This window comes from Cetorhinus maximus, chromosome 10 (assembly GCF_964194155.1).
Source record: "Cetorhinus maximus chromosome 10, sCetMax3.hap1.1, whole genome shotgun sequence".
NCBI lineage: Eukaryota > Metazoa > Chordata > Chondrichthyes > Lamniformes > Cetorhinidae > Cetorhinus > Cetorhinus maximus.
In genome coordinates this window covers 61,541,248-61,613,336 of record NC_135888.1, presented here as the reverse complement: position 1 = coordinate 61,613,336, position 72,089 = coordinate 61,541,248, and the positions used below count along the sequence as shown (strand labels likewise).

Sequence of the window (72,089 nt, the reverse complement as noted above, 5' to 3'; positions counted from 1 at the left end):
TATAACCATCATTGTAATGTTGGGAATGTGGCAGCCAATGTATGCACAAGCAGATCCCACACATTGCAATGTGTGAATGACCAGATAATCTGTTTAGTGTTGCTGGTTGAGGAATAAATATTGACCTTGACATTGAGGAGAACTTACCCTGCCCTTCAAAACAGTGCAGTGGGACTTCTCTGTCCACCTGATAGGGTAGACAGGGTCTCAGTTTAACCTCTCATCTAAAAGATAACACTTACAGCAGTACTCACTGGAGTGTCAGCCGAGATTTTATGTTCAATTCTCTGCAGTGGGACTGGAATGCATAACCTTCTGGGTCTGAGGTGAGCATGCTACTACTGAGCTAAGACCTAAAACCTTGGCATTATAACAAAATACAATTGCAAGCGACATTCTATTTCTCTAGACATTTCTGCAGTGTAGAGAAACTGAGTGTGTCTGCAGTATAGTAAGAATCCTTCAAACACCCAAAGCTTTTAAGTAGCTGTTAGTTCAGCTGCAACTTGACCTGTAACTTAAGCCCATGTTCACCAATTACAGTGGGCCAGAGACATTAGCTTTAACCTTGAAGCAATGAAAAGATTACAAATTGAAAGTATACAATGCTTTTGCAATCAGCACCCACACAGTTTGAGAAGAGTGAGGAAAATTTTAAGTTAATGCCAGGTTATTAAAACTGTGCTATTCAAACATTTATTATTCTCAGGCCTATTTGATTGGCTGTCATTGGGTATTGTTGGAATTTTAAATATTCAGTAACAATTGCAGAAAACAAAGATGAGTTTAGTCATGCCTTTCATTTCAGAATGTTGACGCCCTCACAAGAAGTGAAAGTTTTATTATGTGCTCTCAGTATGTGCATTTATTGCAAAACCGCATTTACCAACTGAATGGGAAAAACAATGACAAATGTAAATTAATGTGGGAAAATGTGACTGCACCCACTTTGGAACTGAGAGACAAATATTTCCTTACAGGAGGGAGACTAGGAACTGTGGAGGGACAAAAGGATTTTGGCTGTCCATGTACACAAATCAGTAAATGCAAGTGCAGTCATAAAAAGGGAAATCAAAAAGTATAATGAAACCAATGAATCATACAGTGCAAAAGGAGGCCATTTGGCCCATCATGCCTATGCTGGCTCTTTGACAGAACGTTGAACTTTATCTCAATTGTACAGAGTCTTTGTCAGCCACTATATGAAGGACTGCACTCAGTTTTAGATACCAATCCTCAGGAAAATATTAAGGTTCACCAGATGGAGCTTAAAGGGTTAAATTAAGAGGATGGGTCAGTTAAACTTGTTTTTATCCCCTTGAGTTTAAGTGTTGATTTAACTGATGTGTGTGAAATGATGAAATGATTCAGCAGGGGTAAATACAGAGAAGCCATTGTTCTCTAACAAAAGGACATGAACTTAAAATTAGAGGTAAGCTCCTAAGTGCCAAAAAGTACTTCTTCACACAAAGGATGCTGAAATTTGGAACTTAGAGGGTGAAGTTTACGGGTAGATGTATTCCTGCCCTGCACCGCGGTGTACCACACCAACACCCCCCCACAACCCCCCACCCCCCCACCCCACCCCACTGCCACCCCCCCCCACCACCCCCACGACCCCCCCCCCACCCCCCCCCCCACCCCCCCCCACCCCCACCACCCCCACCGCACTCCCAAAGTCAGGGAATTAGATAGTAGCTTGCCAAATTTAAATCTGGCTGACCCGTAGCAATGATACTCTAGGGATGGCCTTAATGTCTTGAGAATGGGACTTCCGCCCCCTCCCCCAGGACAGGAAGTCCCACCCTCAGGAACTGCTCTGCAGCCCTGAAATCCCAGCAGTACCAGAACACAGTAGTGGCTGCTGCTGGGACTACAAGGAGTCCTGAGAAGAGCTGAAGATGTCTCCCGCACTTAAGGTAAGTCCAGGCATTTTGGCTGGGGAGGTGTTGGAGATCCCAGTGAGGGCGGGGCAGGAGGTAGGGGTTGGGTTTTAGAGGCCAAGGGGGAGACACAAAGTGGGGGACCATCTTGGGGAGGTATCCCCAATGAGCATAAGGGAGCCACCCAACCAGATACCCCCATTCTTACCTGCCTTTAGCCCATGCAGTGAAATCTGCCGGGCTGGTTCCCTTCCCCAGCAGCGGAAACAGAATGAGATCCTTATCTAGCCATTAATTGGCCTCTTAATGGCCTCAACAGGCCTGAGTGCAGGCGGGCTGCCTTGAAACTTTACCCACCCCCTATAATATGTGGCACAGGTCAGGGTGGGCAGGAAGGCAGTAGGTTGGCCACCCACTTTATTTTACATGCCCCCTGCCTTCAAGTATGCCTTGGGGTGTGGCGGGGTGGGGGTGGGGGATGGGTGCTGTTTAATTCACCCCAAGGAATAAACTCCCTTTGGAAAGTTATATTGAATCTGTTTCCACCGTTCTTTCAAACAGTGCATTTCGCATTACAATAATGCTACTTATTTGAAAAAAATCTCATCTTCTCTTTGGTTTTATAAGGCCTCATTGTACGATAAAATTGTGCAGCATGTGGCATAATCACTGTAACCCTGGTGGGATTATAGTGCAGGACACTTCCAGATCAGTCCAGACATCTGAAGTGCCATCATGGCAATGATGCATTGAGTGATTATCCTGGAGGATGTTTGTGCCTCTTTATACTAGTGCTCCACCCCTGGGAAACTGTGGTAAAGTGAGATACCCTGTCCCTTTAAGAGAATGCAAGTGTACTGATCATGTGACAGCACTGAAGAATCACTGTACAGTGTGGGCAACTGGGAACTGTAAGCCTAGTTCTGGAGGTTTTTGAGTGAGCACGTATGACCTTATGCTCTGCCCTATGCCTCAATAAACCATCACTGTTTATTCTTACATCAGCCTCTCCCCGTAATTGATTGCAGGCAGCAACTGAAAAGGACATAGGAAGGCATGCAGTTAGAGTTCGGTTGGCCAATGAACTCATATGCCCAAGACATAAAACAATGGCAGAATCGGACAGAGTCAGCATGGATTTATGAAAGGGAAATCATGCTTGACAAATCTACCGGAATTTTTCGAGGATGTAACTAGTGGAGTTGATGAGGGGGAGCCAGTGGATGTAATTTATTTGGACTTTCAGAAGGCTTTGGACAAAGTCCCACATAAGAGATTGGCGTGTAAAATTAAAGCGCATGGGATTGGGGGTAGGGTATTGAGACGGATAGAAAAAATTGGTTGGCAGACAGGAAATAAAGAGTAGGAATAAACGGGACTTTTTCCAAATGGCAGGCAGTGACTACTGGGGTACCGCAGGGATCGATGTTGGGACCCCAGTTATTCACAATATATATTAATGATTTAGATGAGGGAATTAAATGCAATATCACCAAATTTGCAGATGACACAAATCTGGGTGGGAGGGTGAGCTGTGAGGAGGATGCAGAGATGCTTCAGTGTGATTTGGACAAGCTGAGTGAGTAGGCAAATGCATGGCAGATGCAGTATAATGTGGATAAATGTGAGGTTAACCATTTTGGTTGCAAAAACAGGAAGGCAGATTATTATCTGAATGGCTATAAATTGAGAGAGGAGAATGTGCAACGAGACCTGGGTGTCCTTGTATACCAGTTGCTGAAGGTAAGCATGCAGGTGCAGCAGGCGGTAAAGAAGGCAAATGGTATGTTGGCCTTCATAGCCAGTGGATTTGAGTACAGGAACAGGGGTGTGTTGCTGCAACTGTACAGGGACTTGGTGAGACCGCACCTGGAATATTGCGTGCTGTTTTGGTCTCCTTATCTGAGGAAGGATGAACTTGCTTTAGAGGGAGTGCAGCAAAGGTTTACCCGACTGATTCCTGGTATGGCGGGACTGATATATGAGGAGAGATTGAGTCGATTAGGATAATATTCGCTGGAATTCAGAAGAATGAGGGGGATCTCATAGAAACCTATAAAATTCTAACAGGACTGGACAGGGTAGATGCAGGAAGGATGTTCCTGATGGTGGTGGGAGTCTAGAGCCAGGGGTCACAGTCTGAGGATATGGGGTAGACCATTTAGGATTGAGATGAGGAGAAATTTCTTCACCCAGAGAGTGGTGAGCCTGTGGAATTCATTACCACAGAAAGTAGTTGAGACCAAAACATTGTATGTTTTCAAGAAGGAGTTAGACATAGCTCTTGGGGCGAAAGGGATCAAAGGGTATGAGGCGAAAGCGGGAGCAGGCTATTGAGTTGGATGATCAGCCATGATCATAATGAATGGCGGAGCAGGCTCAAAGGGCCAAATGGCCTACTTCTGCTCGTAGTTTCTATGTTTCTATAAAAGAAACCATCTGTGTGCCATCAGCAGTAACTGCAGAACATATGAATTCAAATTAGGAGCAGGAGTAGGCCTCTCAGCCCTTTGAGCCTGCACCATTCAATAAGATCATGGTTGATCTGAATGTAACCTCAACCCCACATTTCTGCCTACCCCCGATAACTTTTCATCGCCTTGTTAATCAAAAATCTATTTAGCTCTGCCTTAAAAATATTCAAAGACTCTGCCTTTTGAGGAAGAGAGTTCCAAGGACTCACCACCCTCTGAGAAAAAATGTTTTTCTTTATCTCTGTCTTAAATGAGCGACCCCTTATTTTTAAACAATGACCCCTAGTTATAGATCCTTCCACAAGAGGAAACATCCTCTCCACATCCACCCTGTCAAGACCCCTCAGGATCTTAAAGGTTTCAATCAAGTCACCTCTTACAAGAAGAAAGCCTTGACTTCTCAGCTACTTAGGGACTTGTTTTTCTGGATGAAAAAGAGCAGCCATGGTAAAATGCCTTAAAGTGAAGACATCAATCCAGCTCCCAGGAGCACAAGCCTTCAATTACACGCACTGGACCATAAATGAGGTACACATGAGATTCACACACGCCTAAACTATTCCCATCCTCCTGTCCTAATCTTTTCCCTCAAATTCTTGTTTGTTTTCAAAATTGAACTTTGGAAAAAGAAAATGTCAATTGTTGTTGAAAAAAAACACTCTGTCCCTTTCTCCGCTGATAGTGAAGACATTTCTGTCCCAGCAGGTGATGAATTTGAGAAATTGGTCTAATCTTGCCAGTGAAGTCAATGGAAAGGAAAAACATTTGGATTTATAATAAGCAGCCGATTGGATATCTTTTAAAAAATTTTTCATGGGGCTTGAGCATCACTGGCAGGGCCAGCATTTATAGCCCAATCCTAACTCCCCTTGAACTGAGTGGCTTGCTAGGCCACTGTCAGAGGGCAGTTAAGAGTCAACCACATTGCTGTGGGTCTGGAATCACATGAAGGCCAGACCCGGCAATGATAGCAGATTTCCTCCCCTAAAGAGCATCAGTGAACCAAATGGGCTTTTGTGATGATGTGAGTTTAATGGTCACCATTATTAAGACTAATTTTCAATTCCAGACTTATTAATTAATTGAATTTAAATTTTCATTAAGTGCCATGGTGTAATTTGAACCCATGTCCCAGGGATTACTAGCCCAGTGACATTGCCACTATGTCACCCTCTCCCCAACGTTATCCTTTTAAAACCAGTGCCTAAAGTTAAACTTGCTCTTATACTGAGAGAAATCGCTGAGAGGTCAGGACAATATGTTAGAACCAAATGCTGTGCCATCTCCCGGGTATAGCTGCCTTGGTATACAATGCAGAAGGAAGAAGGACACATGGCCACCACACTAACATCAGGGTGTCACAAGTTGCAAAGCCACTTAGACTTGGACTCACTTGATTTCAATCCGGAAGATCAAATCCCATTATTTTTAACACAAAAATAAAATACTGCAGATGCTGGAGATCTGAAATAAAAACAGAAAATTCTGGAAACATTCAACAGATCGGGCAACGTCTGTGGAGGGAGAAACAGAGTTAGTGAATTTTACCAGGCCAGAGTTTCTGCCCCCGCTTGGCTGGCTCACCACCCAGATATTTAACGGCCATGGGCTGTTAATTGACCTGAGGCAGGCCAAAAGCCGCCATCAGGCAATCAAATGGCCGGCTGCGCTCCAGTCCCAGCTGTGACATCAGGAGTGGTGGCCATTCCTTGGACCGCAGTAATTCTGACAGAGAAGTGTGCTGTGATGGAGGCTGGACCTGAAGGTAAGTCTGGGATCTCGGGTAGGGGGCAAAGGGAGTGGGAGGCTGTGGGGGTTGGGGGGGCTGTAGGTGGGGGGAGTCAGGACTGGGTGGAGCTAGGGGAAACGAGGGCTGTGGAATACTTTGGGACTGCCGCTGCTTGGAACTGGGGGCCTGAGAAAAGGAGGCCCAACCCTTGCCTGGCAATTTCACTTTTTGAGCTTAGTGGCATTCATTGGCCTTTTAAGGGCTCAGGTTGGCCCACAGATGAGCAGGCCTTCTTCCCTTACCGCTGGTAAAATAGCAGTGGGGGTGTGGGCATGTGAGTAGCCACCAAGAATGGCAATGAGTGCTATACTGTTGAAGGTGACACCTTTCGGATAAGCCATTAAACCATGACCCTGTTTACCTCTCAGGTGTCAAAGGACCCTCAGAACTATTGTGAAGATTAAAAGGGGAGTTATTCCTGATGGTTGGGCCAATATTTATCCCTCAACCAATATCACTTAACAACAGTGTATCTGTTTGTTGTCAGGTTGCTGGGAATCTTCTTTGTGGGATCTTGCTGTGCATAAATTGGCAGCTCTGTTTCCCTCCTTAGGACAGTGACTACACTTCAAAAGTACTTGCAGTCATGCAAGGGCACACCTAAATACACATTCTTTCTTGCCTTGCGTAAGTAACTTTAAGCTGACGGATTTAATTGGCCAAGCAGCCACTTGCCAATGATTTTCCAATAGTTTGGTTGAGAATAAGGTCAATGTCATGTTAATAAGGCTAAGCTTCTAAATTCAGCTTGGCCTCCTGCTGCAGCACCCCAAATAAGCTAAATGTACACTGGTCACTTTCCTACCTAATAGTTAAAATTCTTCTCATATACTCTGCAAATGTTCATCAGCAAGGAAGGGAATAAAATAAAGAGATAAATTTGTAATTAATTGCTGGCTTTGAGCTGTGAGACCATGACTGTCCAAACTCATTTAATTTAGGGTTATTACAGTCAAGAGACAGGGTGAAACATGCCACGTTTCTGACATTACAACAGTGACTACACTTCATATAAGTGCTTTGTTGGTTGTATAGCACTGTGGGACATTCATGAAAAGCATTATATAAATACAATGCTTTCTTTCTTTCACCTATCTCAAAACTCAAGCAGGTTCCTTTCAGGCAATTCGCCTTGAGCGTTCAATCAACTTCAGCTCATTAAGTCTTATCATGAGATGCTGTCCTTGGCAGGAGAAAGCAAAGCTCCTGGAAAAATGCCAAGGATCTGTGCTAAAATAATGCTTGTGCAGTAAGATGAGGGGTATCCTGTTCCTATAACACACTGCCTTCTGATCACACTTAAACCTCTTGTGGGAGAGCACTGCAAGTTGATTTGTTTTATGATTCAATCATCCTTTGTTAAGTTATTCAGGTATCCAGACCAGGCGTTGGTTTCTAATTTCATTCTGTCCCAGGAGTGTTTCAGCCAAGAATCATTTTCGTGTCTTTTATTTCTTTTTCTTTCTGTTTCAAGAACCCTTGCTCAAAGGTGCTGACTCACGTTGGGGCATAGTCCCACAGGGACTGGAAGTCCTCTATTATTACGTTCAATGTACGTTATCCAAATGACCTTATATCCTAACTCGCACCAAGTCCCATTCACCTAGCACCCCTGTGCTCACTGGCCTATATTGGCTGTCAGACCAGCAACACCTTGATTTTAAAATTTTAATCTTTGATTTCAAATAACTCTGTGGCCTCGTCCTGCACAGAAAAGAGACCCGACATGCACACAAATGAGCAGACACAGGAAGCTTCCAACATTCACACACAAATAGTTAATGACCTGAATTTTCAGCTCGGTGTGCGGGTGCAATCGGTGGGCTCGGGAGCGGTGAGGAAACAGACCGCCAACTGTGATCGGCACCCGAGTGCGATTTCATGCTGGCAGGCCAATTAACGGTCGGCCAGTGTGAAACGAGCGCTGAAAAGCTCAGCGCTGCTGGGGCGGGGGCGGGAGGAGGAGGGGCTGATGACGTTTCTGTGGGCGTGGACGAGCGCTGGGAGAAAGCTCCCTGAAGGTAGACAGCTGCCTCAGGGAGCTGCAGACCCAAAAACCATGAAATAAAGTTTTGAAATTCAGGGAAAAATATGTCCAAGCATCACAATCCGGCACCTGAAGATATAGATTATAAAAATGTTGTCCATCGTTTTTTATTTTTATTTTATTTTAAAACAGAAACCTCATCCCGCACTTGGATGAGGCTTCATGAAAAATGCAAAGTCCTGGACGATTCACCCATCCACCAACTGTAAGGTTGGATGGACCACGAAAAATCGGAAACAATTGTACCGTTAATGAAATCAAAATGCAGTTATCATTCCCATTAAACAGGAATAACACTTATTCCTTTCTCACAGCAGTTTGAACTATTGCTATGGGCTTTTCAACATAGACCTGACCCTGCTAGCCACAGTTTTCCCTCCTGCACATTCTCAAAAGCATGCTCAGAAGCTGAAAACATTTAACAGAAGCCTAAGTGATGGTTTTAACTGTTTGAACTGCCCTGTCAACAGTTTGTTTTGATACACAAACTCTTGTTTTTGAAACATTCATTCTCCTCCTCTGATGTTTTGATGAAACTGGTTCCTATAGCTTCTTGAGCTTGAATCACGCTAGCGTTCAAGTTAGAGACATGTTGCAACAACAAAGCAGTTGTATGTTTTTGCATAGCTCCCAATCTGGAACCTATTGGTTCTGTCACTGTGTTTCCTGATCGTTCCAGTTCATAATCTCATCATCTCTCAGAGTGCAAAAGTGAGCCCTGGAAGCAAGAAAGTCTCTCACCCTCCTGCTTTTTAACATCTGCTGGTTGATCCTATCTTAGATAAACTCTATTAGCTTCTGGATTATCTTATCTTGGAGCACCTCTAGTTTTTGCTCAAAGACCCGTTTAACATTTTTGGAACACAGCTTGTCTACTGTTACGATCAGCCAACGAGGGGCCGAATGGCTCCCCTATTTCCCCTCTCCTCTTTTGGCCACAACAGGTATTTTTTTATTAAAAACGGATATGCCTGCCAATTCCATGGCCAGAACTTTGACCGACCCTCACGTGAAATCGGGTAAGAAAACGTTGGCTACATGTCCCAATGTCATCGCGCCTTTGCGCCATATTACAGTTGGCGGGCCTGTGTGGGAGTCAGAAGCACGTCTGCCGACAATTAAATGGGAAATTAGGCCCATTAAAAAAGCAGTTGATTGAAATTTTATGTGGCCTGTGTGATTTTGCAGTCGGCGCATGGGCCACATGGCCAGGCGGCCATCCTATTTATAAGTGAAGCTCTATCCAAGACCGGATAAAAATCAACCAGAGCTGTGGCTCTGTGAGTAGGCAGGAGTTTAGGTGAGAGTTGGTTGTAGGCATTTTTCTGACAGTTATTTGCATTTTCTGGAAGACCCTTTGGTTTACAAACTTTCTTAGAAGCATTTTACTGAGTACACCCTTCATGACACTATACTGTGCCATCTGTATTCCAGCAAATGGAGATTGTCTACTCCGCTGGAGGCACCGGAAGGAAGAGGAGGGCTGGTGACTGTAGGCAGCGCCCCTGAGAGTGACCTGTGGAAAGAGGGGCGCAATCACATGGAGTGCAGGGCCAGCAGGAAGTGCAAGGCGGAAGAGTCCCCAGAAAATGCTGTTATCCTGCAGGGAGAGTCTACAGGCAGCGCTCCAGCTACCTGGACATATTGGAGGTCCAGTGCCAAAGGAGGATCTGCCTCTGTAGGGAGTCTGTGACCCTGATTTGCCACATGATTGACCCAGAGATCGCCTCAAACTGTGTCAGTGGCCACCGAATGCCAGTGGCTCTTAAGGTGACCCTGAACATTTTCACCTCTGGTTCCTCCCAAGGGTCAGCGGGTGATCTATCTGGCATCTCCCAATCTGCAGCCCACAGCTGCATCAAGCTGGTCACTGATGCTCTGTTCAGGCAGGTGATTCATTTCCGGACTGACGAGGCCAGCCAGGTTTAGCGAGCCCGAGGCTTCGCTGCAATTGCTGGGTTCCCCCACATCCAGGGTGCCATAGATATGAATATGCGGACAAGGAGCAGGAGTAGACCATTCAGCCCCTCGAGCCTGCTCCACCATTTAATAAGATCATGGCTGATCTGGTAGTAACCTCAAATCTGCATCGCACCTGTCCCCGATAACTATCACCCCACTTGCTTACCAACAATCTATCCACCTCTGCCTTAAACACATTCAAAGGCTTTGCTTCCACCACCTTTTCCAGAAGAGAGTTCCGAAGATTTACAACCCTCTGAGTGAAAAAATGTTGCCTCATCTCTGTTTTAAATGAGCAACACCTTATTTTAAAACAGTGGCCCCTAGTTCTAGATTCTTCCACGAGAGGAAACATCCTCTCCACATTCACCCTGTCAAGACCTCTCATGTGGCCATAAAGGCTCCAGTGGGTGAGCCAGGTATCTTCGTCAACAGAAAGGGCTTCCACTCCATCAATGTCCAGATTGTTTGCGACCACAGGACACAGATTTTGCAGGCCTGCGCCAAATGCCCGGGCAGCTCCCAGGATGCGTACATCCTACGGCGCTTCCAGGTGTCAAGGCTCTTCATCATTCCAGCTTGGTTGGACAGTTGGCTCCTGAGTGACAAAGGCTATCCCCTGAAAAGGTGGCTTATGACGCCACTCCCACACTCAAGGACAGAAGTGGAGGAGAGGTACAATAGATGTCATGCGTCTACAAGGGTGGCAATTGAGAGGACTATTGGCCTGCTCAACATGAGGCTCTGCTGCCTGGACTGATCAGAGGGAGAACTGCAATATCCTCCAGAGCATGCCTCACTTATTGTCATCATATGCTGCACTCTGCACAATCTGTCAAAGGGGGACCTTTTGGAGGATGAAGACGGTGAGGCAGCTCCCAGGCTGCAAAGGACGACTCAACTGATGGGCCTGATGAGGAGCCGGAGGAGACCCAGGGTGAGGATGTGGCTGCAGAAGTGATGAACCTTGTGGGATGCAGGGAGACCAGGGAGGCCTTGATTCTCCATTGATTCAGCCAGGCATCCAAGGCATGACTTGAAAGTGAGGGCAAGGGTGACGTCTCCTTTCTGAATGTTCCTGTTGAGGCCATCCTGTGACCCCTATGTGAACTAACTACCTCTGAAATAAAGTTTGCAGCCCTTGCTGTCTGTCACAAACCACTCCTATGCCCAACACCTATGAGAAACATAAAGCACATTCAGACTATGAAACATAATAACATCCTTATAGACTCATAGACGTTTACAGCACAGAAGGCGGCCATTCAGTCCATTCTGTCCATGCCAGTCAATAAAGATCTGACTACATTAATCCCATTTTCCAGCGCTTGGGCCATAGCCCTGGAGGCTATGGCAATGCAAGTGAATATCTAAATACTTCTTAAATGTTATGAGAGTTTCTGACTCAACCACCCTTTCAGGCAGTGAGTTCCAGGCTCCCACCACCCTCAATTTCTCCTCAACTCCCCTCTTAGCCTTCTAACTCTGGCCTTAAATCTATGTCCCCTCGATATTTGACCCTCTATTAATGGAAAACATGCCTTCCTATCCACCCTATCTGTGCCCCACATAACCTTATTTACCTCTATCAGGTCCCCTCTCAACCCTCGCTGTTCCAAGGAAAACAACCCCAGCCTATCCAATCTTTCCTCATAGCTCAGACCTTTAAATGGTCATGCTTACACAATTTGAACATAGAACATGTTTCAACTGAAGTAATATCACCTGTGACAACCCCTCTTGTGTTTATAGGGCTGTAAACTTCAGCTTACGAATGCTGCATCTTGGTACCCTCCCCCCACACCCCTTCACTGGTAGTAGCGTTAGAGGCAGCCTGCTGACTGTGATGCCCTGTCAGCCCTGATGTCCTGGCAGACATCCTCTGGATGGCAGAGCCTGTCCAGGCCCAGCCTGGGAGGGAGCACCCAGCGCCATGGCTGGGCACCCTTCAGTTGTCGTGGCCTCATCCAATGCCACGGGCACTGGCAAAGCAGGGAGGAGCTGCTGCCTTCATCCGGAGCACCCTGAGAGGAGCCCACAGAGACGAGAGGCAGCTCGTCCGCCAGTTTGAGGTTGGTTTGAACCTCCCTGCTCATCACTGATGGACGGGCACCTAGCAGGGAGACTAGGTGCCTCATCCATCTCTCACACTGGCAGTGGCCTGCTGAGGTCACTGCCGGCGTGTAGGCTTGAAGGTCCAAGCACAACCCTAGAAACCCCTGATTCTTTTCCTGGAGCTGCCTCACCATGAGAGTCACCACTCTCTCAATGGAGGAGGCAGCGTGCTTGAAGCTCCAGATCAACGCTTATGCTCCACATGGACCCCTCTATTGCATAGACCATGGCAAGCAGACCCTCATGGATCTCCGGCAGACCCTCCCACTCATCCCACTGGGCATCCAGCATCTGCCATCTGATGGACGACTCCAGAGGCTCATCATCTGCCTTGGACTCAGTATGATCTTGGTCTCCAGCTGTCCTCCGACTGCTGGCACCCTGGACACTCACTGCCTCTGCCTGCTCCTCAAGCGAGTGTGATGTGCCTTCATCACTCTGCACTGCCAACTGATTGATGTGCCATTGCCCACCAATATGCCTGTATCCATGTTGGTCTTTGGTTTGGAGAGATGATGTGACACGGATGCAGTAGGCGCTAGGCCTGCTAACCCTCCTGTGCAATAATGACTCTATAAGGAAAATAGCTACAGTTATAAAATGTATCTATTAATTAAATAACTTAGTGCCAGTTTGCAAAGAATTACACAGTGTATAAAGTATAGAAACAGGGCATTTGCCTCAACAGGCCAATGCCTTTTATGTTCCACATGAGTGTCCTCACACCCATCTTCATCTAACCCTATCAACATATCCTTCTTTTCCTAAATCTCTTATGTGTTTACTTGACTTCCCTGTAAATGTATCCATGTTCTCTTGGATGGGGTCCTGCCCAGCTGCCTTCTAGACACTGGTTGTATGTGAATCATCAGCATTCTGCAAAAGATAATGAAGATATTGGTTAGACATACAGTCAAGTTATTAAAGCGTGAAATGTGAGAGGCAAGCACTGCTCCTCTCTTACACAACAAAAACAGAATTACCTGGAAAAACTCAGCAGGTCTGGCAGCATCGGTGGAGAAGAAAAGAGTCGACGTTTCGGGTCCACACGACCCTTCAACAGAACTGAGCTTAGTTAGGAGAGGGGTGAAATATAAGCTGGTTTAAGGTGGGGGGCGCGGGGAGAGAAGTTGAGGGTGGGGTGGTTGTAGGGACAAGCAAGCAGTGATAGGAACAGATAATCAAAAGATGTCACAGACAAAAGGCTCAAAGAGGTGTTGAAGGTGGTGATATTATCTAAGAAAAGTGCTAATTAAGAATGGATGGCAGGACACTCAAGGTACAGCTCTAGTGGGGGTGGGATCATCCTCCGCCATTTCCGCCAACTCCAGCATGATGCCACCACCAAACACATCTTCCCTTCACCCCCCCTGGCGGCATTCCGTAGGGATCGTTCCCTCCGGGACACCCTGGTCCACTCCTCCGTCACCCCCACTCCTCAACCCCGACCTATGGCACCTCCCCATGCCCATGCAGAAGATGCAACACCTGCCCCTTCACTTCCTCTCTCCTCACCGTCCAAGGGCCCAAACACTCCTTTCAAGTGAAGCAGCATTTCACTTGCATTTCCCCTAACTTAGTCTACTGCATTCGTTGCTCCCAATGCGGTCTCCTCTACATTGGAGAGACCAAACGCAAACTGGGCGACCGCTTTGCAGAACACCTGCCGTCTATCCGCAAGAAAGACGCAAACCTCCCTGTCGCTTGCCATTTTAACACTCCACCCTGCTCTCTTGCCCACATGTCTGTCCTTGGCTTGCTGCATTGTTCCAGTGAAGCCCAAAGCAAACTGGAGGAACAGCACCTCATCTTCCGACTAGGCACTTTACAGCCTTCCGGGCTGAATATTGAATTCAACAACTTAGATCTTAAACTCCCCCTCCCCCCATCCCCACCCCGTTTCCTCCCCCTCCCTTTTGTTTTTTTTTTGTTTTCAATAATTTATATAGATTTTTCTTTTCCCACCTATTTCCATTATTTTTAAATCTACAACTAATACCTTGTCAATCTTTCCACCCCACCCCCACTAGAGCTGTACCTTGAGTGTCCTACCATCCATTCTTAATTAGCACTTTTCTTAGATAATATCACCATCTTCAACACCTCTTTGATCCTTTTGTCTGTGACATCTTTTGATTATCTGCTCCTATCACTGCTTGCTTGTCCCTACAACCACCCCATCCTCAACTTCTCTCCCCCCGCCCCCCCACCTTAAACCAGCTTATATTTCACCCCTCTCCTAACTATACTTCAGTTCTGTTGAAGGGTCGTGTGGACCCGAAACGTCGACTCTTTTCTTCTCCACCGATGCTGCCAGACCTGCTGAGTTTTTCCAGGTAATTCTGTTTTTGTTTTGGATTTCCAGCATCCGCAGTAGTTTTTTGTTTTTTGTTTTTATCACTGCTCCTCTCTTGTCTGGTTGTCCCTTTGCTAATTCATGGTCCTGTTTGGGTAACCATAATTGCATTGAGGCCACTGTACTGCTTTTAGTCTCTTCAATATCACCCTTACTGACTTGCACCACATTGAATGCAGACCGTGTGGCCCCAAGATTCATTTAACAAACAATATTTAACACCAAGCCACACAAGGAGATATTCAGAGAGGTAGTTAGAAACACAGTGAAAGAGATAGATCTCAAGGAGCATCTTAAACAAAGCAAGAGAGGGAGAGACGTAAAATGGTTTAGGCAGAAAATTCCTGAGCTTAGGGCCTTGGCAGCTGGAGGCACCAATGGTGGGTGAAAGAAGTCAGAAAGCTTTAAATGAAGACTTTCATAGGAATAAACTGCTAATAAAGACACAGCTGATCCACCAAGGTAATTTGTAAACTTCCAAATTCCAAAATTAGAATGGTCTTTTCACTTCATGCTCTGATGCAACCTAGCACACATGCCCATTCTCTAATATATAATTGGCATAATTAACGTTAGTCATTGATGTCACAGCTTACCTCAGAGACGATGCAGTGAGAAATGTTCGCATTTTTAATGGTTTACTCAGGAGAATTTATATGCATACATTTTTGTGGGCTCTAGAAAGGCCTTTGGTGCTTAAAAAGCAAGGCTTGAATTTATGTAATGCCTTTTACTATCTCAGGAAGCTGCAAAGTGCTTTACAGCCAATGAAGGCATTTTGAAATGCATTTGCTACTGTAATGTAGGAAATGTAGGAGTGAATATGTGTACTGCAATGTGATAATGCCCTGACAGTCTCAGCAGGATTTTCACTGTCTTCACCCGCAGGGAATGGGTCAGTCAGAAAGTTGGGGGAAACACGCCATTTGCAAATCCCACCCCAGCCGTGCTGTGGTTTTATAATTGCTTGGATTGGGTTGGTCCCACCTTCCAGCCCGAGTTAAAGCCAGGAATAGGTGGGTTGGAGGCAGGTTTGGGTTGGGAAACAGGTTTCTGATACTTTAACCAGTCATCCAGCCCAAACCCGCCTGTTTTTTTTCCAGTTAAAGTTCAGCCCTTTGTCCCTCTGTTTTGTGTATGTTAGTTGAGGGGTAAATATTGGTCTAGACACTGGGAAGATTTCCCCTGCTCTTCATTGAATAACTCCTTGGAATCTCATATATCAGTGCGATATGGTTGACGTGACCTCAGTCCATTTTCTCATCTAAAAAAATGACACATTTGGCAGTGCAGTGCTCCCTCGGTGTTGCACTGAAATGTCAACCCTGATTACGTGCACTCTGTGTGTTAATGTTGTAAATGCTGTGCATGCACTAGTTGTGATTAAGAGCAGTTAATACTAATTGTGGAAAGGTTAAGGCACATATAGAAGCACCAGTTTCCACCTGTATAGCCTTTGATACATTCCATCCGTCTCTACCAGATTTTTCTCCATTAGTCACGTTTTGGTACTACCCTCTCCTGGTTCGGCCCCTTTCTATCAGAGCCAGTTCATCTTTTTTAATGCCTCTCTTTGGTCACCTCCAGATTGTATCTTTGGCTCATTTGATCATCTCTTCACTGTCTTTCAATGACTTCATTCACAAACATGGAGTCAGCCTCCGTATGTAAGCCAAAGGCACTCAGCCCAACTTCCTTTCAAGATTTTATCATAAATACCATCCCATCCAACATCATATCCTAGACTAACCCAATGTATAAAAAGGCAAACATATCCACAAACATAGAAGCTTGGGGGTGGATTCAATCTGCCCCCAACTGTTCCTCCAGACTGAACCTGCACCTGGTCAAACACAATGTCCTTAACCAGATACATGGTCGGAATTCCAATCTAATATCTAATCTATCATTAAGACCATTCACTGAGCATCGACTCTATTCACCTCTGCTTTATTCTCTCTGATGTTGAAATTTTCAACCACTCTTTACTTTTTTTCAAAGCTTGATTTCATCATAAAATTTTACAGCACTGAAGGAGCCAATCAGCCCATCAAGCACTCTTCAATGCATGACTGAAAGGATGTGTAACATTTCAAAGGTGCCACTTTTGGGATGAGACATTAAATGAAGACCTTGTTCAAGTTGAGTGTAATGTGGCAGGAGTAGGCACGAGTGAAGTTGAATGCCTACCTGGGGGTGCAGGCTATGCCACCAGCTACTTCTGCCACAGTCGCATGGCACATCAACTTGAGGGAAGTGCTCACATGGGAGTTCCCTTCGAGTTCTGCAAGCAATTGAATGTGTCTTATCATGACATCAACCTGCCTAACCAGCTCAATTGACCAAATTTGGTCTACGCAAGCCCATTTAATAAATTTACATCACTCAGCTGAAAATTGAACCCAGCGCTGGCAGTACTTAAAGGGCCAGGCACCCAACTTGCTGGTAAGGCGATTTTGAAGAACTTCTACAATTGCAAAGCACCTGGGAGTACTTTGGTGTGTTTTTGGAGTTGTTCTGAATTGCTGGGTTTGCCAGGGATTATTGCTGCATCTTCACAGGGAGAGCAGAGGAACTAGGTCTCCTGTCCCCACAAAGATGGCAACAGGGATGGGGGCTGTCGAGGCAGTGCCTCTGGGTCTGCAGCACCACAGGAAGATGAAGAAGATGCTGCGGAGAGGGCAATTTCTGCACAATGCCCTCTGCCAAGTTGAATGCTAACTCCTCCATGCTGATTGCCAGTGACAGGAGTCTGTCTGACAAGCCAGCCATTACACCCTGCATATTGGTGTGCATCCTCATCAGCATTCTGTTGTATGCCATCCCATCGAGGTCCTCATCTGAGTCCCATGTAAAAAAACATGCCCTCTAGTGAACTGGCCCAAGAGCCATCCATTACTCTGGCCTTGCTGCACCCCACTTGCACCCGGTGACTCAACATGTGCTGATCCCAACACTGAACAAGCCTTTACAGTCCATGCAGTGCAGAGCTGGTAGCTGCAAGTATGAGATCAAGTGAGGGGGTCTCTTCATAGTATTGTGCTGTTGCTTTCTCTCCTCCTCCTGGAGCCAATGTCCATTTTTGGGTGTCTGAAAGCAAAAAATGGGAAAGGGGAAGGCTGGGGTGAGAGAAGGGAAGTACAGCAAGAGGGACTTGGCCACACCATCAGCAGCTTGTATATCGGGTCAGGTAGTAGGGTAGAGTAAGCTGGGAGTTGAGAAGAGGCTCAAGGTAGAAACAAGCCATCATCCTGAATGTTCTCAGCCATGCCAGATGTCACAGGCCCTGTCACATGGCTGAGAACATTCTGGTTCAGACGATGGGAATTGAGATGCCTGGTCACCTGCTCCCATTACCCTCTGTGGTTTGTTCTTGAGTGTCTTCTGGCTCCACTTGGGGTTCTGGCATCTCTATTCCACCACCAAGGCCTCCCATGCCACATCCTGGTATAGAATTGTAGCAATAGTATGCAACAGCAGCCAGCTATCATTTATACAGCTTTCTAATAACAGGGACAGACTGCCTTCAAGAACAGAAGGCTTGTCGCCATATGTGTCATTGGCAAACACTGCTCAGCTTCATACTGAATGCAGGGGTGGCCAACAATGTAGCAGATATTCGGTCCTACACTACAATGAAGTAAATGAGATTGCACACGCCATCCTGACTTGGAAATACATCGCCGTTCCTTCACTGTCACTGGGTAAAAATCCTGGAACTCCCTTCCTAACAGCACTGTGGGTGTACCTACACCACATGGACTGCAATGGTTCAAGAAGGCAACTCACCACCGCTTTCTCAATGGCAACTAGGGATGGGCAATAAATGTTGGCCCAGCCAATGAAGCCCACATCCTGTGAATGAATTTTTAAGAAGCACCAAATTTGAGTTAAGGGCATGGACAGGTAATGAATCATGACCACTTTGACCAAATAATGGTACAAATTAATTTTTAGCCCCTGGTGTCCTAGGCAAAATTCCTTTCAGCTGTAAATTTGTAAGATTACTGCCTATAATGTCATCTATATCTACATGAGCACTGATTTGAGACTCAACGCACTCTTCAAAATACCATTGGAGAGAGTATTTTATCATGTCTGCAGCTCTTCTGCCAAAGTTACCACAGACGATTGTGCAATTACCAATATGTAAACCTATATAAAACATTGACCAGGCCTTAAGACTGAAAGGGACAAAACCTCTTCTGCCTGTCTACTTGTTAATACAACCAAGACAATGGGTTTGGACTCATTGAGAGAGGCCACACAATGACGGTTTCGGGAAAGGTCCCTCCAATGCAGGAGGGGACATTATTCTAAGGATAGAGTGGAAGGAACATTTGCTGTGCTATACCTGAGAATGCTTGATGTTAACTTAATGCTGTATGGCCGATACATGTGTGAGTTAATGTGTTAATTGGCTCCCATGTACGTTAAGGGATCCTAATTTGCACATGTTCACTACCAAAACTAACAGCGCTATACTGGAAGTGGAGCAGGAAATAGAACAGTTCCGATGGAACTGCCTCTCTTCCTTTCCCACAAAGCGGGGAGAGTTAAATATCCCCTGTGTCTGTTTCAATTGTTGGCACTAACATAGTTTATCTTGCTCACCACCAAAAAATTGCTTCTGCTCACCTGAAGGATTTTACCAAATTAGGCAAATTGCATTTTTTTGTGTCTAAATTGTGATTTGGTAGAATACACAGTTCCAGCTCTCCCAGTATCAGCACTTTCTCCATCAAAAGTTGATTATAAATTAACAATGTTCAGCTTCCTAAGCAGTGGTTAGTTATTGCAGGTGCACGCTCTGTGAGTTTGGCACTGCAGACTTTGCTCTCTTGGTCTGAGTATAAAAAACAAGTGTTCTTCTTTCTTCTCAAACTGGGTCAAGTGTGTAAATGTGAGAATTGTGTGCAGAAATCTGTTCCAAAATCAGGTAAGGCATAACAATATATTAGCGCAGCAGTGTATCTACAAATTGCTTATTTAATTGTTAATGTTATTTGCATTTGTATATAAATAATTCAAATACTGTCATGCCTGTGTACGAATTCCCCTATTTTATTAAATGTGGCCTAATGAAAGAAAGTAATTAAATCATTCACTTTATTAAAGTTCATGATGTCGATGTAGTATTGGATTAAATGGGTATAATTTTTACTGAATGCCTTTTAACATGTTTTAACACATTTTTCAAGAACCTGTGTTATTTTGACACCATCATTTAATAGGTTAATAATTGAGTTTAATTCATTCAAAAGTGTTAAGAAGATAAGCTGAAAACAATACGCAGGTGAAATTATGTGCTTAAACTGCTGTATGTAAACTGGAGAACAATCAATTAAATATCTTATGAAACTCAGTCTGTATTGGAAACAACTAGGACAATTTATCTTCCAGCACAGCTGTCTCCTGAATTTAGTTTTGAGATTGTATTTCTTATAGATAGGTGCATTTTAAATAAAGGTACGCTATACAAAAGCAAAAGCGTATTAATGTCATTGGACATTCATGATTTATGTTCAGATATATAGTTATTTATTTAGGCTGAAGGGCGTAAAATTCAGATATCTCTTTAAGTTCTGCAGGTTTCTGAAATAAATGATAGTAAATAGCTATCATAAAAAAATATCCTAAGGTGTTTTGTGGAGGGCGGGACAGAAGCACATGCAGACTTAATGCAGGAGTCAAGAGAGATGACCGTATTTTTGGTCAGAGATGGGTTTTAAGAAGACTTTTGAGAGTGGCTAGCAAAGAAGAAGACTAAGGGGTTTTAGAGAAGGAGTTTCAGAGAGTAGGCCCAAGGCAGCTGAAGACAATGCCCTGAATGGTGAAGCAGAGATGCATAAGAAGCCAGAAGACATGAGAGAGAATATGATACTGAAAGGGTTCCACAGGTGGTCTAGACCCATACTCTGGTTCTCAATTTTAACATAACACGCACATATGCTAGAGGTATCGCCAAAATTAGTCCTTTACTCTTTAATTCTGGAATTGTAAGTGTGTGTTTTTTTTTACTTTGAAAAGAGAAGATATAGCAACAGCATCCTTTATTCCAGTCGTTACCATCATGAGCGCTGAGTCACAATCCTGGCAAAATATCCAAACTCAGACAGAGCACCAAAATATTTTGTACATCTGAATAAGTCCGAATGGTCCATTCTGATCATTCTAAATTTTGGATAAATTTGGACTATATTGTGGCAGGATGGCCTGTTCTTTCCAGAGAGCAACAACTTATTTTGACCAGCAGACAATTTGTCCCTTCATGAACATGTTCAACACTATTTGGAAGTCATGCAAATTGCCTGCAGCATGTTCTAGCGTTTCCTTGGAGAGAGTAACTATCAATAAACAGAGGGCTAAGGGAATTTGTCTCTGTTTCTTTGGTTCATCCATTCAGTGAGTTGGTCCATTTTGGGCAAGTCTATCTTCTACATCAGGGCCCCCTGATGATTTGGTAGTGATTTGCATCACCATTGCTGTGGTTCATAGGTAGCAGTCTCCCTCCTAAGATGAAGAATACGGGTTCATGTCCCATTCCCGAGACTTGAGCATGCAACCGAGACTGACAGCCCTACGCACTACTGCAAGAGTGTTGCACTGTCCGAGGTGCTGTCTTCTGGATGAGATGTTAAACATCAGCCATCTGCTCTCTCAGGTGGTGTTACTTTGAAAAAGAGCAGGGGAGTGCCCTCTGGTGGCCTGGTTAATATATATCACACAGCCAACATCGCAAAAACACATTGCCTGACCATTATCACATTGTTGTTTGTGGAAGCTTGTATTGTGCAAATTGGCAATCTTGTCTACCTTCCCTCCCACTCCATTCAGGGATAATTTTGTAAAGAGTTCCTAGGCTTCCAAGGGAAGTGTTTCTCCCTCTATGACCTTGAAAGCTCTGAGTTGTATCAATTAAGACTTGGTGTGAGTCCCTTTAAAAGGTCCAAGATCTTCGCTAGAAGAAATCCTGAACAGAGGGAATGAATTATTTTTACGGTCAGTGTAGTGAGTTAAAGAGCTGTAGCAAAGTATTTTTTCTTTGTAGGTAAATGTTCCACAATAGTGGAGTTAGTAAAAGAAATAAGATACATTTATATAGCACCATTCACAACCTCAGATGTCTCAAAACACCTTATAGGCAACTTTAAAAATGTATTAAATAATAAATAATAATAATAAATGCAGGTCTGACAGCATCTGCGGAGAGAGAAACAGAGTTAACATTTTGAGTCTGTGTGACCCTTCTTTAGAGCTTATTTCAGATTTCCAGCATCCACAGTATTTGCTTTTATTTAAAAATGCCTTCATGTTGTGATGCAGGGAAATGCAGCTACCAATTTGCGTTCAGCAAGGTCTCACATGCTGCAATGCCATCATGGCCAGATCATCTATTTTAGGAACTTTGGTTGAGAGATAAACATTAGCCAGGCCCAGGGAAAAATCCCTTGCTCTTGTTTGGAACAGTACAATGGGATATTTTACACCCAGCTGAAAGGCCTCCATTTAACATCTCATCTGAAAGACAGTGCAGCACTCCCTCACTACTGCATTAGAGTGGTAAGCTAGGTTTTGTGCCAAAGTCTCTGGAGTGGGACTTGACAATCCTCACCCCACCCTCTAATTTGGAGGTAAGAGCTCTACCAAGTGAACCACAGGTGACCAGTCATTATAGGCATCGCAAACAACATCCGCAATATGCACCAGTACAATTTGTGTAGCATACATCCCATACCATATATCTAGTATAGGTTGCATACAATATGCAGGATGCACAATTTTTTTTTTTAGAATTATTATGAGATAGCTGCCAGCAAATTGTTTCCTTGCAGAATGTGGGCTGGCATATTGAGTTGCTGCCGGGTAGATCTTGAGAGCAATGTTTCTAAGACAATGACATCTCCTCCTTTGCTGTGCAGCCCCAGAGCACGATGATGTCACATTGCGGAACCAGTCCAGCCAGTCCCAGGAGGGTGCACCGTGGACCTCTCTCCCTTCCAAGTGGGGGTGCACCTGATTCCCCCCGGCTGCCGTGTGCAATCATCAATGGTATTCAGCTCTAGCAGGTTCTCAGTCAGTCAGGACTTTTTTCTGCTGCAACATTCATAAACAAGATCTATGACATGAAACTCTAAGTATGATTATATACATATAAGATGTGCCTGATTATCAGGTGGTGCAAAACATTAAGTTTCTAAAAGAGTAATGGAATAGAGGGATACATGGTGGAGAGAGATAACTAGAGTGTGTGTGTAAATATTAGTATTAACTTATTTGGACAATTATGAACATACATACATACAAACATACAAAATAGGAGCAGAAGTAAGCCTTTTGGCCCCTCTAGCCTGCTCTGCCATTCAATAAGATCGTGGCTGATCTGTTTGTGTTTCAAATTCCACATTCCCATCTAGCCTCAATAACCTTTGATTCCCTTGCCTAACAAGAATCTGTCTACCTCTGCCTTAAAAAAAAATTCAGTGACCCCGCCTCCACGGCCTTCTGAGATAGAGACTTCCAAAGTTTTCAATGCTCTGAGAGAAAATATTCTGCTTAACTCTGTTCTAAAAGGGAAATGCCTAATTTTAAAACAGTGCCCCCTATTTCTGGATTCACCCACAAGAGGAAACATCCTTTCCATGTCCACCTTATCAAGGCCTTCAGGATCTTATATAGTTGAATCAAGTCACCCCTCACTCTTCTAAACTCCAGTGCAAACAAACCCAATCTGTCCAACCTTCCCTCATAAGCCAACCCGCTCATTCCAGGTATCAATCTAGTAAATCTCCTTTGAACCAACACCAATGCATTTACATCCTTCCTTAAATAAGGAGACCAAAACTGCTCACAATATTTGATTGGTTGTCTCACCAATGTCCTGCACAACTGAAGCATAACATCCTTACTTTTATGTTCAACTCCTCTTGTAATAAAGGATAGCATCCATTAGCCTTCTTAATTATTTGCTGCACCTGCATATTAACTTTTTGTGACTCATGCACTAGAACATCTAGATCCCTCTGTAGCTTGGAATTCTGCAGCAATTCTCAATATAAGTAATACTCTGCTTTTTTATTCTTCCTGCCAAAGTGAACAATTTCACATTTGCCTACATTATACTCTATCTGCCAGATTATTGCCCATTCACTCAACCTATCTATATCTGTCTCCAACCTCCTTATGTACTCTTCCCAACATACTTTTCTACCTATCTCTGTCTCATCAGTAAATTAGCTACCAAGCCTTCACTCCCCTCATCTAAGTCATTGGTGTAAATTGTAAAAAGTTGAGGCTTCAGCACAGACCATCTAATAAACTTGGAGTACCAGAAAAGTTTCTTGTTAGAATCAGTAAACTTTATTTACAGAGCTTCTGACGAAACTAAATGCTTGTACCAAGAATAAGGCTGAAAAACTCCATCCCTAAGAGTTTTTTGCAGTCACATAATCCCCATAATAGTATGAAATACAGTTTAACTTACAATTATTACATTCCTCCCCCTTTAATTTTGTTTTACCACTCTTATTTACAAAACATATCTTAACCCATATCATATACAAATATATACAGCTCATGCAATTATAGATTTAGTCTTTGAGGTGGTTTCCTGATTTGGGTAGAGCGACTCAACTCTACCACTTGAGGTTCTTCCGTTGGATTGACTTGACCAGGAACTGCAGCATCAGGGACATCCTTGGATAATGGCAGTTCAGAATTACTTATTTCAACAGAGACATCAGGTGTGTCTATTCTTTGCCGATCTGGCACCTCAGAGATCAAAGGTTCAACTTCAGTTCTGGTGGAGTAAGTTGTTGGAGTGTCTCTTGACTTCTGAGATAGACCACATGTTTCCTAACAATCTTATTTTCCCCTTCCACTTAATTTGACAAATACCCTGTTTCAGAGACAATTATACTAGGTCCAGTTGCAAAGTTTTGCACGAAAACTGTCTCTCCCACAGTAAATTATCAACCTTTACTGTGAACTTCATGATTCACTTTCTGACTACCCTGGTTTTTCCACCACTACTCTCCTCCGTCTGGCTGAACTTGTTCTCTCACTAAACAATTTCTCCTAAAACTCCTCTCACTTCCTCCAAATAAAAGGTGTGGCTATGGGTACCCGCATGGAACACCTTCGGTCTGTCCGCAAGCATTACCCAGACCTCCCTGTCCCTTGCCATTTCAACACACCACCCTGCTCTCATGCCCACATGTCCGTCCTTGGCCTGCTGCAATGTTCCAATGAAGCTCAACGCAAACTGGAGGAACAGCACCTCATCTTCCGACTAGGCACTTTACAGCCTTCCGGACTGAATATTGAGTTCAACAGTCTTAGATCATGAACTTTCTCCTCCATCCCCACCCCCTTTCCGATCCCCCTTTTTTCCAATAATTTATATAGATTTTTCTTTTCCCACCTATTTCCATTATTTTTAAATGTATTTCCATCCATTGTTTTATCTCTACCTTTTAGCCTATTTCGATCCCTTCCCCCCACCCCACCCCCACTAGGGCTATCTGTACCTTGCTCGTCCTGCTTTCTACCCTTAATGTCACCTATTAGCACATTTTTTAGATAATATCACCACCTTCAACACCTCTTTGTTCTTTTGTCTATGACATATTTTGGCTATCTCCACCTACCCCTGGCCCTCTATCCAGCTCTACCTGTCCCACCCCCCCTTAAACCAGCTTATATTTCACCTCTCTTTTATTTTTCCTTAGTTCTGATGAAGAGTCACGCAGACTCGAAACATTAACTGTGTTCCTCTCCGCAGATGCTGTCAGACCTGCTGAGTTTTTCCAGGTATTTTTATTTTTGTTTTGGATTTCCAGCATCTGCAGTTTTTTGCTTTTATCTTATTGTCCAATTCATTATCTGCTTCGCACAGATCGATGAGGAATCCAGGAAATTTAACACAAGTACAACTTCTTAAGCTACCAGAACATATGTAATGCTATCTGGTGAAGGAAGACAACTGAGGGTGTCTGCATTTCCCATTTGTATTCCCAGATGTTGCATAAAAGTGAATTCGTATGCCGACAAAATTCAAGTCCATCTTTGAATCCTAGCAGAGGCTGTCGGTGAGATTGCTTTACCTTCACTAAACAAACCCAGCAGTGGTTTGTGATCTGACACTATGGTGAAGTGCCAACCATGCAAATATTGATGGAACTTCTTTACTCTAAATATGACGGATAAGCCCTCTTTTTCAGTTTGCGGGTAACCTTTCATGGCTGTTGAGAGGGCCCTAGATACATAACCTATTGGTCTTTCAGATCCATCCTCCATCTTGTACTGCTCCCAATCTGTAGGGAGATGCATCACAAGTGAGTATCAATTCCTTTGAAGGGTCATAGTGCACCAGTGGATTTGATGAGTGTAAAAGCTTCTTGACTTTTATGAAGGCTTCCTCATGCTTCCAGGACCATCTGTGGTTCTTCTTCAATAACAAGTGTAAAGGGCCTAATGCTGTAGATAAATTAGGTAAGAAGCAACCATAATAATTTATCATGCCCAAAAAAGACTTGAGCTCAGTGACGTTGGTAGCAGAGGGCACTTCCTTGATTGCCCTGACTTTCTCCTTTACTGGAAGCAACCTTTGGGCATCTACTCGATGCTACAAATGCATGACTTCAGTTGCTTGGAAAGTACACTTCTCATTTTTCAAACATCCGCCAGCATCCAAAAATCCCTTCAGAACATCTTCCTGGTTAGCCAAATGTTCGGCTTCTGTTGATCCTGTGATCACGAAGCATCCAATACTATAACTTGGGGAAGTCCTTGTAGTAAGCTTTCCATGGCTGTTTGGAAAATCACACAGAGGACACACCAAAGGGTGGGCATGTATATTTGTACAGGACCTTGTGCGTGTTTATGATAACATTCCCTCTCGATGTGTTGTCCAACTCTAGCTGGTATGCATGGCTCATGTCCAGTTTAGTTTAGGGTCTTCATCATACAAGTTTAGCGTACAGATCTTCAATCCTCAGGATTGGATATTTATCTAGTTTAGCAGCCTTGTTCACAGTTAACTTATAATCTCCGCAAATGCGAATGGTTTGATCTGGTTTCATTACAGGGACTATGGGTGCTGCCCATTCTGAAAATTGGGCTGGCTGGATTATTCCTAATTCCTCCAAATGACACAATTCCACACCCACCTTCTCCTTTAGGGAACAAGGTACAGGTCTTGCCTTAAGAAACCGGGGTGTTGCTTCAGATATATTTTAGTTTGTACTTTTCCCAACTCATCTCCGAATACCCTGTCATACTTTTTTAACAACTCAGGAATTCCTGTTCTGACTTGAAAAATTTCTGACCAGTCGAGTTTAATTTCTTTCAGCCAATCACAGCCCAGAAGGCTCTGACCTTCACCTGTTACAACAATTACTGGCATTGGGGCTGTCTGTTGCCTGTAGGATACAGGTACAGAGGTGATGCCTTTCACCTGTTTTGCCTCTCCAGTATACGTTTTTAGCTGAGCCATGGCTTGCTCCAAACTCAATGGCTGGGCACCCTCTCTCAGTTATTTAAAGATGTGTTCTCCCACCACTGTGGTCGATGCTCCTGTGTCAACCTCCATGACAAGAGGCTTCCCATTGACTTGAATGGTGATTGGTTCAGTTTTCCTGGCCTTAAGATTGTATATAGGATAGGATTGGATATCAGCATCAGCAGCTTCTGGTTCTTCTATATTGTGCAATTCATTCAACTTGGTCTGCTATCTGATTGGCTGCCTTGATTTCACCCTGCATTGCTTCATAACATGCCCTTTTTTGTGGCAGAAGTGGCATTCTGCCTCTTTAAATCTGCAGGTTTTCAGTACATGATTATCCCCACATTGGTAACACTTTAATTTCTGAATTACTGGTGAGCTGCTTCCAGTATTTCTTTTTTTGAGCTGTGGGGACCGTGTCCCGCTTTGCGGTTGTCACCCTGGTTTTCACGCCACACCCAGCGGCAGGTTTTTGCCCTAACTGAAGAAAGGCGCCATGTTGCACACTCTGCAAAGCCTGCGAATCCCTCTCAGCACTCTCTATTGTTCGTGCTATCTCCATGCTGCACTTCAAGTCTATATTGACGTCTGCAAGTAAGCGGTGCTGAATGGCGTTGTCATGTATGCTGCAAACCAAACGATCTCACTACATGTGTTTAGAGTATCTCCAAAGTCACAGTGTTCCAATAACTATTTTACCTTCATGATTGATTTACCGGGAGCCCTTACTCTAGAGTTGAACTTGGATCTTTGCATGATCACTGAAGGTTTAGGCTGAAAATGTGCCTTCAGCTAGCTTGCTGAAGGGTTGGAATTTGGCGCGTTTGGGGCTGTCAGACTACGGATTAGTTTATACCTTTTGCTCCTGCAGACATTTAGGAGAATTGCCTTCTGTTTCTCCTCCGTCGTTATTTCATTCACCACAAAGTAAAAACTTTGGTGCTCTAAGCACTGACTCCAGTCTTCGATGGACAAGTCATATGTGTCAATTCTGCCGAACAGCGGCATGACTGGTGAATATACTTTTCTTTCTTCCCTTAAAAATTGAAATATTCCCATACAGGAGGTGAGATGCAGCATCAGCGCTATTTATCCTTGTTGCCAATCATAATAAACTTGGGGTACCAGACAGGTTTCTTATTAGAAACAGTAAAGTTTTTTTTCAGAGCTCCTGATAAAGCTACATGCTCGCACCAAGACCAAGGCTAAAAATCTCCACCCCTAAGAATACCCGCGCTTAGGGCTGATTCATCTGTACAGTCACATGATCGGCATAACAGTATGAATGCTTTTACTTACTCATTCACAATTACTACAATTACCCCTATGGACTCCACTCGTCACATCCTGCCAATCAGAAAAAGATCCATTTATGCATACTCTCTATTTTCTGCCAGCCAGCCAATCTTCTATCCATGCCTTATATGTTACCTCCGACACCATGAGCTTTTATTTTCCGCCTGTAAGTAGCCTGTTTCTGCATTATAGATTTTATATGTAATTATTGAAGCCTTGTGCTAACTGTATTTCCTTCACACTTCATAATCCCACTTCAATTTGTCACAAATGCTTAAAGAAAGACAAAGAACGCCAGTCTTCCAGGGTGGAATTTTATGCCCTGCGGGATTTTATGGTCCCAATGAGGTCGAAGGAGTTCAGACCAGCTCGATGCGTTTTACAGCCCTGTCCCCACCGCGATGGGGAGGTAAAATTCTGGCCATAGAAATTTACAGCATAAAAGAAAGCCATTCGGCCCATTGTGTCTGTCCTAGCCAAATAAGAGTTATCCAGCCAAATCCCACTTTCCAGCTCTTGGTCTGTAGCTCTGTAGGTTACAGACTTCAATTGCATATAAAGCACTTTTCTAATGTGATGACTGTTTCTGCCTACAGCCTTTCAGGCAGTTCCAGACCCCTACCACCCTCTGGGTGAAAAAATTTCTCCTCAACTCCCCTCTAATCCTCCTACCAATTACTTGAAATCTATGCTGGTTATTGAGCTCCCTGTTAAAGGAAATAATTCCTTCCTTTCCACACTTTCTAGGCCTCTATAATTTTACACACTTTGACTAAATCTCCCCTCAACCTCCACTATTCAAAGGAAAATAACCCCAGCCTGTCCAATCTTTCCTCATAGCTAAAATTTTCCAGTCCTGGCAACACCAATAAATCTCCTCTGCTTTGACTCAGTTGAATTACATCTTTGCTGTAATGTGATGACCAGAACTGTATGCAGTACTCTAGCTATAGTTTAACTCATCTTTTACAGAGTTCTGGCATAACCTCCCTACATTTATAATCCATGCCTTGGCTAATGAAGGAAAAATTTCATGTTGTTATGATCCCCAGCTGAGGTTACCCCTGGACAAGCCTGATCCCAGGGTGGAACCCAGCTTGATAGATCCTAACTTTTATTTGTTTGTTTAGATACGTGGAGAGGGGCTACTGAACAGAGTCACCAGAGTCAGCTAATGAACTTTAAACAGAAGAATAAAACATTTATTAAACAGGAAAAGATTAGTTATATTACAATACTCCTTTACCCACAACTATACCTTTACAGATATGTACAGATTTGTAAGGGTAACACAAGTTTAAGAGCTAACTTATAGTCTAGTGTTCACAGTAAGTACACAGTCCATGTAAATCAATTGGCGACCTGTGGTCAGACACACCACACTCTGAAACCAAGTGACAGATGCCACCTCAACCAGATGCTATGGATCTCTCCTCAGCTCTCCCCAGATGCTTGTCACACCATGAGCCAACCGGTTTCACTGCACTCCGTCTTTCACACAAGGATTTTCAATTTCCATCCTCCAAGAACTTGCCTTGGAACCTTCTCCCAAACCAATGCTTTGTCTCGGATGCCATCTGCAAGGGTTCATCCCCAGGATTTTGAACTCTCCCTCTGATGTTCCTCTCCCTTGGGTCACCACATTCATTCAAGCTGTAATCCACGCACTCTCTCTCACCGACTCTGCCATCAACAGTACACCACTGTTTCATATGCCCATAGCCATCTCTTTGGACCTTCTTCCCTCGTGCAAGCTTTAAATCTGCTTTCTGCAGCTTTTGCCTCTTTAAATCTGAAGCTTGGAGCCTTTCTCTCTGCTCCTCATTCTTAACTTAACAGACCCTTTTCTAGGTTCCTTTCCTTCTTTTGACTAGAAGGTCTGCTTTGGACTTTCTCCTGTTCCAGTCCTCTGAATTTTGGGTTTCTTTCTTTAGCTTGGGACTGGCTGTCTGTGCCCTTTGCTCCAGTCTCTCCTGGCAGCTTCCAAATCAAACTGCTGTTTCTAGTTTCTTCTGTGTGTCTGTGGGAGGGATCTGCCTCTCTGGACCCCTGTTGCTAGACAACAGCCCAATTTCTCTACTTTTGTTTGTTTAACTTAGCTTACAGTCATAAATCTCTCATTCAAAATACAGGCACCTTTCAAACTGAAACTAAAACTCAATTTAACCTGTCTTAACACACAGATACAGAAATATGAATCAAACCTAAGCATTAAAGGTAAAACTTATTCCTAACACCCACAAATGCTAATATAACTTGCTTAAACTATCTTGATATCCTAACAGTATGCCTTCTTAACCACCGTAACTACCTGTCCTGCTACCTTCAGGGATCTGTAGACATACACTGCAAAGTCCCTCAGTTACTCTACACGTCTCACTATCCCACCATTTGTTGTGTATTCTCTTGCCTTGTTTACCCTCCCCAAATGCATTGTGTCACTCACCTCTGGGTTGAATTCCTTTAACCACTTTGCTGCCCATCTGACCAGTCCATTGATATCTTCCTGCGGCCTATGGCTTTCTTCTTCATTATCAACCACACAGCCAATATTTATATGAAGAAGTTTCCTCAGAACTCAAAAGAAGTGGACAAAATTGGAGCTACAAGTTCATTGGTGAGCGTGGGAATTGCATTCACATCTAAAAATTACTACCATTTTAAAGGAGCAGCTTGACTCTCCGGCTCTGCGTTCGCTCATTTGAGTTGTCATCAAGAGGCAGGCTGGGGCAGCACTGTCGGTGGGAATTGAGTTGAGTTGGGGTAGTCAGGACTAGGAACCCTAGCAATATCTCCTCTCCCTAAGAAGATAAATGCTTACATTTATATGGTGCCTTTCACATCATCAGGACTTGCTGCCAGGATCGTGATTTATAGCCAATGAGGTTCTTTTGAAGTGTAATCACCGTTGCAATGTAGGAAACATGGCCACCAATTTGCACGCATCAATCTCCCTCAAACAGCAACATGATAAAGATTAACTTGTTTTGGTGCTATTGGTTGAGGGCTAGACACTGACAGGATACTGGGGAGAATTCGCCTGACCTTCTTTAAAGCAATGCTGTGGGAATCTTGTATGACCACCCAAAAGGGCAGCTGGGGCCTTGGTTTAATATCTCATCTGAAAGGTGGATTTAGATCTCAGAACAAAACAAGCTCCATGGCTTAATTAAATACTGACCAAGCTTGTTGGGTCACTGGTGGGAATCCTTAGCTCCTTCTTATCACAGAATCACAGTGCAGAAGAGGCCTTTCGGCCCATTGAGTCTGCACCGACATGTGAGAAACACCTGACCTACCTACCTAATCCCATTTACCAGCACTTGGCCCATAGCCTTGAATGTTATGATGTGCCAAGTGCTCATCCAGGTACTTTTTAAAGGATGTGAGGCAACCCACCTCCACCACCCTCACAGGCAGTGCATTCCAGACCGTCACCAGCCTCTGGGTAAAAAAGTTTTTCCCCCCTAAACCTCCTGCCCCTTACCTTGAACTTATGTCCCCTTGTGATAGACCTGTCAACTAAGGGGAACAGCTGCTCCCTATCCACCCTGTCCATGCCCCTCATAATCTTGTATACCTCGATCGGGTCGCCCCTCAGTCTTCTCTGCTCCAACGAAAACAATCCAAGTCTATTCAACCTTTCTTCATAACTTAAATGTTTCATCCCAGGCAACATCCTGGTGAATCTCCTCTGCACTCCCTCCAGAGCAATCACATCCTTCCTATAATGTAGCGACCAGAACTGCACACAGTACTCCAGCTGTGGCCTCACCAAGGTTCTATACAACTCCAACATGACCTCCCTACTTTTGTAATCCATGCCTCAATTGATAAAGGCAAGTGTCCCATATGCCTTTTTCACCACCCCACTAACATGCCCCTCCGCCTTCAGAGATCTATGGACACACACGCCTATGTCCCTTTGTTCCTCAGAACTTCCTAGTGTCATGCCGTTCATTGAAAACTTCCTTATGCATTCTTTACATATGCAAGGGTTCATAAGCTCCCCTTTCCACCTCCCCAGTTGAAAATCACTAATGTGCAGCAAAACGTCCAGCGAGTTCTGTTCAGGGAGTTGTGAGTCTGCAATCCTGAATTTCCAATCTATTTAAATGAATATATGGAAATTGTATTGGAACTGGGAACCAGCAATTTCTCAGTCAGAGCCCCTCCGAGTGCTCCGCCATAGGGGAATCAGACCGCATAATACAAAGTGCAACAATTATCATTGTCTTGTTCAAATGTGGCAGGCATGAACGGGGTTGCTGGCACTAAACCGTACCATCTCCCGGCGGTCGGAGGTATTCCACACTCGGATCATGGCTACCTCTGCCCAGGCTCGACAGTCAACTTGGTCGACAACATGGACAAGTTTGAGATTGACACGCATTCAGCTTTGGCCTGGGCATTCTCAAAACAGGACAATTCCAATGTGCCTCAATGGAGAGGTAAGTGTCTTTCAACTCAAATATCTTAAGGGTGCATAGTTCCTGAACTTGGAGTTTATCTATTTTTGTAGATTTTTTTGTTGATAAACTTGTTACCACAACTTGTCGATCAATGCTGGTTAATAGGACTGTTTGTGCAATTGTGCATTACCAGTGTGAGCGGCTCTGCAGTATGGGAGCATGCACGACAGTAAGTTGGTTCTGATGTCGCGTTAGTGGTCACTTAATCAGAGCACAAAAGATATGCTGAGAATTCATGGTGAGTCAGTCAGATTCTGTAAATGTAAAGGATGGAGTAATGTGCAGACTTGAAAAGTGATGGATGAGAAAAGCTCTCAGGTAGCACTGAACTCAAAAAAGGAGGTAAAAAGAAACACAGCAATCTTGGCAGCAACTTGCATTTTTGTAACAATTAAATCTAGTAAAAAGGCCCAAGGCAGTTCACAAGGGGCATTACCAAACAAAATTTGGCTGAATAAAAGCAAAATACTGCAAATGCTGGATAGCTGAAATAATGGACAGAATTTTGCAATCATCGGGAGGGCGTAGTGGGCAGGCCTGGGAGTGGCCACTAAAGCGACCACCACCCGTGATTGGGGCCCGACCGCAGTTTCACACTGGCGGGCCAATGAAGGCCCGCCCAGCGTGAAATGCGCGCTGCAGCGCTGCCTGTGTGTGGGGGAAGGAGGGAAAGTGCGGAAGCTTGTGCATGTGTGCAGATGTGCACAGGAAAAGCTCCCTGAGGCACAGAGTAGCCTCAGGGAAATGAAGATCTTTGAAAATAAAAAAGATTTTAAAATTGTTAATAACATGGCCCTCATGTGACTCTGTCACATGAGAAGGGACATGTTAGAAATTAGCTTGAAAAGTTTTTAATTTTTTTTAACGACTGATTGAAACCTCATCCTGCCTGTGGATGGGCTTCGCAAAAATTCCAAAGGCCGCTTGGATTTTTGCCTGCCTGCAAACTGTGAGGTTGGACGGGCAGCGAAACTTTCATTTAATTAGATCTTTCATGGCCTTAATAGGCCTGTTAATAGTTGGCGGATGCGCTGCCAATTGCCACATGCACCTGCCGACCGAAATATCGCGTGAGCGTGCGATGACGTTGGGACGCTCGCCTGACATCATCGCGTGTCATTTTACACTCATCTGGGTCAGGCACGCATTTGTCTGACTTGCAATAGTCTGCCCAATGGGATATTTGGACAGCGAGCAATTTTGGTAAAAGAGGTTGGTTAGGAATATCTTAAAAGGAGGAGAAAGAGGCAGAAAGATCAAGACGTTTAGGGAGGAAATTCCAGAGGGTAGGGCCCTGCAACTGGAACAATGCTGCCAAGATGGGAGCGATGAAAATCCAAAACATAGAGCGGAACTTTATGCCAGCGAGATTTTACAGCCTTTTGAATGGCTCGCTGCATTTTACAGCCGGTGCCACCTCCGTGATGGGGCTGTAAAATTCCACCCATAGGAGGAATTAAAAGGTTTAATGTTCTGCTTATTAAAATACAGTTCACAATCAACTCAGCAATTCCTCAGTCAGACATCCCATATCTACAGTTCTCTGGATATTTTCCATGATTGCTTCACCCCCAAGCTGTTTTATCACTTTAACTATTGTCACATTTTCAGTCTTTCCTTTGCCTCATTGCGGTAATCTTTTCAATCATCTCCCAATGCCGTGAATTTGCTCAGATGGGTCAGGATGTATGTATGAGAATAACAAAGAAAAAGGGGAGCTGCAGAAACAGATCAATAACTCAAATCTATTAATGAGGACAGCTAACGAGCTCGTACAGGTTACTGACAGGTTTTAAAATGTGAAGAGAGGTTTACATTTTGTAAATTTTTGCACAGATAACCATGGATTTTTTTTAAAAATTCAGTATCAGGATATGAGGTGTTGCTGATCAGGCTGTCTTTTATGATAAAGGTGGACCTTCTTGTGCTGTGGCAGTAGCAGTTTGATACCATTGAATAGTTTGCTTGATCACACCAGAGAGCATTTAAGAGTCAACCACATTATAATGTGGGAATGGCATCACATAAATGTCAGAAAGGGAAAGGACAGCAAGTTTCCTCCTCTAAAGAAAGTGGTGAAACATTTTTTGTGACAATCCAACAGCTCCATGGTCACTTTTACTGATCCCGACTTTTTAGTTTCAGCAGTTTTTTAAGCTGAATTCAAATCCCCAAAACTGGCAAGACAAGATTTGATCTCTCATCCTGTAGGTTAATGGTCTCGGCCTCTGGATTACTAATCAGATAAAAGAGATTAAATGGGCAAGAACTTAAAAACTAAAGGTTTAGGCAAATACATCATTGAACCAAACGGGTGTCAGTATGGAAGCAGTGAAATAAGACTGGTATTGTCTGCATTCAGGCTCAACAGCTGGAAATATCAGACCTGTGCGGACTTGAAAAGTGATGGATGAGAAAATCCCTTAGGTAGCACTGAACTCAAAAATGGAGAGGTAAAAAGAGACACAGCAATCTTGGCAGCAACTTGCATTTTTATAATAGTTGAATGTAGTAAAAAGGCCCAAGGCACTTCACAAGGAGCATTATCAAACAAAATTTGGCTGAACCACATAATGAGAAAGCTACCTGACGATGATGAAATTGTAACTCTGTCCTTAAATTCATCAAATTTAATTCATTAAATTCTTAAATTTGATTTCCTTTTGACAAGACATGAATGTGTATGTGGAACTGACTATTGAAATCATTGAGTCAAGACAGCGGTGAGGTAAATTTTTGACACAACTGATAAGAAACTGAGACCTTGCTTTGCTTTTCAGGGCTGGATGTCAAAGGGAAAGTGAAATTCATTCTGAACTCGATGATGAAGATGCTGCTACTATTTAGCTTTCTCTATATGTTTGTGTGCTCCCTTGATGTCCTCAGTGCAGCCTTTCAGCTTGCTGGAGGTACTGGATGCTTCATTCTTCACTCGATCTTCAGACAAATATCTTCGTTCCAGATGCAATCAAACATTATGGGGGACAAAATCAAAATGGTCATTGGTGAAAATCAATATCAAAGCACCTTAAGCAAACTGGAAATAACTGTCTTTAAAACGTTAAAATAATTTGGTACAGTAGGTACAGAGAAATTATTTCTCCTCTGGTCAGGAAACAGGAAAGAGGAACATAATCATAAAAGTAGACTAAAAAGTAGACTAGACATAAAACTACTTTTCGGGGGTAGAGTTAGCAAGCATTCTTTCACATGAAGTGTAAAAGAGATCTAACGCTCTGCTCCACAAGAGACTATGAATGCTGGGTCAATGGAGCTTTCAAGACTGAGATCATGAGGCTTTTATTTGGTAAGGCTATCGAGGGATATGGAGCTAAGGACGGCGTTGAGGCACAGTTCAGCTATAATCCAATTGACTGGCGGAGCAGATTGGAGGCATTGAATAGCTTACTTCTGTTGCTATGTATCAACTGGGGCCAGAAATCGGGCAGTACATGGGTATGGATAGTGCTTGTTTATCTTTTGGGCCTGGTCTCAAAGCCCTGAATGATGGGGTGTAAGTCTGCTTTGACCTTTAGCTGCAAGGATCCTGTGTGCAATAATACATATATCCTGTGCATTTGGTCAAATATATTCCCGATTTGTTGCTTCTTTTGAACCAAGCAGACAGCTAATTAAATTCTGCTCAATCCCAACATAAATGTATTTATCAGCCTGTCTTATTCAATCAGTGAGTCTGTCTGAAGGCTGAAGAAAAAGGGTAAAAAAAACTGTAATGTGAAAATAGTTATTTATAGAATAGTCCAGTATAGACGTTGTGAACTGCTTATTATTTTCTATTATGATGAGGAGTCCACAGCACTGTGAAAATCTAAGGCACATTACTGTGTAATTCTATGATCCCTATTTCAATGCCAGAAGTGTGATCAAATGGGATTCCTGGTTGACTCCATTTGAGGACATGGGCCCTGTCCCAAATCCCAAGTGTGGACAAGGCACATATATAGAAAGTCCACAGGTGCCCTCCTCCAAAAAAGTTGACAAGGAATTAGAATCCATATCACTCTGATTGGAACAGCCAGGAATTATTAATGGGCTGAAGATGAAAGCTTTAAAAAAAAAATAACTCCTTTCCCCCAACCTATCCTCACTCCAGAGAAACTACCTCCTCTGGGATTAAACACCTTCCTGTTTTAGGCAGCTGCCCAGGTATACCTAAGCTGTGAGCCTAATAAATTTAGCAACAGCCCAAAGACACACACAGATTGGACAAAAGCCTTCCCCCTACTGAACTTGTCAGCATTGGGCCCTATTCATACCCGTAAAATGGACGGAATGCACGCCAATTTCTGCTCCAATATTCTCTGAGTGAGATCACCTTCAAGTCTTCCCTTTTCCAAAAGAGAATAAGACCAATGAAATATGCAAAACTTCAGGGATAACAGATTTGTGAAATAGGCCGGAGGAGCCAAATGACCTACTCTTGCTCCTATTTCTTATCAATCCGCATTGCCTTGGCAGACATGTGTGCAAATATCTTGCTGGGCTTGTGCCAATGAAGTCTCTCTCTTTCAGGCAAGGTGGCTGGTGACATTTTTAAAGACAACGCAATCTTGTCTAATCCTGTGGCTGGACTTGTGGTTGGAATCTTGGTCACTGTCTTAGTCCAAAGCTCGAGTACGTCAACATCCATCATTGTCAGCATGGTGTCATCAGGATGTAAGTAAACCAATCCTGTATACAGGAAGATCAGGACAGCACAAGAAATGAAGGCAGAAGGAGGGAGATAGAGGTCTCTTGATTCATCTTATATCACGATCACCCGTGAAAAGTATGAATAAAAATCATAATGTATCTAGATCATGAAATGGTGATTTCAAAGACCTTACTGTTGGGAGAATGTCAGAAAAACAGGTGTCTGCACACATATAAATATTTTCAAACTCGCTTCTGTTTCTTTTATGCCATAATCTACTTGCCAGAGATGAGAATAGAAGTTTGTTTAGCTTGCTCCTTGTTATAATTCCCAGTTCCCACCTGGTGACTCCAAGATTTTGAAGGTGCTGGCCACAGGCCCAGGCCACCCATTCATGAAGCTGCTGGAACAGAATTTCATAGTGTTCTTGAAGAGGAGATTCAGCTCCCACATTTTCTGCAGCCAGTAGCTTCAAGACATTAAGGGTAGTGGAAAATGGCGACCAGGATATCAAACAGGCCTAGGGTATGGATGACATTGCACCCTGTGCTATGTTAGCTGAATTTTACAATCTTGGTGTCTGAGCTATTAACCCCATATACCCTCAAGCACAGAAGTGCTTCCACCTAGGTAACATCATCCACCTCTGACCCTTCCTAAACCCATTGTCTTTACTACCTCCAGACTCAACTATTCCAATGCTCTCCTTGCTGCTCTCCAATTCTTCACTCTGAAAATATTTCAGCTCATCCAAAAATCTGCCACCCATACCATATTCTAGACCATGACTGATCAGCCTAAACTTCCAATTTAAAATTCTCATCCTGATGTTAATTCCTGTTATGTATTTTTTGTCTTTCTATGACTGTAACCACCAACTGCTCTACTCCTGCCCCCCGACCCCACCAGCTCTCTGGCCAGAATTTTATTCTACCTCCCACCTGCTGGGAGTGGGCTGGCAGGAAGAAGGTAGGAGGTAAAATTGGGTGGGGTGGTGGGGTTCGAGCTATGTCCATTGCCTACCCACCTCCACTGGTATTTTACCAGTGGCAAGATAGATATTAGGCAGTTTTCCCACCCTTGTTCAGGCCCTTAAGTGGCCAATTATTGGACACCCTCCCATATGGAAGCAGAAGCCACAATCTCAGGCAGTTAACTGTCAGGTGACCATAAAATCTGGTCAGGGCTTTCCAAACAGGCAGAGGCAGACTTGCCCCTGACCTTTCAACTGGTGGGTGGGGGCAATGCATTTGTGCAAAGCCCAGCCCACTGTTTCATTGACTGAATCCTCCCCCACTTCATTGGTGGCTCTGGCCTCAGCCATTTAGACCACCTGTTCTGGAATTTCTTTCCTAAGCCTCTTCACTACACCAACTCTCTCGCCCTCCTTTAAGTCCCTTGTTATGACCAATGTCTTTTACCAAGCTTTTGGTGAATCCTTCTACTATCTTCTTCTTTGTCTTGCTGTCAACTTTTCCCGATACTTTTTCAACAAATTGCCCTGGGTTTATACCTGTTTTTCGCCACTCCCAGGAGATCACATGGTGTTCGGATAGGGTGGGAAATTGCCTCTTGTGAAACATCTTTTCTCTGTTAAACGCACTATATAAATACATATTGAAGTTGTTGGTGGTGATTGTTGAATTTACTTTAAACTGGCTGACCACAATTATGTTTGAATTCTTCTTGAATTATCTTGCCATGTCTTAGCCTTAGTCAGATTCCCCTGTGATGATCAGGTACGAGGCTTTGACTTAGCACTTTGCAAAAATATAGATGTTTCCATCACATAAACTTGTGCAGGTTTGCTTATCTAAGATTTCTAAGGCACTGATATCTTGCTTGTCTAACTTTAACAAAGGGTTCCGTTAAAAAGTTTGGATGAATCCTTGAATAATCCCATTTTGGAGAGGAAACAAGATTCCTTAGTTTTAAGATGTCAATGAAATTGTGACTCATCTGCTCTAACACATTGGGTTATAAATTCGTCTTGGTCTTCAATGGATAAGAAAATCAGACAGAGTGTAAAACTAGCTGCTGCTTTTCTCTCTTCCATTTTGCACCTCCACTCAAGATGAATTTCTATCCCATTCTGTCCTTGGACCTCAGTGCAGTGGAGCTCCATGCCTCACTCTTTCTTCCCTTCCTCCTACAATCTACAGGCTATTAAAACATAAACCTGCTGTCACCCAACCACGACTTCCGGGATTACCTCATCCTCACCGAACCCAAGTTCCCAGTGAGGGGGCTGTGTTTGAAGAGAGAGAGAGAAAGCAGGTCGGACAACCAGCGCTGCAGAGTGGGATTGGTGAATCTACCCTTTTCTCTTTCCAGCCCTTGGTGGTTTCTTGTGATTGTGGGTCTTGGCCCTCCCTTTAGGCTTCTCAATAAGAATTAAATAAATGATGCTGAAGGAATTGCGCACTGATAACAGATACACCCGGTACATACAGAGAGGAAAAGACCCAATGGTCCATCCTGACTCTCCCACCTAACTCTCGCCTTGTGCATCACAAGATATACATTCCCCACCTCATCCAAAAACCACGTGCTCTCCTGAGAGAGACAAAAAACCAAATAAATATTATAGCCAATTTGGGGGAAAAAATCTAGGAAGTTCCTCCCCCAACCCCTTAGGCCATCAAAACTAGTCTATGACAGCACTAGCCCACAATAATGATATAAAGTGCCTATCTGTTGTACAATGTCAAATCCACCCCAGCCAGAATTAAGTCCAGCTGTCGCTTGAAAGGATTCAACAAATTCGGGTTCACTGTATGATCGGTAACCTCTTCCAGACACCAATACTCTTGGAAAAGAACCAACTTCTGCCGAATTCTGACTTTGCATGACTTTACATTACGAGACGGTAACTGCCTCAGACAGATAATCTGATGATGGTGAATATAAGTGAATATGTGCAGGCAGATATGCCAGACGTGTTCCAATGGATCAGGAATACAATGGAGGAATTTGTGCTCATTTGTAAAAGTGTTTGGTTCTACTTCTGCAGTATACTGAAGAGAAAAATTCAACTTATGGCTTTGCTTTTCAGTACTGGGAGTGCGTTCTGCGATTCCCATTATCATGGGATCCAATATTGGAACCTCAGTGACAAACACTATTGTAGCCCTAATGCAAGCTGGAGACAGAAATGAATTCAAACGGTAAGTTGGTCCATTAATTATATTGCAGCAATTAGAAGCCATTGGGCTTGGGTTTTTTCCAAAGCATCTGGGATTTGAGTAGCCTTGTTTCCATGAGGGTCAATGAGTTCAGTCCTGGTCAGGATTAATAACTTAATCTCATGTTTAATTGTCTTCAATACTCAGGCTATCTACTGCTGCAATGATCAAAATAAGGGACGTTAGACTTTCCATAGTCCTGTGTCAATAAATTGTGCCTGAACAGATATATCAATATTGACCCACATTCTACCTGTGTGGTGAGGTGTGAACCGTCAAATAGAGGCTCAGGGGGTACAGCAATGAAAAGTAAGGATTTCTTATTAGAGGACAATCTTGTGGCCTTTCCATGATTATCTAACTCATTTGTATGTATCTCTGTCAAGAACATAGACTGGATCTCAGAATACTGTTCAAGATTAGCAGCAGTGGTGAAAAGGTTTGTTGCAATGTGAAAATCAGTGAATAATTAACCTTGACTATTTAGCAACAATGTATTCGACAGGTAAACCCACATATTTTGTTTCCACCATCAGTGCACTCCCTATCTGTCCTGAGAACACAGCGTCATACTGATGGATGGTCACCCAGGTTGTGCTAATTCTCCAGCGCATTTCTCAATTGGCCATCCTTCAAGGCCAAGGGTGGAGTTTCCTTTTCTAAACTCAGAATGAAACTGCACACAAGCCTACCATTTGCAGCCCATTAAACCTCAAGTTAAGTTTTGCGTATCAGTGGGCATTTTAACTATGCAGGAGGATGGGGTTGGTGGGGGGACATGTTGGGTGGTTGGGGGGGGCACACCTCAGCCGATCCTGATCCTATCCTTGACAACCTGAACATCTGGGGAACAATTTTCCCCCTGTCAGGGGGGCAGTGCAGGAGCGGGTGTGTGCGGGTGTGCCTCCGATCGGGGGCGGGCCGCAACTTTACGTGAGCAGGCCAATTAAGGCCCGCCCAGCGTGACGTCCGCCAGGAAGTGTTATGCGCTCCCTGTGCGGGTGTGGGGGCGGAATTCCTCAACCGAGATTGACTGCGCAAAAGAGCGCACTAATCTCCCTGAGGCTAAGTGCTGCCTCAGGGAGATCGTGGCCAAATTTAAAAATGGTGAAGGGGCAAAAATAAAATTACCCTGACATGTCCCCTCATGTGACACTGTCACAAGAGTTGGGACATGTCCATCACTTTTAATCAAAAACAAAAACAAAAATACCTGGAAAAACTCAGCAGGTCTGACAGCATCTGCGAAGAAGAATACAGTTAACGTTTCGAGTCCGCATGACTCTTCAACAGAACTAAGGAAAAATAGAAAAGAGGTGAAATATAAGCTGGTTTAAGGGAGGGTTGGACAGGTAGAGCTGGATAGAGGGCCAGTGATAGGTGGAGATAGTCAAAAGATGATTGACGGTGGTGATATTATCTAAGGAATGTGCTAATAGGTGACATTAAGGGTAGAAAGCAGGACGAGCAAGGTACAGATAGCCCTAGTGGGGGTGGGGTGGGGGGAAGGGATCAAAATAGGCTAAAAGGTAGAGATAAAACAATGGATGGAAATACATTTAAAAATAATGGAAATAGGTGGGAAAAGAGAAATATATATAAATTATTGGGAAAAGGGGGATCGGAAAGGGGGTGGGGATGGAGGAAAGAGTTCATGATCTAAAGATGTTGGACCCACCCCACCCCCACTAGGGCTATCTGTACCTTACTCGTCCTGCTTTCTACCCTTAATGTCACCATTAGCACATTTCTTAGCTAATATCACCACCGTCAACACCGCTTTGTCCTTCTGTCTATGACATCTTTTGGCTATCTCCACCTATCACTGGCCCTCTATCCAGCTCTACCTGTCCCACCACCCCCCTTAAACCAGCTTATATTTCACCTCTTTTCTATTTTTCCTTAGTTCTGTTGAAGAGTCATACGGATTCGAAACGTTATCTGTATCCCTCTCCGCAGATGCTGTCAGACCTGCTGAGTTTTTCCAGGTATTTTTGTTTTTGTTTTAGATTTCCAGCATCCGCAGTTTTTTGCTTTTATCTTAGTGTTTTTACTTTTAATCAAACATTTATTAAATTTTTAAAAACCCTCATGAAATCTCATCCTGCCCGTGGATGAGGTTTCATGCTTTTCCTGAAGCCCGCCAGGGCTCCCGGCCTGCCCGCCAACATTAAGTTTGGACGGGCGGGTCCATTAATTATTTCAATAACTTTTTAAATGGCCTCAATAGGCCGTTGACAGGTTGACCTGAAAATTGAAATGACGCGGGGTGACATCGGGAGTTCCGCCAGACGTCATCCCGCTTTATTTTTTGTGTCGGCGAGCTCACCGCTCACCGACCTAAATATTCTGGCCCTAATTTCCAACAGGGCTCACTAGATAACAAACAGGTCATGGAAACCTTGACCTGATTTTTTCTCTAACCTAGCAACCTTGAAGCAAATTGTCTCACCAGCTTTGGCAGGACCAGGACAGACCAGAAACCCATGCATGGGGTCTTTCAGATCTATACAGAGCTCAGGCCACGCGCTTATCAATGAGCTGTCTGGGAATCATCTTCCTATCACTCTGTGGTCCAAAGTGTGATCATTCAAGTTATTTTCTAAAGCAAAAGTCACTCAAGCCATTACCACACATTCTTTTCAATTAATTACAGGGCTTTCGCAGGTGCCACGGTACATGATTGCTTCAATTGGCTCTCTGTGTTGGTGCTGCTGCCAATCGAGGTAGCCAGCGGCTTCTTATATCGACTCACTAAGGTTGTGGTGGGGAGCTTTAAAATCCAGACAGGAAAGGATGCACCAAACCTCCTTGGTATCATTACAGATCCATTCACTGATCACATTATACAGGTATGGGCAGTAGTTATCCTATTAATAGCATCTATTACTTACCCCATTTAGTTTGAGCATGATGCACCTAGTTCAATTTTAAATTAGTGGTTTTCCAGTCATATTGCATCCGGCTCGAGTAGAGCATAAACACCGGTATTGTCCAGTTGGGCCAAATGGCCTATTTCTGTGCTGTGCTTTCCATGTGATTCTATGCAATAAATAAAGGGAAGAAAATACGACTGCAGTTCAGATTCCTGCAACTTATTCCAAAAGAATGTTACAATAGCATGTTGTAAATTTTGTTAATTACAGGCTGGAATGAGGAATAATTCAAACTTAAGCAACATTGTCAAGGAGGTATTGTGGTGCAGTGGTAGTGTCCCTGACTCTAAACCAGATGCTCCAGGTTCATGTCCAGGATGGGTAAGGAGGGTGTGTTCACAACATAACCAAACAGTGGTTGAATGCTACCCCTGCAAAACCTTCCAACATATGCCAATAGCACGTGGCAAAAGTAAGAGAGATTCCTGGTCAGCCATGTGATGGGGCCTTCCAGATCAAATACAGCTCAGGCCATGAGATTTCCAGTGACAGAAAAGAAAGTTGAGCCTCAGCCATTGCTTATTTATAGCTTTGGTGCTCTATTGTGCAAGTAAAAGTATATGTTTCCACAGCAACCTGGGCCCTGTGAGGGGGTGGTTGGCTCAGTCGCCTGGTCAGATTGGGGCCAACAGCATGGAGTTCAGCCACTGTTCCAGCTGGGGTAGATTCAAGACCTGGGCCCTACCCATGGTAGGCACTGTAGGTTGGATTTGTCTTTGGGAAGAGAACTAAAGAAGAAGCAACAATTAATTCACTTTTTATATTACTGACAGCTCCTTTTGAAATGCCAATGGTCAGATGACCAAAATCTTGAAAGTCCCTGGTATCTCTCCAGACCATACTAAAGAGTTTGTTTTAAGCTGAGCAAAGATGAAATTGAACTGAATTTCCAAGAAATCATTTAGATTCATTTTTCTGCCATGTTGACAAGATATTAAAGGAAAATAATCACTGCTCAAAGTTTAAAATTTGTTTACAAAGAATAAGCTTAGCTGTCAGGTAACTTTTTTTTAAAAAGAGTTCACTCAAGGAATAAGATGGGAGAATATCTACTTGAAGTATAGTACTATGTTATACTACTGCTAGCTATGTGTTTTGTTCATTGCTGATTTCATAGCTTTTAATATTTTTAACTTCAAATGAAATCCAACCTGATGCTCTACCATTTTAACAGACTGAAGTGAGATTTTACAAAGCTGGAGAATAAGTCCAGTAGCTGAATGTAACTGTTAAACAGGGATTCATGCTTGTTTTCCTGGCACAAGGCTACAAGTTAACTGAGCTACAACATGGGAATGCCGCTAGTAAAATCATCTTTACATGGTATCCCACAACAACACAGGAGAGGTCACCTGACCTCTCACTGCACCCTGTAACTCACTGTATGCAACACCGCAGGACATCCACCAATAAAACTGTATTCTGTTAGAATGAGCAATGCCATGTTAGTGCACGAGTACTAGGTTAAACTGAATATTTGGGAAAGGTATGTGCTTTCCTTCTTTCTATGAACTTGTGTTTTACTTTTAGCTTGATAAATCTGTAATCACTGCAATAGCGATCGGGGATGAAAGTTTTCGGAATAAGAGTCTCGTGAAGATTTGGTGCATCAAAAGGATTGTACAAGTAAGAAAGTGCCCCAAACTGAGAAATGTCGAATAGTCGAATATTGCTTCAGCTCGAGGTATTACTTTGAAGGGCGGGCAGACTAATCTGACCATGCGATAGGTGATCTGATATATGACCATTCCTTCATTATTGCTGCGTCAAAATCCTGTGTACGCAACAGCTCTGTGGGAGTACCTTCACCACATAGACTATTGAGCTTTAGGAAGGTGGTTCACCACCACTTTCAAAGAGGCAATAGGAGTAAAAGTAAGCCATTTAACCCCTCGAGCCTGCTTCATCATTTATCGAGATCATGGGATGTGAGCATTGGTGACAAGGCAAGCATTTATTACCAATGAATAAGAAGGAAATTTCACAGAGTGGGATTGCTAAAGGCATGACTGCAGAGGTGGAGTGAATAAGAGATGGATGCACAAGAGGCTGCGGTCAGAGAAACAGAGAGTTTGGGGGCACTGTAACCTAGTGATTGTAGAGATGGGCAAAAATAAGGTCATGAGCTTAAAACACTGACAAGCCTATAGTGTTGTCGTTGCTTATATATTATTGCTTATATATTATTAAACCTGAGCAAGCTTTGTTTTATTCATTCACGGGATGTGGGCATCGCTGGCTAGGTCAACATTTATTGCTCATCCCTAACTGCCCTTGAGAAGGTGGTGGTGAGCTGCCTTCTTGAACCACTGCAGTCCATGTGATGTAGGTACACCCACAGTGCTGTTAGGGAGTGAGTTTGAGGATTTTGACCCAGTGACAGTGAAGGATTGGCGATATCTTTCCAAGTCAGGATGGTGAGTGACTTGGAGGGAAACTTCCAAGTGGTGATGTTCCCATCTATCTGCTGCCCTTGTCCTTCTAGATGGTAGTGGTTATGGGTTTGACTACCTAAGGAGCCTTGGTGAATTCCTGCAGTGCATCTTGTAGATGGTACACACTGTGGCCACTGTACGCCAATGGTGAAGAGAGTGAATGTTTGTGGATGTGGTGCCAATCAAGCAGGCTGCTTTGTCCTAGATGGTGTCAGGCTTCTTGAGTGCTTTTGGAGCTGCACTCATCCATGCAAGTGGACAGTATTCCATCACACTCCTGACTTGTGCCTTGTAGATGGTGGACAAGCTTTAGGGAATCAGGAGGTGAGTTACTCGCCACAGAATTCCTAGCCTCTGACCTGCTCTTGTAGCCACAGTATTTATATAGCTAGTCCAGTTCAGTTTCTGGTCAATGGTAACCCCCAGGATGTTGATAGTGGGTTCAGCAATGAATGTCAATAGGTGATGGTTAGATTCTCTCTTGTTGAAGATGGCCATTGCCTGACACTTGTGTGGCGCGAATGTTACAGGTGAGCTCAATTCTCTGGGCAGTTTCTCTTTTGTTGGCCTCTAACTTATTCATCCATTTCTTGTTTTATCACTAAAAACAATTTCAGATGATGATCTAATCCCACCTGTGACTTGTTGTCACGTGATTTGCCTCCACATCAATCCTCATTCCCACAGATATTTATTGGCTAAAAGAATGTCTTGTAGAGCAGTTTGGCGTTAACCATTTGAAATGACCTTTCCCTTCCTTCGAACATGATGCCTCAATCAGAAAACAGGAAAGTGGGAATCAGGGAAGAGAAAGAAAATGAGAGACAGTCAGAAAAGGAAGGAAAAAGTGAAAGATAAAGAAAGGAGAAGAAAAAAATAAACAAATGAAAGACAAATGCCATTGATGTTGGGTTTTAGAAAAATAAAAAAGCTTGGATTTGTACTTGAAGAGCTGTTAACCTATAAGACTATGGACAAGGGCTGGAAAGTGGGATTAGATTGGATAATTCTTTGATGACCAACACAGACAATTATCTGATTCTATAAGATAAAAACTGATGAGAATGGATTAAATAGCAAAAAGCTAATAAAATAAAAAGGGCAGTCAGAGTGGCAAAGAATCAAGGGAACAATAACAGGGAACATAATTAAAATGCATTTTATTTTATTCAAAGCTGCTCTGTTTTTTTATCTTTGTATATTTAAATCATTGTTATCATGATAAAACTATAACGGACATTCAGACAAAGCCATTTGTGTTTATTTCACCTCATTGAGCTGAAAATTTACAGAACATTCAACCCAGGGAGACTGTCATTTTCCTGCCCTGCATTAGATGAGTTAAAACTACTCACCTGATGAAGTAATATCGATTTCATATAATATAATTAATATATTTTATACATTGAATAATGTACTAAGTTGAGCAATTAGGCAGGCGATAACCATACCAACATCTCAGGGGTAATTTTATTCCATATAGTGTATTGTTTCCAATTGGTTCTCATTTTCTGGGATTACATTCAAGGCATGTTTTCCATGCTGTTCACAACACTGGCATTTCAGTCTCTAGAGCAGGAAGAAATAATTTGCAATTATGTAGCTCCCAGAATATCTCAAAGTAATTCACAGCCAAGAAAGTGCTTTAGAAGTGTTGTTACTGTTATAATTTAAGCGAACAGTGCTGTAATATGCTTTTAAGGGATAGCAGCATGCCATCGGTAGAAGGGAAGTGTGTCATGTAATCCAGTCTCAATTTCACTTTGGCCCATGAGCAGAACACAGCACACACCGCTCTGCTGCTGATGTCATCAAGCCTTCTATCCATGTATGTCTGTTCTCATGTGCCTAGCCTAAATAAATGAACCCATGTTGTGTTTACCCAATCCCTTATGAGTGATTGGTGCCATTATATCAGTGTAACAACACAATGTGGTGTTCAACTGTGGTCAAACAGCCTGGCAGCAAGATTAAGTACAGGTATGGCATGGTGTGCAGCTTGGAACATGCTACATGGCACAAGATGACCCTTGGCATTTTGGTCAGGCTGCAACAAAGTCACAGGCGAATATAACCACTCGTTTGTGCACAACTAGGTCCCATAAACAACAATGAGATAAATAATTGTATTTTATGTACCTGAATTTCTGTGGAGTGGCAATCAGAGTCAGATTGCCACTCCACTCATACTTCCTTACCATAAAAGTTTAGGGGTTGGGATCTCCGGCCAGTTGGGGACATGGGGGGCGATGTCTGGCCAGTTGGTGGTGGGGCGGGGGGTGTTCATGGGGTCTGGCCGGTCAAGGTGGGGTCAGTGGGTTTGGGCTTCTATCCAGTCCGAGGAGGGGGTGGGCCCGGTAGGGGGTGTCCAGCCAGTTGGGGGTTGGTGAGGCCTGGTGAAAGGGATGGTTTGACCAGTTTTGGGGGGGTAGGAAGTTTGTACAGTCAGGGACTAACTCTTGCTTCCATCATCGGTCAGTCGGGGAGGGGGGATGTCAGTCAGTCAGGGATGGGGTTCAGCCAGTCTGGGAGGGGTGTCAGCCAGTCGGGGAAGGGGATTGTTGTCCGTCAGTCGGGCGGGTTCGTGCAGATGGCAGGGGGCGTTTGCACAGTCGGCGGGTAGGGAGTCAGGTCGGGCCAGGTCTGGGAAGGGTAGTTGAGGGTTGGGGGAAGTTCCTTGGGGGCAAAGGGGAGTCCCATGGAGTGGGGGAGGCAGTCCCGTGATGGGGGGGTTTGGGGGCATAGGGGATTTCCTGCGGGGTGAAGAAACCGTCCCGTGGCATTCGGGAGTCCTATGTTGTTGGGGGGGAGGATTGTCGGGGGTTAGGGGGAGTCCCGTTGGAGGTCAGGAGTTCAATGGGGGGGGAAGAGGCCCATGGTGGGGTGGGGTACATGGGGAGGGTGGGCAGTCCCATGGTGGGGAGGGGGGTAGGGAATGTCTACTGGGGGTTCAGGAATGTTGTGTGAGTCCTGTGGGGGGGTCAGTGTGGGTCTGTACAATAGTTACCCAGAGGTTAGAAGTGGTTTTAATTTTTCTAACTTTTTCTGGGTAACGATTGATGTAAGACAGTCAGAGCCATTCAAAGTTTGTGATTTAAATCACATTTTCAGATGGTTCCTAGTTCAGGGCAATTGCCCATTGCATGTTTGCACTTCCCAGGCAATTGCCGTGCAATCCTTACCTGGGAACCTCCAGGGTGGGGTTTCCTCAGCGCATCTTTAGGGTACCCCGCACTGATACACTGCCCTGCAGCTTGGAAGTTACAGTCCATATCTTTACCTTTTCACCCATGTGAGATGGAATGGGCCTTTGACCATGGTGGTGGCATGCCTGCCCCTGAGTTAAAAGTTATAGTGTTTCAAGCCCCACTACAGGCAGTTGTGGCAAGTGGAGACCAGACTTTCAGCTCATAAAACTACATTGGACAAGAGATAACATAAACTAATGCAGTGAAAATTTAGAACTGAAGTTAAGAAGTTTGGCTTCGCAAAAAAGAAGGACCAATGCATAAAATAGACTCCTGGGGAGTGGCAAAAACTTTGCAATCATTCAAAATGGCAGCTAGATGCTGTAGATGTTCATTCTGGATGGATCAGCTGAATGAGTTTCCATATTGAACTTGCAAGGAAGATTAAACCACCTGGCTGTTACTGTAGCCTTTTGCAGATTTTTGGTATGTGCTGTTAACTAACTCTTGCTTCCAGCTACAGGACAACATCACCGTGGACAGTATGGAGAAGTGCACATCACCTGAATCATGCTGGCAAGACAAGAATCACACCTGGACTTTAGTCAACAGGACATATGAAGAAAACTTTGAGAAATGTAAGTGTGAAAATAGTTTTCAGAATTTGCTGCTGGTTGACATATTTGTGAAAATGTATACTTTTCTTGAAAGGAACAGGCAGTAATTTTGTGATCAAGTTGTTAAGAAATAATCAAGAGTTGTATTTACTTCTGTCTAGTGCCTTGCCATGTCACAATATGGTTTAATCTAGTTCTCAACATGTGCACATTAACACATACATACATGAAGACATATACATTCCCATACATAAGATCACACAAAAATACATGCATTTAAACACACATACATGCACATGCAGGCATACTAGGATGACCTGACAAGATTTCAGCACATTTCAGCACTGGACGTCCATAAGTCCGGTATTTTGAAGCTCATGCAGTTCGCAGCACTTTGACCCAGCCTCAGGGAAGGTCCGTCCATTCGCGGGCACTTGCTGACGAATCTGGAGGTGGTTCCAAAATGAATGACATCAAAATCAACCAATTAGAGGCTGGGCTGTTCCAAACAGTTACCCTACCAACCTCATGGATAAATGTCAATCATGATCATTTCCAGTTTGGCAATTGTGCCCGCAAAAATAAGTTCCATTGGACTTGAACTCTACCCCTATTGACACCACTCTCAATGCATAATGTTGTCTTCATTGGCTAATACCAATGGCAGTCATTCAAAATCAATTCTAGGTTGGTATTATTCTATATGTATTGGTTATTTTATAGCATACATTAGTTATTAGTACAGTTATTATTGGTAATTATTACTTAAACTTAATCAATAGAGTGATTAATGCAATTGCAGCTATGCTCTGTGCTGTGCTCATTTTAATATCGACAGACCTTAAGTTTGTCGCCATTTTTGCGTGTACGCAAATGTGGGTTTTGGCGGGCCAGTGGGGCATGTTCTGCGTCAGTGGCCAACCTCAGGCACACACATGCAAACACACAAACGTACATGTCTAAACTATTAATACTTGCAGCGATTCTGCTGACTTCACAGCAGAGTCTGGAACAGAACAATGAGAGACTTTGAGACTTAGGGACATCTTTGTCATACACTGTGTGAAATTCATCCTCCAGGTGCCCTCCGATGGTTCGCTGGGAGAATTTCACAGAGAAGGAGAGGCAATATCCAGATCTCAGGTCTGCAGAGTTAATTTTGCCTAGTTGGCAGTTGAGGTGCTGAAATCAGTGAGGAAAAGCCAGAGTTACTGCCCCTATTGAGGTTCAATGCCAGCTTCATGAGAATGGGATATGAGGATTGTGAGGCAAGGATTAGATAGGCCTCAGCAAAATTCCTGTTTTGTCGGACCTCCAACCTGTTCCCCATTACTGAAAACTCACAGTTCAAACATGAAGAATGCCCAGAAGGGTGAATTACAGAGGAATGGTTAATGAAATCATCTCAGCTTCTGCCTTCAGTAGAAGAGTAGGGATGCTGGAACATGTCTGTCATAGAACGCCAGGTTAGCAAGGAAGAGGGGAACATTTTGCTGCAGTTAAAAAAAGTAGTAAATCCCACTTCATTTTCGGAAACCCCACTTTCCTATTTAAATGACCATTTACGTTAAAGATGTCACCAATGCAGTGTATGATGGAATGATTGCAATGCAAGTTTTCGTAGTGACTTCTTAAGATGCATTTGTCAAAGGTGAATCGATGCAGCCGAGGTACAGACCAAATTGAATTGAACATCAATCCATTTAAAGGAAAGTTGGATAAGTCCATGTGGGAGAAAGGAGTAATATGATATGTTGAGCAGATGAGATGAAGTAAGGTTGAAGGAGGCTTGTGTGGAGCATAAACGCCATAATGGGTCAGTCGAGCTGAAGGGTCTGTTTCTGTGCTGTAAAATTCTATGTAATTATATGAATGATGGAACAGTGTGATCCTATACTCCTATCTGTGTGGTATGCCATTGACTGATGATGTGGGTGGTCTCATTACCCAACAGAACTCAAAAGTGTAGCCAATCCAATCTCTAGGTCACCAACAGAATTGGAGAATCACTTCTTCATAAACATGGCAATCTCTTGCTGGGACTATTATCTCCTACTGCAACCTACTAAATTCATTAAAATCTCATTGTTTCGACATGCTGTGTGCCAAGATACAGAAATAACACTCTGACTGACTTAAGCATGCTGACACATGGCACTGACTCAGAGTTGAGTGAATTGGCCTCCCCTCTTCATCAAACTGTAAGGTTCCCAGACCCACTCCTGAACTGCTCTTCTGTGTATGTTTATGTGTGTGAACTGATCTTTAATTAGACAATGGTGGAACTCCCTGTGTGTTTCAGCAGTTGTAGTCACAGAATGGGAAATGGGCCATTGGATTGACAAGAGCTTGGGGATGATGTTGCTCAGTGAGCCGTCCATCTTTAGTCAGTGCAGGAACCACTTGCCATAATCGGGAATGATTGCTTGATTCTGCAATGTTTATGCCTTGTTTCCAGGTAACCATTTGTTTGTGAACTCCACCATGTCCGATCTAGTGGTGGGCCTGATCCTGCTGGCTGGCTCCCTAGTGGTTCTCTGCACTTGCCTGGTACTAATTGTCAAGCTGCTGAATGCAATGCTGAGAGGGCAGGTTGCGAAAGCCATCAAAAGAGTCATTAATACTGGTGAGTTGCTGACTACAATGAAGTGCTATGTTCTTCTTCTCTTCCTCGTAAACATGCCAATCATGCACAAAGATTGGTGAAACAATAATGTGGGTTTTTTATTTGAAGATAAGACTACATATAGATAGAGTTAACTGGGAGGCTAAGTATGGTACAGCTAATCTCCACTGCTACTGCTTGCAGACTGTTTACCAGTCATGGGACTACTACATCACATTCTGTGTCAGTAGTAGTAGTGATTGACAGCAGTTTGATATGTCCCCTTAAAGGTACATATCACCATATCACAACATAAAGAGCTGTATTCCCCATTGTTTCTCTCGGAGACTTGCCTGTACCAGGCAAACAGTTAACACAAATACTTAAGTGTTGCCATTTCTTCTAAGAAGAAGTTTAACAAGCCAAATTTAAAGTGAAATAAAAACAGGAAACGCTCAGCAGATCAGGCACCATATTGAAAATAGAGTTGACCTTTTAGATCGCTGAATCTTCATCCAATGGGTTATAGTCCTGAAATATTAACTCTACCATACCCTCACCACAGATTCTGACTGACCTCATCAGCTCTTCCAGCAGCTTCTGCTTTTAGTTCAGATTTCCAACATCTGTGATACCTTACTCTTTGTCTTATTGAAACTGAGCTCAGAGTATCACAGTTTAGCATCTTAAACGGAACATGCACATTTTCATCATGAACTGTTGACCGTTCCAAAAATGCCCATAAGAAGCCTCACAGGTCAGGCTCTGAAACCAGGGATCTCGGCCAATTTAAGTAATACTCAAGGCCAGGATTTTCTGTTCATTGGACGTGCATGGTGGGCGTGCCAGGGAGCGGCCCGCCGCCTGCCATCAGCACCCCTCCCACCGCAATTTCACGCTGGATGGCCAATTAGCAGCCAGCCAACACGAAACGTGCGCTGAGGAGCTCAGCATTACTGGGGTGCGGGAGCAGGAGGAGGCCGAGAGGTAAAGTTTGTGCATGTGTGGGGGAGCGCGCACCGAAAGCTCCTGAGGGCACAGAGCTTCGTCAGGGAGCTGAAGAATTGTAAATTCAAAACTAAAGATTTTAAATATGAGAGAAACAGGTCACATGAACAGGGGCGTATTAAAAATGATGTTTAAAAGTTTTATTTTTTTAAAATCACTGTTCGAAATCTCATCCCGCCCGTGGATAAGGTTTCCTAAAAATTCCAAAGGCCGCTTGGCCGATCCGCCCGCTCGCCAACCGTGAGGTTGGACGGGCAGCAAAAAATACTGATTAATTAATTAATGGGATTAATAGCTTTCTTAATTGTCAGCGGACACACTGCCGACTCTCGCGAATGCCCGCTGACCGAAATATCGCGCACTATTTTACGCCCAATCGGGTCAGGCGCACCCCCTCCCACGGGACGTAAAGTCCTGCCCCAGGTGTCAATCCTCATTGCCAGAGCAGTAGGAATGTTACAGCAGTAAAAGCCAACCATCCTACCGCTCTTTCTGATATTGGCTGCAGAATGTTTTTTTATATGTCTGGTGTGCTTGCCTCCCACCAAGAATTAACATTGCTAGTTAATAGCGAGTGGGAAGTTGCATTGCCTAATGGATAGGGCGGCCATTTGCATCAATCTTGTAAGCTGCCTGACAGAAATCAAATCTGGGAAGATATCAATATCCACGTCAATGCAGGAGTTCAGCAAAGGGTCTCATCATATCAAGGGTACAGGCAGAAGCTGAACTTCAGTCATTAGGGACAAAGAGCACACATGGGAACAAGAGTTGCTGCAGTCATTACATATAAAGTGACTGTAATTGTATACAAAAGAACAGACTATCACTCTATATAATGACCAGAGCAATTCAGCCCATGTACCCCAACCCCCCAATTCCCCTACCCAACTCTTGATAGTTAACAAGGTCATATGTGTAGGACAACAAGGAATACAGGTTCTCACCGTAGCAGAAGCTGGAAGTTCTTGGTGTCAAAATTAGTAGTAACTGAGCATTAATGTGCAAAATAGCCTGAAAATGTGTCACAACAAGTCCCGACCTAACATTGTCACTGGGTCAATACACTGGAACTCCATACCTGACAGAGTGTGTGATGCATAAGACCACAGTGTGTGCAGCGGTTCAAGAAGTAGGCCACCACCACCTTCAAGGGCAACTAGGGATGCTCAATAAATGCCAGTCTTGCTGGTGACACCCACACCCCAAAGAATGTTGAAAGAAACATTCTATTGTGGAGGACAATCACCTTACCTGAGGACTAGTTATAAAAACATATTAAGAAGAAACAAATCCTACATTGCTAATTTGCAACTGAGGATAGCTGGTTATAAAGGAATTTCCAGTTATTGTCAATGGCCATCAAATAGTTATTGAGACTCATTACTGTTTGAGGAGTCTATCAAGTCTTGAAAGGCCATGCAATAAGTTGCAGTAACTCAGGAAAGAGTTAATGTTCTGAAGGATAGCAGATAGAACCTATTTCAATGCATGTTCTCTGTTTGATTTCAGATTTTCCATATCCATTTGGTTGGTTGGCAGGATACCTTGCCATGGTTGTGGGAGCTGGCATTACATTTGTTGTCCAAAGCAGCTCAGTGTTTACTTCGGCCATCACGCCCCTCATTGGTAAGTTCACCAACAACTAGAAAACATGCCATCCTGGTGGCCAATCCATAAACTGGAGGAAGAATCATGGAATGAATTCATGGAGTGAGGCCATTGGGCCTACTTTGTCTGCGCCAGCTCTTTGATAAAGCTTTGTTAGAGCTAGTCACACTCCCCATGGTCCTACAATTCTTTCCTTTTCAAGCATATATCAAATTCTCTTTTGAAAGTTACTATTGAATTTACCTCCTCCACCCTTTCAGGCAATGCATGCCAGATCATAATGCCAGCCGGCTCTTTCAGCTGATTGGCCTCCCTGGTTCTGGGTCGCCTGTTGGCCCAAATTGGATGGTAAACTCAAAAGCACCCTGTTAATTAGCCGCCTCCCATAAAATCATGCACACGAGTGCACCGCTGACACGGACAGGGTTGGGACCCGGAAATAGATACAAAGCTTGTGATTTTTATAAATCCGGAAGATTTTGGCCCATGCCTCAATTTGTGAAGTGCAGAATGCTGATTTCACAATCTTATCAACTCACCCTGCCATCTTCAAAAATTTGCATATGAATCCAAGTCTCTCGGTTCCTCCTAATCTCGTTAAAATTGTAGCAGGTTTATTTATTGTAACAGAATTGTGGTGATGGTGGCATAGTGGTAATGTCACTGAGTTAGTAATCCTGAGGCCGAGGGCAAGGCTCTGGGAACATGGGCCTGAATTTCACGCTCCCCTGCCAGTGGGTTTTTAGGCAGGGGGGTGCGTGAAATTGAAAGAATGGGATTCGCTCCGGGTTCCCGCCCATCTCGTCCGTGCAGCGATTTTATGCTGGAGCGGGCAAGGCCTCGGGCGGGAAGCCTGCCCTTGCTCCACTTGAGGCCCTTAAGTGGTCAGTTATTGGTTACTTAATGGCTGTTTCCCACCCAGCCTCAATTTTTAGGCTGGCGGGGGGGGATTTACTCAGGCAGGGAAGGGGGATGGTGGGGATACCTCCATCAGAATCTCCCTTTTGACTGCAGGCACCACCACCACCAACCCCCCTCCCCCCTTTAAAGTCCAGTGGCTGCTGGTCCGACCTCCCCCCAACACCTCACCCCACCCCCGCCAGCCTCTCCCCCCGACACCCCGATCGTCCTATTTGCCCCCTTGAGGCCTTCCCTACCCTGGGACCCCTTAAACTTACCTTGTCCTCCGGTCCCGGGGCTTAGGCTCAGGCATCTCCCTAAAGCTCCCCTTCGGTCCACTGCAGCTTCTGTCCCTGCAGGGTCTAGAGAGCTGCTGGCCAATCAGATTGGCTGACAGCTTTCTAAGGTGGGACTTCCTCCTGAGTGAGGGGCGGATATCCCGCCTGCAGCCAGTTGACGCTTCTTTGAGCGTGAAATAGCTGTGGGGCACTCAGAGTCGGCGGGGAGGTGCTCCCCGCCGACTCTTCGGATGGTGGGGAGGAAGACCCTACCATCCAAAAAATTCAGGCCATGTGTTCAAATCCCACCAGGGCAGCTGGTGGAATTTAAATACAATTAATAAATCTGGAATTGAAAGCTGTCTCAGTAAATAGTGACCATGGGACTATCATTGATTGTTGTAAAAACCCATCTGGTTCACTAATATCCTTTAGGGAAGGGAATCTGCTGTCCTTACCTGGTCTGGCCTACATGTGACTTCAGACCCACAGTAAGGTGGTTGGCTCCTAACTGCCCTCTGAAATGGCCCAGTGCTAGTCAGTCTAAGGGCAATTAAGGGTTGGCAACAAATGTTGGCTTGCCGCTGAGGCACACGTCCCATGAATAAACAAAGGAAATAATATTTTGGACAGAATTTTACCATCTCCAATTGGTGGGCTTAAGGCAGGGATGGCCAGTGAAATAATCGGGGGTTACGTCGGCTGGGGGATGTTTCCCAGTGGTGGGCTGTGAGGCGGATCAACTGCCTGATATTTAAAGGCCTTATTAAGGGCCATTTTGCAAAGCTTCTGGCATCCTGCCACATGGGGAGAACGGCAGCTTCATGGAGGCAGCTTCCTTCCAGCAGCCTGCGGGGCCATCAGAGCCCAAAGAGGGAGCCACAGGCAGGAAAGGCAGTCCCCCATGGTCCCAACAACGGCAACCCCCTCCACCCCTCCTGCCCCTCATCCTCCCCCCCACCCCTGCCCCCAGCCCCTTACCACAGCATTCTGATTTTCATGGGTCATGGAAAGGCTGTGCCATTTTTAAATTTACAGGTTTGAGAGATGGTTTGATCTTTCTGAGAATGATTGATTCCACACCTTTGCAGACCTTTAAAATTTAACTCCCTTCCCAACACTCCTGGACTCCAGGAAGACACAGAATTTCCTTGTACACAGTGAGGACATCAGTGACACCAATTACGCAACATTCCCCTATTACTTCCAGCAGAGAATTCCGGAGGTACTGAATGTAAGTCAGCCTGTTGTCAGAATGGCTCCCAAAGGAAACCTTCTACCTGTCCTATTAGAATTTCACTGCACAATCGGTATAACTCCAGTGGCAAACCCTGACTTCAAACCTTAAATTATTGACCACCAAGGCTTCTTAGCTTGGATATTTTAATACTTGATAAGTTAATGGTTGCTGTATGTACTGTTTGATCAGTTGGATTGTGTTGAATTGGGCCTATGGTGCTCTTTCCTGTTGTCTAGGTATTGGGGTGATCAGTATTGAACGTGCCTACCCTTTGACCTTGGGATCCAATATTGGCACCACCACCACTGCAGTCTTGGCAGCTTTGGCCAGTCCAGGTGACATGCTACCAAGTGCATTCCAGGTAAGACCAAACCTTTGTCAATAAGTTATAGCTGTTTGTAATTGATGATGAATACAAATGTGGAAATGCTTCCAAGACTATGTTCCCTAACTTGCTTCATTCATGGAGGTGCTGACCTAGGCTGGGCCATGGCTGTATAGAACAGTGGCAGCCCTTTGACACCAAATCCAAGTGCTCATCTTTCACATGCTCACCTGTCTGTCCAATGTGCTTCAGCCAGTATTCAGCCATGGAGGTCCATCACACCATGTTCTAATGCACACTTCCCAGCAGAAGGCAATAGATGGTAGTGGAAAGCAGAAAGCTCAGTTAACTTTAAGTCTCCTTAGATAAAGAGCGCTGAGACCAATTGTAGTTCCCTTCTTTTTCATTGGCTGAGGCAATTAGTGCAGAGCAGACTGAGGGCTGAATGTGAGACCTTCAGGCAATCACTGACTTTGCAGACGTTTCCTTGCATCTTCAAACTGACCAATAATAAAGGATCATTTGATGTAAAGAATCATGCAGTTGAACAAGCTAAGCAAGCCGATTGGTCCAGTGAAAGGAAACATGGTGTCATTGAAAAATGCATGACCGATGGAGACAAGTGATTTGCTATCGAGGTGATTTGCTCAGGAACCCTCTCTATTATTGCCTTCAGGCCTGTTCACATGAAACTATGCAACTGAGGCAGCAAGCCACACAGAGGTAGCTGTAGCCCAGTCAGTAGCACTTTTGCCTCAAGCCTTTAATTGAGACAAAATTAGACCCCATGTCTATTCTAGACTGATTGATAGAGAATTATTCTTCACTGTCATTGCATCCAAAGTCCTAGAAGGCAAACTAAACAGACTGTGGTCATTCCCATCTAGCATTCCCTATCTTTCTACACCAGAAACACTAACATGTCATTGCTCTTTCTGGATGTTAATTGGCCTCTTATATTTCCAGCATTTGCAGTCTTTCTTCATCTTGAAAAGGATCTTGCACAGTGTTGTTCTTGGATCAGTTCAAGGTGGCTTTGCCTAAGTAATGAGGAGCACCTATTTACATTCAAACTCTTTCTTTTTGCAGATTGCTCTTTCCCATTTCTTTTTCAATATCGCTGGGATTATACTGTGGTACCCGTTTCCAATCACCCGCTTCCCCATCCGCATGGCAAAGACCTTGGGAGAACGAACTGCCAAGTACCGCTGGTTTGCTGTTTTATATCTGATCATCTGCTTCCTTCTGCTGCCCTCGCTCATCTTTGGACTCTCCATGGCTGGTTGGCAGGTTCTTATAGGAGTGGGTGCCCCCTTTGTGGGTATCCTTGTCTTCATAGGCATCACCAACGTCTTGCAAACGCGCAGGCCCAGCTATCTGCCCAAGAAACTGCAGTCGTGGGACTTCCTCCCAGTCTGGATGCACTCCTTGAAGCCAATGGACCGTGTGATAACTAACGCTGCCCTCTGCTGCACGGACCATTGCGTTTGTTCGGACAAGTCGGAGACCCGGGAAGGTGCCAGTTGCAGTGAGAAATCTCCACAGATGAAGATGAAAACTGCTTGCGACAACCCAGCCATTGCCTACTTGGAGGAAATTTCAGTCGGGGCCTCGTCTCCCATATTAAACAGGTTGCCTGTGCTGGATGTCACGCCCCTGTAGCACCAGATCGAGTTTCCTATTGTTTCCTTGACATTTTTCAAAGTTGCAGATTTCTTCTTTCTTCCCCTTCCTCCCACCTCACCTTCCCATCCCACTCCGAAAACCCTCCTGCTCCAGCCCCCAGGTCCCCCAACTCGGACAGTACAAGTATGTTTCTGAAAGTCCTTGGGAGCCGTTTTCCCTTCGCGTTCAGATGAAGTGAAAAGATGTTGCCGGAAGTGACTGCTATGTTAGTGGAAGGATCCATGTTACAGATAGCCTGACAGCTCCCCAGCTGACTTAGCAGAGACACCTTACCCTGTTCAAAATGAATGAGTTAAAGGCCCTGTTAAAATTACGGATAAAGGAACGTCACGTGAATCCACTAAACCTCTGCCCACTTTGGTTGTTAAATCTGGTTGACCATATTCCTGAAGGTTTCATTAGACGGACCTACTGACTTTAACTGCCTCACCCAGCGACACATATCTCCCTCCCTGACCGCCCCACACCCTGTCACTTCCAATATCTCTTAGAATTAATAAAAGTGTTCAAAGAAAATGAAAACAAAACACAGTTTATTTAATGCCCAATAATTATTTTTTTTTCCAGATTGCTCCCAGAAATACCCAGCAGCGTAATCTCGAATTCCAGGAGAATGCAGGGTTGGCAACTCTGCTGCTCTCTAATAGTAAAAACAGTAATATTAATTCAAGTGAAGTAGAAGTTCTACACAGATGCTGATAATACCAATGCCAAAATAAAAATATACAAGGCCAGAAGTGATCACTTGGCAATATCAGTACCGAGCTCGCTCGGGTGACACCACTCTGTTAGAAAGCAGAGGTCTTAGCTGCTAACTACTCCATTTCCCCCATACCTCTGCACCACTGCACCCCGCCCCACCCCCCTCAACCCCCCAGAAGAAAGTGAATTGAGACCTCAATTGAAAAAGTGGGTACGATGTCACATGAGTGAGCCATCGTCTGTTCACAGTCCAACCCTGGAATGGTTGGAGAATCAGAGAGCAGCAGATACATTGGGTGCACGTTTGGGTCTAATTTCCAGTGCCTCGCGCCAGGTGAATAACTAACTCCAGGCCCAGGACTGCAGCATTGTAGCCCTATCTATGACTCCTGGACCCTTGACTCACAGTTTCCCAAGTGGAGAGCCATGGATGCAATTAAAAAATCCTACCTTTTACATTCATCACCAGCAGTGATTACTAGCCTTAAGGAACGTACATGATTGTCCCACTTTTGCTTCCTGTGGCTTGAAATGATTTGTATTGGATCAGCTCAATGCCAGAAACTTTCCACAGAAATAGACATTGCAGGAATAATGAGGTTTGAAGTTGCAATTTGCGGTCACTCTAGGGCCTTTATTAAGAGTTCCCATGCCACAAGCTGAACAAACTAAAAAGTAGTGATCTAGATTCGCTTATGATAACGATCCCAGAACCTCATGATACTGTGTGAGGTTAGTGTACAGTGATTAATTTGTATGTATATGGAATTCTCTTGTCCTTTATTATGAGTTGAGACAGTGGGGATGAAATTTAACTTGGTGGGTACTACAAATCAGGCCAGAGCAAATCAGCAGCCTGTTTTACATCTGAATTCCTGTTCAATCGAAGTCAATGGGCAGGGTGCAAATAGGTTGCTGATTTGTCGTTGCCCTCTTCTATACTACTGTATGTATGCATGTGTGTATATATATATATATATATACCCACCCACTTTGTTAATCCTTAATGGTTGAAGGAATTTCACACAAATGATTTCAATGCTTAAGTTACATCACATGGCACAATTTCACTCTCTCGCATCTGTTGCAAAAGATTGACTCCCATCTTCAGATGTTTACAAGCAAGTTGACCAGCAACCAATCACAGAGATTGTCTACCCAAGGCAATGGACAGAGGAACAGAAAAGCCATTGGAAAAGCAATCTCTGCTTTCACAATAGCAAAAAAAAAACTTGAGGATTGTTTCTGTGAGACTCTACTTCCAGCTTGTAGTCTTAAGCAATAGAGATTGGAGAATCAGAAATGAAGGGCCTGATTCATGGCAGCCTCAGCTGTCCCATTCATTAAAATATACAGCTGGAATTTTACGGGAATGGCAGATCGGATACACTGAATTGCTCACTCTAGTCTCTGATCCCTTCGAACGGGTCTCCTCTCAGGGACTCAGAGTTGTACCAAACTTAATTGTTTTTTTGGAGCACTCTGCAGTCTTCTGAAAATGTTGAGGACAGAAAATGCTTCCTTAACATTTGCTCTTTCCTTGGTGATGTTGTGTTCAGCATTGCTGTCCTCCTTGTCTGTTTGAATATATTGTTATATTGTGGACATATTTTGTACTTTGTACAGATGTAGAGGCTTTTACTTAAAGTCTTTCTATACGTTTCTTGGTGCTGACATGGCAAGGATGAAGCATGAGAGAAACTGATGGAAATGGAGGCAGTGCTAACTATGCTGGATAGAATGCAAATACTAGTGGTCTGGTAATCCAAATATCCTCACTGTACAGTGAACGTAATTTTCACTTTCACTGCCTGCAATGAACTCACTCATTGTAGAAATGATGGCTTCTAAAAAGAAGTTTCTCTCTCTTCCAATGGATAATCATCCAGCCGTTGAATATAAAAATTACCTTCATTATAAGTAAATCCGACTGTGAAAACGTCATTCTGATGTGGTCCTTAAGTATCATGAATGAGAAACCCTAATTTGTAAATAAGCTCCTTGCAGTTTTCCAGTATTTGTTTATGTGTTTGACACCAAAGCTTATGTTAAAGTTAATTAATGTGTGAAAACATTTTGATACAATGCTCACAATTCAATCTTCTAGTTAATGCCATGCAGATTTTAATAATGCTTCCACTTGTATGGTACAGCGTGTTGAATACCCAACATACATTTGCTGTCACGTAGTCAAGCAGGGCAGCCATTTTGATCCAGCAATACCCCTCAGTCTTTAGTTGAATAAGCAGTAAACCTGTATTTTGGTGCTGCTTGGTTGAGGGACCAATGTTAACTAAGACTCTAGGAGAACTGTCTACCCAGTGCTGTGGGATTTTTATCAAACTCACTAAAACAGGCCAGTGTTTGACATTGCATCTCCCTCATGCTGGAATGTTAATTAAGGTAAGCTCAAGCCTTGATGTGAGTCTCAAATCCATACTGACCCAATGGCCAACAACCGAACAAAAATATCTTGCCTTGTGATCCTTTCACACCATTTTATATCTTCACAAGTTCTTACTGGACCCACTTAAATATAACTTAGATATGACGATACAAGGAAGGGATTTCCGAAATTTTCAACATAAGCGACCCTACAAATATTAACACACAAGTAGCATGTTAGTCAAAAAAAAGCTATCAAATGCAGGGTTTGCAAAACCCAGTGTTCATAGTGCATGGTGGATTGAACTCAGAAGGGCAGAATGCTGATGCACTCTTGGATCCCCCAATATTATTTGACAAATTCCCTAAGGTCTGTAATCTACAGAAGACTTGCTTGCATTTCCGTCATTGCCTGGCTCGATTGACACTAAGGCTCATTTTAGCAACAATGCCCCAGTGTTCTGTTTTGAGGCTTTCTTCCATTGTGTTTTCTTTAAGGTATTAAGTTAGAGCTCCACCTCCAGGAGCGCTTGGTGACAGCTGTCATTCCTTGCCCTGGTTGATATTAACAATGCCATTTTTACCCCTTCATACCAATGAGCAGAAAATTGTGGGCAGTGCAGCCTTCCATGTGCCAATAGCTATATGGGTTCAGAATATTAACCCATCTGTATCCATTTCGCTGCAGGTCAGATGGTTTGTTTGTCTCCGTAAACCTGATGCATCCTTTAAAAAAACGCCCATTGAAATGAAAATCACCATTAAATAAGACACAGTTGAAAAAATGCTGTTACCATGAAACTTGACTATTCCAATGCTCTTCTGGCCTGCCGACCTCCAACTATAAACTTGAGTTCATCTGCAACTCAGCTGAACATATCCTATCCCACATCAGCTCTGTGCTTGGCAACCTGCATTGGCTCCTGGTCAACCAATGACTTGAGTTTAAAATGCTCATCGCTGTATTAAAATTCCTCCCTGGTCTCGACTTTTATCATCTCTGTAAACTCCTCCAGACCTATGACACTCCACGATCTCAACGATTCTCCAACTGTGGCCTCTCATGCATCCACCGCCTACTTTACTCCAGCATTGATGGCCGTGCCTTCAGGAATGTAGACTCCATCTCAGAAATCCTTCCCTAAAGCTTGCCTCTTCATTCCCCTCCCGAAAACCTCCACCTTTCCTGCCCCTTAACATATCCTCCTTTGCCTTTGTGTCAACTTTGGTCTGATTGCGATGCTGTGAAACACCTCGGGATGTTATTGGCACTCTGTCAATGCAGATTATTGTTGTAAATACATGCTGCTTTCAAATAACACAATGGGAAAATATACAAATAATTAATTAGCTGTTGTTCTAATCCTAGCTGTGGCATAGATCAACAATGTACAGTGTGGTGAGGAAAAACAATCATTCCTAGGCTTTGAACACCAATATGAAAAATATATTTGTATATTTGATGAATTAATTAATATTTTTGCCATTCCTCTCCTAGAGGGAAAGAATGGGATTTTAGTCTCTACAGGTAGTTGGCACCTAACTGGGCACCAAACCCAACTTGCCCTTCTAAAACTATGAGCCCAGACTGTGGTGTTTAGCGATGGGTTTGACTTTAGGAGGATGCTGTGGGGTGGAAGTGAGTTAGCCAACCTGCCCCTGAACCAAGAAGCCCAAGGATCCATGGAACTGAATCCTTCATCCTCAGACCTCCACAGACAGTTTGCCTGAGCCAGATTGCAATCTCCCCGGCTTGCCTTGCTGGCACTACCTCTCAGGATGTTGGGGAAGGGGTGATTGTGACTGCTGTGGAGCTGGGGAGCATTCATAGCCCTCCTGCTCCACAAGAACATTTTTTTTTTGAATGATGCATAGCTTGCTTAAAGCTTGCAGGCCACTGACAGGTGCAGGTGTAGTTTCTAAAATTAATTCATAACAAGTGTTTGGCCCTCAGTTACATAGTGAAGAATATCCTTTGGTTGCCCAACTGGATATCCGAGCAGAGGGCAGGACCCTCTTCAGAAAGACATTTGGGAAAAACGTGGAGGAAATTATGTCAACTTGGGGATTAAACGAGCAGCCTAGGTTATTGTGGGCAAGACTAGTGGCTGAATATTGCACAGAAATACAAACATGCAAAATCTATACAGCATCAGCAACAGGCACCTCATTAATCAGACAATGTAATTTCATGAACCACTCCATCTCAGATCCCACCTTGGGCGCTCTGTATTTTTTAATCCGGGGTTCAGGGTTAGCCCTCTGAGCTTTGAGTCAGAAGGTTGTTAGTTTGAAAAGCACCCTGGAGGTTTGAGCACATATTCCAGAATGACATGGCAGTGGAATGCCGTGGGAGGTGCTGCACTAGCTACTGGAGCTGCTATCTTTTGGCAGAGGTCCTAAAGAGCCCGCATAAAAGATCCTGTGACACTATTCGAAACAGAGCATGACAGTTCCCCCCCGGTGTCCTGGCTCCAATCAACATCACTAATACAGAGTGTTGGTTCATGATCTCATTGCTGCTTGTGGGAGCTTGCTGTGCATAAAATTGATTGCCTCGTTGTCTACAATGGCAACAGCGACTACACTTCACAAGTACTGCACTGGGTGTGAAAACCCTTGGAACATTGTGAGGCTGTGGAAGTCACTTATATAAATGCATATTCTTTCTTTATTTTATCCAAATGTTGGTATATTATTTGTTATTTTGACATAACTGTCACTTTATTTTAAATGGATTAACAGTTGCTCTAAAATAATGGCCCAGAGAATTTTATACAAGCGCCCATGTTCCACTGTGGACCATGTCTACATTTGGGCTGTAATTGTTCATAATAAGGCAATATTTCACTTCATCTGAGAGGGTTCAACAGATGTGACCTATCCTGTGGTGCCTGGTATAAGAGGCACATCTGTACTAAATAGCAGATTCGCATTCTGGATCATAGCAATTGAAACCTTCCATGTGTTGCTTTCAAAGGTACACAAGGTGCTAATGTTCAATAAGGTGCTGCAAAAGCCAATGAAAGCAGTGTGTCAGCTTTGGGAAGGAAAAGTGCTTAGTATTTTATAAAGGGAATTGGGATTTCTGCTGTATTCCCCGTTTATGGTGTAAATATTTAAAGGATTGGATTGAATCACAATTTGTAAAGGAAAAACATTGAAATAAAGGTTGTCTGAGTATTTTTGGGACTATGTACATTTATTTGGGAACTTGCTTTTCTTCAGTTTAAAAATCAAGTTAACTATAATCCTTCACTGAGATTTATCGGGCAGGATTTTTCGCTGAGCGGGCGGGCACACTCCCCGATGAGGGAAAAATCTTGGCTATCAATTTGTTCTTTACCGAGATTTGATTGAATGGCTCACCAATGCCATCCCATACCTTAGCTGACTTGTCATTCTTCATGTTACTGTTCAATCATAGAGTGAGTCACAACCAACTCCAGTGCAGTCCCTGCCCCACGATTACACTCAGGGGCATTCCAACAGCAGCTGGGTGGCAGCCAGGAGTCCTGAGCTAATTTTCCTTTCCCTAGCTCAGGATCATACATGTCTATCGTGGCTCAGTTGGTAGAACTCTTGCTACTGAATCAGAAGGCTATGGGTGTAAATCCCACTCCAGGACACAAACACAAAAATCAAGGCTGCCACTTCAGTGATGTCTGTGATCATCTTAATGGAGAGTTGCTATCTCTTTCAGCACTGGTTCTCAGTCATCCACAGCTCTCTGTGCCTCTGTCCATTGATGTTGTGCTCAGGGTGGTGTCGCCTTCTCCTTCATGCTCCTTGTCCCTCTCCTCTGGCCTCTGGCTTCCTAATGCCCAGTGCTCTGCCCTTCCTCTGCAGGCTGCTGCTCCTCATTTCCAGTGGTCTTCAATGCCTGAGGGTGTAGCTTGCATTTCCAGCTGCAGCTTTCCTGATGGCTCGGGTGGGCTTCAAACAGCTGTGTCCACTGCTCCAGTACCCACCTGATGCCAGGTGGGTGGTGACCCCTGGGCTGGCAGAGTTCATAATCCTGACTCCTCCCCTGACCTGTGTGGGGCTGCTGCAACTTTAACTTTAAAGGTTAAGCCTTTTAACCTTTGAAAAGCATTTTGGCTTACATTTTGAAACTCTCCTCACCTCCATGACTTGTCCCAGACATGGCCCTTGCCTCCTTGCAGCTGTGTGACACAGTCAGCTGTTGAATTCTAGGCCCCTCCGGGAATATACCAAAGGTTTTTGCAGACAGGATTTTAATAAGCCCTCAGCAAGTTCAATTGGCCTCTTAATCGGCACGGGCGAGTTCTGAAGTCAACACGTTCCTCCGCCCTCGGGAAAGTCAGTGAGGCAGGAAATGGAGGTGGGACCTCCGGCCCTTCGATGTCTCGGCCATTTTTATTTCCTGCCCACCTCTATTCCAGCCCAATCCAGGATGGGAAAACCCAGCCCCAAGGCTCTATTCAGAGAAGAACAATGGAGTTACCTCTCAATCAACATTGGAAAAACAGATTATCCGGATCACTACCACATTGCTGTGTGTGGGATCTTGCTGCGTGTAAATTGGTAGCTATCCTGCATCGTGAGAGTGACTATACTTCAAAAGTATACTTCATTACCTGTAAAGCACTTTGGGTGTTCTGTGGTGCTAAAAGACATACTATAAAGGCAGATCTTCCTTTTTTAACTGTTGTCATCCTGCTGTCACTGAACCAGGGTCCTTCTGACCTACACTTCACCTCGACCATCTGTGCCACCAAAAGAGAGAGGTCCTGCTGTTTAAAATGCTTTATAAACTACTCTACCTTTTTTAGCGATCGAAATGTTGGACAGAATTGCTCATGTATTTCAAAAGCTAAAGCCTCCACTGACAGAACTTTACCGAACTGTTTGATGTTGCCTGCAGTCTTCTTCCTGCACCAGCAGGTGGCATTACAGGACCTCATACCAAATCAGCTGAACCATTTCCAATATAGTTCAAGGAGAATGCCATTCAGAGAATAAACATTGAATCCAGGTTAAAGTGTTTATAAAACACTGCCTAAGATTGGCAATGCTAATTAAAACCAAACTAGTCAGGATCACGGGACTGAGAAAATACTATTTTGGTCTTCTAACTGACCCCAGAATATTGTTGAAAAAATACATTTTGCCAAAGCTTTTCATCTTGCACGCATCAGGACAGTCATAAGAATACCAATGTCAGGGAAGGAACAACTTTATACTGAGAAGAGAGTGCTAATTGGTTGTCAATGGATTCTGATTGGTAGAGGCATTCTCCATGGCAACTTGTGTGGTGTGAATGTTACTCGCTGCTTGTCAGCCCAAGCCTGGATATTGTCCAGGTCTTGCTGCATTTAGACATGGACTACTTCAGTATCTGAGGAGTCGCAACTGGTGCTGAACATTGTGCAATCAACAGCAAACACCCCCACTTGTGACCTTATGATGGAACTTCCTTCCGTCATTGGGTTAGCTGACAGGAAACAGAGATAGACATAAATGGGTCATTTTCTGGTTGGCAATTTGTGCTGAAAGGTGCGCCACAGGGATCAGTGATGGGGCCTCAATTTTTACGATCTATATAAATGACTTGGATGAAGTGACCAAACGTATGTTTGCTAAATTTGCTTATGGCACAAAGATAGGTAGGAAAGTAAGTTGTGAAGAGGACAAAAGGATATAGAAAGGTTAAGTGAGTGGGCAAAGATCTGGCAAATGGATATAGTATTGGAGAATGTGGAACTGTCCATTTTGGCAGGAAGAATAAAACAGAAGCATATTATCTAAATGGTGAGAGATTGCAGGGCTCTGAGATGCAGAGGGATCTGGGTGTACTAGTGCATGAATCGCAAAAGTTAGGATGCAGGTACAGCGAGTAATTAAGAAGGCTAGTAGAATGTTATTGTTTATTGGGAGGGGGAATTGAATACTCAATTCCCCTCACAACTGAATACTCAGTTGCTCTTATTGACTACTCAACAAGAACAACTCAGAGGTTGGGAGTTCTGTGGTGGGTAATCCACCTCATGAATTCCCAGAGCCTGTACAAGGCACAAGTCAGGAGTGCGATGGAATACTCTCCACTTGCCTGGATGAGTGCAGCTCCAACAGAACTCAAGAAGCTTTACACCATCCAGGACAAAGCAGCCCGCTTGATTGGCACCCCCTCTACCACCTTCAACATTCAGTCCTTCTACCACAAGCGCACAGTGGCAGCAGTGTGTATCATCTACAAAAAGCATGGTAGCAACTCTCCAAGTCTCTTTCGGCAGCACCTTCCAAACCCACGATCTCTACCACCTATAAGAATAAGGGCAGCAGACACATGGGAACAGCCCCCACCTGCAAATTCCCCTCCAAATCACCCACAGGATCACAGAATAGTTATGGCATGGAAGGAGGCCATTCGGCCCATCGTGTCTGTACCAGCTCTCCCCATCTTGACTTGGAACTATATCGCCGTTCTTCAGTGTTGCTGAGTCAAAGTTCCTCCCTACCAACCGTGTGGGCGTGCCTACACCACATGGACTGCAGCAATTCAAGAAGTTCATCGCCACTTTCTCAAGGGCATTTAGGGATGGCCAATAAATGCTGGCCTTGCCAGTGATGCCCACATCCCTCCAACAAGTAAAAAATAGCATGTAAGAGATGAAAGGTAGATTTTTAAAAAGTATAAATCTTTTATATTGTAAAACGATCCCTTTGTGTTGATTATTTTTGTTACTGAAAAAGTAGCAATTATCCTGCCAACCTACTCAGCCTTATGAAGGGTTTCCCTCCTTGTCAGCCTGTCCCGGTGACAGTTGCAGGGAGGGGGAATCTAAGGGTACGTTTGAGCTCTTACATTCTTTCGGCCAGGAAAAGTTGACTTTGACAATCAAACTGCAGCTGAAGGCACTTTTTTTCTGTTCTACTCAGCAAATACTTATTTTCCAGAACTCGCTGTGGAATAATCCCAGTGGGCCACTTTAGTGAGGATATTGAAACTAAACTGCCGCCCTCGGTCGCGTCAAAGCTGTTGGGAGAGCTCATTGACATTTCACCAGGCAGCTCCCTCGTACCAAGCTCAGTGAAACACTGTTGGAGACATTTTGGTGTGGATGCTCCAATGAATACAACACCGCTTCCTCAGCAGCACTGGAAACATTGATTCCATTTAATAAAACCCACCTATGTGAAGCTGTAACTTCAGCAAAGACATCAATGGAAGCAAAGCACAGAGGTGGGGGAGTTCCGATCATTACTTATGTGTAGGCACGTGGAAGTCAGAATTATTGTTCGACACCGGTAACATGTTATTCATCAAGTGGGTAAAACAAAAATATTAACAGATAAATATGTTTAATTGTGCAACTATGTTTATACAGAAAAAAAATACTTGCCCTACAGGCAGTTCATGGAATGTTTATAATGGGGGGGGTGGGGGGCCTCAGGAGCAATAAGGCTGAGAACACCGGTGGGTAGTTTTGTCCCGCTGGGGTAGAAGGTGCAGCTTGTAGGTTAAGGGGATGATCTTACATAAGAACATAAGAAATAAGAACAGGTTTGACCAATCGGCCCCTCGAGCCTGCTCCACCATTCAATAAGATCATGGCTGATCTTCTTGTGTTTTGATTTCCACGTTCCCTCCTCCCCACCAATAACCTTTGATTCCTTTGCCTAACAAGAATCTATCTACCTCTGCCTTAAGAACATTCAATGGCCTCTTGGGAGGTTGCAGATAGTTCGAGGGCCATGATGGGAAGTGGAGGGGCTACTATCATAGGGAGATCACGAGAGAGAGGTGATATCATTGGGTGGGAGGGGGGAGGGGGTTCCAACCATGGAGAGGGGGAATTCTTATGATGATGGGAGTCAAATCGTGGAGAGAAGCAGTAGATTGAAGAGCTTGGAAGAAGCACTCTTGCTCCTCCTGACTCACCAGCAGAACTAGAAAGGCCTTAACTCTAATGCTCAGTATTGCTCACCTCCCTTTAGCTGCTCTGTTTTCTCCAGCCTGGAAACCCAGCCATTCAGTGTTAAAACTGGAAGAGAGATAAAATCTGAGGTATACAGCCTCATTAAAATATTTAAATGAGTAATTGACTCTCTGGGACTGGATTGATTGCCCCGCCCCATCCCGCCTTCCATAAAATGGGCAGTTTCAAGGTAGGTTGAGTTTGGATCTGAAATTTTAAAAATTGTTACATTCCACTCAGTCCAAACCCACTAGTTTTTGAGGGTTAAAATTCCCCTCTGAGAACCTGATACAAGTTTTCGAGTGAATCCTATCCAAACCATCCCAATCCAATCTAACCCAACCCAATCAATTTGATTTAATTCATAGAATCCATATCTAATGTAATGCAAGCTACACAGGATCTCAGAGGTACCGCTAGTCTCTACTGCACCTTCAGACGTTTTGACACAGCACACATCTTGTGCACCATGGAATCTTTACCATGAAGCTGATAAGTCATCAGAGCTATCAACGAAGGAAAATCCTATATTTGCAACACTTAAGTCAGAGGCTGACTACATGTCTGATGCATCATTTCACAGTCAAAACATTGAAATTAAAATCTGCCCAGTTAGTAATGAAGATATGAAATGGCTATATCCGCTATTTTAACCAACCCATCCACTTGTATTGAACCCTTCTTGAAAAGCAACTGGGTTCTAACATTAAACATTAATTCATTTCCCACTAGCACAGCACAGAGCAATTTCAGTCCAACACTTTAAAGCAGCAAGCTCATCAGATGAGTTTCTGGGGATAGACAATCTCATGATTTAATCCCATATCACTGTCCTATTACCACTACCAAGCTATGCTGAGTGACTGCTTCCCTTCAGTTTTTGCTACAGCAACTAAGTTGTGTCTCCTGGCAACTATAGAGATGCTTTCACTTTAGCAGAATTCAGCTGGAAGAGATAACAACATAAAAGCTGTAGATTCAAAGCCCTACCACAAAAACCTACATCACAAATTATATAGTTCACTGTCCAGTCATTCAAATTTTAATGGCTAAAAAGATCTATCTTGGCAACTATTTTCAATTGTTAACAATGGCAGTGGGAGCTTTGAGTGACAGTTATGGGCCCCTGTCTCTGGTAAATATACAGTATTACATATAGGTCAAAAAAGATTATACTCAATGATTAAGGTTAGAAACAGGAGATTCGGTTAAGTGCCGGAGAAGAACAGAAGAGTCAACACTTTGAACAACTAAGTGATGTTGAGGAGAGATGAGAAAGGAAAATGGAATTTTGGGGAACAGAGACAGCTTCCCTCCATAGAGATTGTGCTGAGGATGTACAGTGAAAGAAGGAGTTCACATTATTATATTACCTTTCACTACCTCAGGGTGTCCCAAAGTACTTCACAACCAATCAAGTACTTTTGAAGTGTAATCGCTGTTACAATCAAGGCAAACACAGCAGCCAATTTTCACACAGCAAGGTCCAAGG

At 43.9% G+C, this 72,089-nt stretch overlaps 1 protein-coding gene across 1 annotated transcript; it reads left to right on the top strand.

The window, feature by feature from the left end:
* The first annotated feature begins 35,720 nt into the window (after nucleotides 1-35,720).
* On the top strand, nucleotides 35,721-59,543 carry LOC144685328 (sodium-dependent phosphate transport protein 2A-like). Its single transcript, XM_078549737.1, has 10 exons — nucleotides 35,721-35,808; nucleotides 37,433-37,576; nucleotides 40,609-40,720; nucleotides 43,395-43,590; nucleotides 45,205-45,300; nucleotides 49,815-49,935; nucleotides 52,373-52,540; nucleotides 55,040-55,156; nucleotides 57,793-57,917; nucleotides 58,971-59,543. Exons 1-10 carry the CDS (start codon nucleotides 35,721-35,723, stop codon nucleotides 59,541-59,543), a joined length of 1,740 nt encoding a protein of 579 aa, XP_078405863.1.
* The last annotated feature ends 12,546 nt before the right edge of the window (nucleotides 59,544-72,089 follow it).

Coding starts and splice junctions, on each gene's coding strand:
- LOC144685328 (XM_078549737.1), top strand. CDS start 35,721: ATGATGAAGATGCTGCTACTATTTAGCTTTCTCTATATGTTTGTGTGC. Junction 40,721..43,394: donor GACAGAAATGAATTCAAACG/GTAAGTTGGTCC, acceptor AATTAATTACAG/GGCTTTCGCAGGTGCCACGG. Junction 49,936..52,372: donor TGAAGAAAACTTTGAGAAAT/GTAAGTGTGAAA, acceptor CCTTGTTTCCAG/GTAACCATTTGTTTGTGAAC.